The sequence below is a fragment of the Muscardinus avellanarius genome, assembly GCF_963383645.1.
Source record: "Muscardinus avellanarius genome assembly, chromosome: 19".
NCBI classification, from domain to species: Eukaryota; Metazoa; Chordata; class Mammalia; order Rodentia; family Gliridae; genus Muscardinus; species Muscardinus avellanarius.
In genome coordinates, this window is record NC_137805.1 from 45685582 (window position 1) to 45756921 (window position 71340).

The following is a 71340-nucleotide window of genomic DNA, read 5'->3' on the forward strand; positions in this document are numbered from 1 at the left end:
GAGCTACACCCCGAGCCCCCAGCCCTATTTTTATTCTTTGTTTTTGAAACAGGGTCTCACTGAGTAGCAAAGGGCCTCAGTAGTAGCTGAAGCTGTCTTCGAACTACCATCCTCCTTTCTCAGCTTCCCAAATGCTGGGATTACATGCGTGCACCACCATGCCTGGCCCCCAAATACTAATAACCAAGTTGTATTTTCTATATTATTTTGATAACAGGGTCTCACTAAGTTGCAGAGGGCCTCGCTAAGTAGCTGTAGCTGGCGGAGAACCCACACCTGGTTACCCCACACACACACCAAGTCTCACTAGATTGCTGAGGCTCTTTACTTTGCGGAGGCTGACCTCGAACCTGCAGTCCTCCTGTCTCAGCCTCCCACGTACTGGGACTAGAGCTTCCTCACTCTCAGCCACCTGGGAGGTTTATAGTTCCGACATCCAGGAAGGAGGAGGGTGCCGAGCCACAGGCTGAGCCAAAGCTGGGAGTCGAGCGCCCCCGCCTGGCAGAGTGAGGTAAAGGCGCCTCCAGCCTGAGACGGCTGACCCGGGAGTTGGAGGGTGATGCCCGCGGAGGAGGGGCAGAGGGGCTGCGGGCGGGGACCATGGCTCTACCGCCCAGCTCCCCTCCTACCTGCTGCGGGCGTCCTCCCTCCCGGATCACTCCAGGGGAGGGACGTCCCCACACGGGGCCACGCCCGGCCAAGTCCTCAGAGCATCTGCGCGCTCCGCGTTCTCCTGCGGCGGCAGCAGCCTCCGGCCGTTCATTCCTAGCGTCCCTGGACCAGGGTTGAATCAAAGGTCGTGGAAGCGCAGCGGGCTCGAGTGGGAAGTGGCCCTAGAAGCCATCCCGCCCGACTGGGGAGGCCGCCAGCCAGCTGGGAATCCACCATCTCAAGGACAGCCAGAGCTGGGCGTGGTGGGGCCCTGCCTGTGATCCCCGTACTTGGGAGGCCGAGAAAGGAGGGCCACAGGTTCGAGTACAGGCTTAGCTCTCAGCAACCTAGCAAGACCCTTTCAAAACCAAAACATAGCCGGGCGTGGTGGTGCACGCTTGTAATCCCCGCGCTTGGGAGGCTGAGACAGGATTGCATGGGTTCGAAGTCAGCCTCAGCTACTTAGTGAGGCTCTCAGCAACTTAGTGAGACCCTGTTTCCAAATAAAATAGAAAAAAGGTCTGGGAGTATAGCCCGGAGGTAGAAAGTCTCTGGGTTCCACCCCCAGTACCACCAAAACAAAAACAAACATAAAAATAAAAGAATAAAATTGGACAGCCAGGACTATGGGCAGGCGGAGGGTAAAAGTCCTGGGCAGACATCCGGAAACATCCATTCCACAAATATTATTTGCCTCCGTGAGCCAGATACTGAGAGTTGGACTTTGGGGATACGGCAGGTGGCCAAGCCAGACACATTCCCGACCCTCCTGGAAGGGCTGACACAGGCAGATAATCAGTTTCGAAGTGCTGAGGTTACATCTTGTGCGTATATTCAGACACTCCCCCGCACACTTAGGCACACCCATTTTGCACATCAAAGCCTGTTCAGAGAGGACCCGCGGCTAGCGAGGAACATTGCCGGAGGGTGGGCGCAGGAAGCTCCCGAGACGCTGGCTGCCCTCATCACCCAGAGCACAGCAATCTGGGGGAGATGGGCCGAGGGGGAAGGGGCCCCTATTCCAAGACCTCTAGAAAGGCTCCGCACCTCTGCACTCCCGCCCAGCAGTGACATCCAGGACTATCCAGGGGAGGAGACACCAGAGGCGGACAGAGCAGCTGGGGGACCCCGGCTGGACTGCAAAGTCCAGCGGCGTCTCCAGCAGTGGCCAATGAGCCGGCTCCGGCCTCTCCGCCCCTCCGCAGCCGGTGACATCTGCGAAGGCAAACACCGGGAGGGGGCAAAGGGCGAGGCGGCCACCCCCCCCACCCCCCCCACCCCCGCGACTCTGCCTGGGGTTTCCGAGGCGCCAGCCCAGCCTGGACTTGGAGAAGGGTCCGCTGTGCCAGTGGTGTCCTCTCCCCAAAAACAGCGTCACTGAGCGTGTCCAGCACAAAAAATAGGAACGCACACGCTTACGCATACAGAGGCCAATGCGTGTGTGTTTACAGAAATAATAGTACATCGGGCATACTGTTCTGCACACGGCCTTTTTAAATTTCCATAACATTATGTTCTGAAGATCATTTCATATCAATAGACAAACATCTTTTTCTAAAAAAAAAAAAAAAGAAAAAAAAGACAGCCTCAGAATTCTATGGTGTGGACTGTGGCAGTATTGATTTAACAAGTCTACCACTGAAGGACATTTCGAGTATTGCCAATCTGCGACTCTTCACATCATTTCACTTGTGTGCGTACATCTTTGGGATGGATTCCTAGAAGTGGACCTGCTTGATCAAAGGGCGTGAGAGTTTGAAATCTTGTTAGTTATTGCCAGAGTGAGGTTTATGAAGCTTTTCCAGTGCAATGCAGGAGGCCTGTTTCCCCAAAGCCTCATCAATGATGTGACATCACACGCTTTTTTTTTTTTTTTTTTTTTGCTGGTACTGGGGGTAGAACCCAGAGGCTTTCTACCTCCGGGCTATACTCCCAGACCTATTTTATACTTTATTTGGAGACAGGGTCTCACTAAGTTGCTGAGAGCCTCACTAAGTAGCTGAGGCTGGCTTCGAACCTGTGCGATCCTCCTGTCTCAGCCTCCCAAGCGCGGGGATTACAAGCGTGCACCACCATGCTCCGCACACGCTTTAATTTTTATCTACCTAATAGTAAACTTAAAACGAAAACTGCTTTGAGGCCAGCTTCAGCAACTTAGCAAGACCCTTAGCAATTTAGGGAGAACCTGTTTCAAAATAAAAAGAAAAGGGGTTGGGGATAGCTGGGCGTGGTGGCATACACCTGTCATCCCAGAACTGGGGAGGCTGAGACCCGAGGATAGACAGCCTCCGCTACTTAGCAAGGCCCTTCACAACTCAGTGAGACCCTGTTTGGAAAAATAAAACGACTAAAAAATAGGGCTGGGGGTGTAGCTCGGAGGTAGAATGCCCCTGGGTGCCATCCCCAGTACTGAAATTTAAAAAAAAAAAGAAAATAGGGCTGGGAGTGTAGCTCAGAGGTAAAATGCTCTTGGGTTCCATCGCCAGTACTGCAATACAGAAATTAAATAGATAATGCCATGCGTGGTGGAGAACGCTTGTAATCCGAGTACTTGGGAGGCTGAGACAGGAGGATCGCGCAGGTTCAAAGCCAGCCTCAACTACTTAGTGAGGCTCTCAGCATCTTAGTGAGACCCTGTTTCCAAATAAAAAATAAAAATAGGTCTGGGAGTATAGTCTGGAGGTAGAAAGCCCCTGAGTTCCACAAAAATAAATAAATAAGCCCTCTGTAACTTAGTGGAGACCCTGATTCAAAACAAAAAAATAAACAGGGCTGGGGTGAGCTCAGAGGTAGAATGCCCCTGGGTTCAATCCCCAGTGCCAAAAAGAAAAAAAGAAGGAAAAAGAAAACTGATTATTCCTGTCCCCAAACCACATGGGGAGCCTGGACTTCCAACCCTGCGGGTACCTGGTGTTTCTCTCCTTGTTCCCTTTCTTTTACAGAGTGATAACATGAAGCAACGCCTGCACAAAATAACAGCTGCAAAATAAGCAGAGCAAAGGCTGAGAGATTGGGAAGGAGAAATAAACAAATCCTCCATTACAGTTGGAGACTTCACAGGGCAACTAGACAGAACATCAGCAAGGAACTAGAGCTCCACAGAGCCACCACCGGCCGGCGCTCGCTGCCGTCCAGCCGACTCTCCCCAGTAACAGCAGAATATGCAAAACGTACCAAGATCCACCACATCCTGGCATCCTGGATTATAGAACTATTTATTATTATTACTGTTGTTGTTATTATTTTTTTTTTATTTGCAGAACTGGGGATGGACCCCATGAGCATTCTACCTCTGAGCTATACCCCCAGCCCTGTTTTCTTATTTAATTTTGAAACAGGAGGGTCTCATTGAGTTGCTAAGTCTGGCCAAGAACCTGTGAGCCTCCTGTCTCAGCCTCGCAAGTATGGGGATTACAAGCGTGTGCCCCCAAGCCCAGCTGAAACAACCCTGAGCGTTCTCAAAGAGAGCCAGTCTTTGCCAGTGTTGAGCCTGAACCACTAAGTGTGTACATTACTCCCAGTACTTGGGAGGCTGATACAGGAAGGTTACACATTCAAGAACAGCCTCAGAAAATAATGAGACTCATCAGCCTAGGAGACCCTGTTTCAAAATAAAAATAAAATAGGGCTGGAGTAGAGCTTGGAGGTAGAATGTCCCTGGGTTCAATCTCCAGTACCACAAAAAAAAAAAAAAAAAAAAAAAAAAAGAATAAGAAAGAAAGAAAGAAAAGAAGAGAGGAAAAGACAGGTTAGGTGTGTAGGGGGGTGTGTAGCTTGGTGGTAGAGTGCTTGCCTAGCATGTGCAAGGCCTTGAGTTCAATCTCAGCACTAAAAAAAAAAAAAAGAGCTGGCATGGTGGCATATGCTTGTAATCCCAGTACTTGGGAAGCTGAGACAGGAGGATCACGCAGGTTCGAAGCCAGCCTCAGCTACTTAGTGAGGCCCTCTGCAAATCAGTGAGACCCTGTTTCAAAATAAATAATAAAGCCGGGCGTGGTGGCGCACGCTTGTAATCCTCGCGCTTGGGAAGCAGAGACAGGAGGATCGCGCAGGTTCGAAGCCAGCCATGCTGGTTTAAGAGACCCTGTTTCCAAAAATAAAAAAAGTATAAAATAGGTCTGGGAGTGTAGCCCAGAGGTAGAAGGGTTTCCAGGAACCCCAGTACCACCACCAAAAATAAAAATAAAAATAAAAATAGGGCAGGGGGTGTAGCTCGGTGGTCGAATGCCCCTGGGTTCCATCCTCAGACCCTAAAAAAAAAAAAAGTAAACAGTAAAACAATAGAGCAATTCAGTAAAACAAAGAGTCAGTTATTTGAAAGATCAATAAAATTGACAAACAGGAACTGACCAAAAAAAAAGAGAAAAGACACAATTTACCAATATCAGGAATAAAACAGAGATATCATCTGCAGACCCTGCAGATGTCAAAAGAATAACAAGAGGCCAGGCGCTGTGACACAGAGCTGTAGCCCCAGCTCCTTGGGAGGCTGAGACAGGAGGATCGCAGGTTCATGACCAGCCTCAGCTACTCAGTGAGGCCCTCCACAACTTAATGAGACCCTGCTTCAAAATTAAAAAATAAAAAATAGGGCTGGGATGTAGCTCGAAGGTAGAATACTCTTAGGTCCAATCTACAATACCTCAAAAAAGTAAAACAAAATAAAACGCCTCTGGATTCAATCCCCAGCACCCAAATAAATATAAATAAATAAATAAGGGGGCCAGGATGTAGCTCAGTGGCAAAGTGCCAGCTTTGCAGGTGTGGTGCTCTGGGTTCAATCCCGGTTCCAAAAGACAATAAAAGAACCCTTTTAATAAATAAATAAGGCTGGGGATGTAGTTCAGTGGTAGAGCAGCCCTGGATTTTATCTCCAGTACTATAATAATAATAGGAACTACACAAACAACTCTCTGCATATATATTCGACAACTTCAACAAGATGAACCACACACCTCAAAACATAAACTACTACAGTGCACCTAATGTGAAATAGATAATTTGAGTAGTCCTATTAAGGAAAAAAAATCATAATCTAAAACTCTTGTGAAAAGCTGAGTGTAGTAGCCAGGCATGGTGGCGCACGCTTGTAATCCCAGCATTCCGGAGGCTGAGACCAGAGGATCCGGGTTCGCGGACAGCCTCAGCTACTTAGTGAGGCCGTCTGCAACTTAGTGAGACCCTGTTTCAAAATAAAGAATAAAAACAGGGCAGGGGTGTGGCTCAGAGGTTGAATGCCCCTGGGTTCCATCCCCAGACCCACACACACACACAAAAGCTGGGTGTGGTGGCGCATGCCTGTTATCCCAGAACCTGAGATAGAGGGGGTCATAGATTTGTGACCAGCCTCAGCAATCAAGATATTACCAAATAGAACTTAGCAAAAACAGAAAAAATATCATGATCAAGGGAGGTTTATTCCAAGGATGCAAGGCTGATTGAACATTTTAAAGCCGGTCAATATAGTTTACCATATTAACAATCTAAGGAAGAAAAATCACAATATTAATCAAGATAATAAAAAGTGTACAACAATTCAAAATCTAGTGATGATTTAAACCCCACACACGTGCACGTGCGCACACACACAGTTACAGTTACACCTGTAACTACACCTGTAACTACACCTGTAACAGCTACCAGGGAGGCTGAGGCAGGAGGATTGCAAGTGCAACTCCAGCCTTGAAAATTTAGCAGACCGATATATTGTCACCAGCGGCAGCAGCAGCAGCAGCGAATTCACTGAGTCCACTACAGCTCCATCTGCGTATTCAACAACAGTGAGTCAAATTGTGGGCTCCTGAGGAGAAATCCCAGTAGAGACTCCCAAACTTGACCCAGTGGGGGAGTGGCGGTGGCAGAGATATCACACCATAGGAGAACACCCAACCTGGCACCCCCCATGGTCCAAAGCAGCCTTGATTGACTCCCTGGGTCTGAGACTTTGCGATACAACCCAGTAAAAGAGTAGTGGTGACTGAGATACCACAGACTCGAGATCCAGAGCACCTTAAAGGAAGTCATAGTGACCCAAGGGAAGAACCCAGAGAAGGCACAAACTCCTGAAATCATAGGAAAGAGGAATAACAATGGAGCAATGAATACCCACAATCCCACATCAGAACCCGATAAAACAGAAATTCAGAGATTTCTAGAAGATCAAATCAGGAAAATAACTGTAGAAATAATAGAGGTGTTTCGAAAAGAATTCAGAGAGAGCCAAAAAGAGATAAAGGATGCAATTAATGAAGTAAAGGCCTCAATTCAAAGTACAAACAACCGATTAGACCACATGGAGAATAGAATCTCGCTCTTAGAAGAAGAGCAATCCAAAAATGAATGCATAGTTTCTAATCTAGTAAAAAATATCCGACAGCAGGAATCTGACATTGAAGAAATATGGGCCCATTTTAAGAGAGCTAACCTAAGAATAATTGGAATAGAGGAGGGAAAAGAAGGTGAAACCAAAGTTATCAACAATATCTTCAAGGAAGTAATAGCAGAAAATTTTCCGAACATAGAGCAAGAGGTCGATACACAGGTCCAGGAAACTTATAGAACTCCCTTTAGAAAGGATCGGAGAAGAGGATCCCCACGCCACATAATTGTCAAAATGACCAATGTGGAAGCCAAGCAGAGGATCTTAAAGGCAACAGAAACAAAGGGCCAAGTGACATTCAGAGGCAAACCAATTAGAATCACTCCAGACTTCCCAAACCAAGTCATGAGAGCCAGAAGGGCTTGGAGTAACATATTCCAAACTCTGAAAGAAAACAACTTCCAGCCAAAAATTTCCTACCCAGCAAAACTTTCTATCAAATTAGATGGAGAAATAAGAAGCTTCCATGACAAACAGAAACTGAAGGAATTTATGTCTTCAAAACCAGCACTAGAGAAAATACTCAAAGAGATTAACTACAAAGAAGAATTAGGTAACACACGCCAGAACCAGAGAAACAAGAATTTCCATCCAACAGACAACTAAGATTGGTTATCTGTGGAGATTCATTATTTATGTTAGTCTTATACCTATCTCTAAATTGTATTGTTTGCTTTTATTGTTCATTTTTAGGATTTCTAGTTAGAATATTAATATACCTTCAGATATAGCATTTGGAAATATTTTATCCCATTCTATCAGTAACTTTTAACTCTGTTTACATTGTCTTTGGATATACAATATATTTTTTTTATTTTTTAGGGAGTTGGTTTACCCTTCTGTTGCCTGTGCCATTGAAATCATATCCAAGAAATCACTGCCAATTTCAATGTTGTGAGGTTTTATGACCCAGATTTTCTTCTAAAAGTTTATAGTCTTAAGATTTATATTTAGGTCTTTTGCCTATTTTGAGTTAACATTTGTATATGGTGTTAGGTAAGGGTCCAATTTTATTCTTTTTCATGTAATTATTATTTTTCAACAATATTTAGTTAAAATATTATTATTTCCTCCACCAAATGTTCGTGGAAACCTTGTCAAAAATAACTTGACAATATATGGAATAATATATCTCTAGGCTTTTATTTAACTCCAATGGTTTATATATCTGCCTTTAGAACAGTACTACACTGTTTCAATTATTGTAGCTTTATATGGTTTTAAATTAGAAAATATATATCTTCTAGCTTTGTTCTATTTCAAGATTGTTTTGGGTATCTAGAGTCCATATTCCATATTAGGATAGATTTTTTCCTCAAAAATAAATATATAAATATATGATAGTTTCACCTAAAAAAAAAAGAAAAAAATATTCTCTGGTAAGAAAGAAGGCAAAAAGAAATATTATAATGTTATCTTTAAGTTATCAAAAGCTTGGTATGAAACTGTTATGTGAGATTATCATTGTTAATTTTGGATAAATTGCTATAATACTAGATGTCAACCACTAAGCCAAGCATGGGAAGGAGGGATGGGGAGGGAATAGGATGGGGATCGGGTGGGGGCTGACTGGGCGATGTGTGCATGTATGTCTACAAAAAAGTTTTTTGTATCCCACTATGATGTATGAATACAGTGCACCAATAAAAAATAAAAAAAGAAAATTTAGCAGACCTTCTGCAATTTAGTGAGACCCTGTCTCAAAATAAAAAATAAAAATAGGGCGGAAAATGTAGCTCACATGTAGAATGCCTCCATGTTCAGCCTCTAGAAGGAAAAGAAAGAAAGAAAAAGGAAAGACTAAACATACAGTTAACATATAATCCAAAATTTCACTCCTGAGTATTCATCCCTGAAAAGTGAAAACCCACAGAACTTTTTAAAAACTTTTTATTCTTTATTTGGAAACAGGGTCTCACTAAGTTGCAGAGAGCCTCACTAAGTAGCTGAGGCTGGCTGCGAACCATGATCTTCCCATTCTCAGCCTCCCAAGTACTGGGATTACAAGTGTGCGCCACCACGCCCGGCTCCTTTCCTAATGTTGAATACTTTCCTAATTGTATACTTCCCGCACAAGGGAAATAATCATATGCCAAAGACAGCAATTGCCTTGTTAGAGCTTTTGTTGTTCTTCTTCCCTGTCATCTGCTTAATGTGTGTGGTGAGGAAGATTTTTAAAACACCCCCACACGGTACACATGGGGTGATGCACAGGTGGGAGCCGGTGGTGCTGAGGAGGGGACCCTGGTCTGCATCGACAGCCTTCCACCAGCCCTAGGGACACTCGCCCTGTGCTCAAGCAATCATTGTCAACGACCAAACGACTATTGAAGTCTAATTGTATTAAACTAGTGCTAATACTTTGTATATATGTTTTTCTTTTTGTCTGCTCATGTAACATTAGCCCTTAACAAAGTATATGTAGTTTTTTATTTTAATTTTCTTTTTGGGTACAGCTGCAAAATATTTGGATATAGAAACTGTTGTGTTATTCTTGCAGCCTTGATATTCAGGGTGAATTGTAAAATATATCTATTGTGAGATTTCAAAGATTAAGGTTATTAGCCAGGGGTGGTGATGCACACTTGTAATCCCAGCATTTGGGAGGCTGAGACAGGAGGATTGCACATGTTCGAAGCCAGCCTCAGCTACATAGTGAGGCCCTTTGCAACTCAGTGACACCCTGTTGCAAAATAAAGAATAAAAATAGGGCTGGGGGTGTTGCTTGGAGGTAGAATGCCCCTGGGTTTCATCCCAAATACCACAAAAAAAGAGATTAAGATTATTATTAAACCGGGCGTGGTGGCATATGCTTGTAATCCCCGCACTTGGGAGGCTGGTCAGGATTGCACAGGTTTGAAGCCAGCTTCAGCTACTTAGTGAGGCTCTCAGCAACTTAGTAAGACCCTGTTTCCAAATAAAGTATAAAATAGGTCTGGGAGTATAGCTCGGAGGTAGAAAGTCTCTGGGTTCCACCCCCAGTACCACCACCAAAAAAAAAAAAGATAAAAAGATTATTTTGATAACATTATTTATAGATTTAAAAGATGTGGTTACCACACATCTGTTGAAGGGGAAAACTACAGCATAAAATAACTAACTTGAAATAAATATTTTGCATCAGTTTGAAAAATAAAATTTGGAGCTGGGTGTGGTGGCACACACACTTCTAATCCCAGCATTTGAGAGGCTGAAAGAGAAGGATTGTGGTTCACAGACAGCCTCAGCTACTTAGTGAGGCCCTTTGCAATGCAATGAAACTGTTTCAAAATAAAGAATAAAAAATAGGACTGGGGGTGTTGCTTGGAAGTAGAACACCCCTGGGTTCCATCCCCAGTACCGCAAAAAAAGATTATTATTATTATTATTATTATTATTATTATTGCATACATATAATCAACACATTTAATGTGAGCCAATCTTATTACATATTTAAACTTTTTTTATATAGCTTATCCTTTTCAAATCACTTGCAACTTCCTCAGACCCTGTTGACTTACTCTCTGACTTTTTTTTTTTTATACTAGGAATTGAACTCAGGGGCATTCTATCTTCTAGCTACACCCCAGCCCTATTTTTTATTATATATTTTGAAACAGGGTCTCAGTGAGTTGCGGAGGGCCTAAGTAGCTGAGGCTGTCCGTGAACTGCGATCCTCCTGTCTCAGCCTCTCAAATGCTGGAATTATAAGTGTGCTCCACCACACATGGCTTTATTTTTATTTTTGAATCAGGGTTTTACTAAGTTGCGGAGGGCTGAGGCTGGCTTTGAACCTGTGATCCTCCTGTCTCAGCCTCCCAAGCACTGGGATTACAAGCGTGCGCCACCACGCCCGACCTGGCATACCTTTTAAAACACCTTTCTCGCCAGCTCAGGTCTGCTTCAGGTGTGGAAAGCCAGGATATTTAAAAAACCAGTGTCCTCCCCCAAAAGGCTACAAACACCCTCCAGAGCCCTGCCCACGGTGCAAGGGGGACCACTGGAAGTCTGAGTGTCCCCAGGTCTGCAGGAACCTGGGGTCTCCAGATCCAGGTTCCCATTAATGGGCCCCAGGGCTGTCTCTCCAGGCTCCTAACACCTGGGTAAAGACAGAGGAACCTTGGTAACTTTAACAGGGGCTCACAAGCTGTCCGGTTCCTAGTGGATACAGGCACCAGGTTCTCTGCCTCACGGTATTCTCCTGGTCCAAGATCTTCTCTCTCTCCTTTTTTTTTTTTTTTTTTTTTTTTTTTTTGTGGGTCTGGAGATGGAACCCAGAGGCATTTGACCTCTGAGCTACACCCCCTGACCTGTTTTTTATTCTTTATTTTGAAGCAGGTTCTCACTAAGTAGCTGAGGTTGTCCACAAACCGCAATCCTTTGGTCTCAGCCTCCCGAATGCTGGGATTACAAGCGTGCGCCACCATGCCCGCCTCAAGATCCTCTCTTAAAGTAACAGTTCAGGGCATCTCCAGCAGGCCCTTAGAACACTCTTTTACACAATATTCAGCCTGCTTCTGGGGTGACCCCCAATTCTCCCGTTCTTAGTTACATTAGAGATTCCAGCTCCTCTGTTAAAAAGGAGATATAATGTCAGGAACCAACTGTAGACTACTGGTGGGTTACTTCTGACAAAGTCTGGACACCCAAAGTCTGCAATGAAAAACACTTAAAACTTCACCAGATGCATCACTTGGGGAGAGAGAATTCTTTAAAACTGGCTTCAGCCGGGCGTGGTGGCACACGGTTTGTAATCCCCGCGCTTGGGAGGCTGAGACAGGAGGATCGCACAGGTTCAAAGCAGCCTCAGCTACCTAGTGAGGCTCTCAGCAACTTAGTGAGACCCTGTTTCCAAATAGGTCTGGGAGTGTAGCCCGGAGGGAGGTAGAAAGCCCCTGGGTTCCACCCCCAGTACCACCAAAAAAAGAAAAAAAAAAAAAACCAAAAAAACTGGCTTCAAGGTTGTTTACTGGAGAACAACTACAGGAGACTATGAGTCATATCATACAGGGATGTGAAATTTGCCTCAGAATTAATCCCCAAAATAGCGTGTTAAGTCCACCAGGCAAGCAATCTAGAGGCACATATTCAGGTGAAGATTGGCAGCTTGAAATCTCACTCCCTTTGAAAGTTGTATGGGAGATCTTTTCTGACTCAGGAGATAGTCATAGATACAGAATCTCAAGTATTAACAGACTATATTACCCAATTGGCAGCGTATCAGCAAGTTTTACATATAATTTACATCTTTGGTCCTCAGGCTTTGTTGCAGGGTTATCTCTCACCTCAGTAGCCATCCCTGGATTCATGTTAGGTGCCTATATGCGAATTAAACTGTATTGTGAGTTTTGTTTCTCCTAGGCTTGAAGCTTTCAAACTTCAGATGGTGCTACAAACGGAACCAGATATGAACATTTATTGAAGCCCTTTGGATGGCCATAGAGATGTAAGACACTACCCACTGACTCCCTCAATGCCAAGCTGCACGCTTGTACAATAAAGCTGGGGCCTCCCTACATCATCCCTGTTCAGCTTGAAGAAGTTAGACGGAGTTGGTGTCCTTATCCTTTGCTATGGGTACATGCATGTAGTAAAAAATAAGGGGGGGGGGAATTGAGGGGAGTTGAGCTTATGTTAATTGTTAATAAGAATTGTAAAATGCTGGGAGTGGTGGCGCACGCTTGTAATCCCAGCATTTGAGAGGCTGACACCGGAGGATCGTGGTTTGCCGACAGCCTCAGCTACTTAGTGAGGCCCTCTGCAACTCAGACCCGGTTTCAAAATAAAGAATAAAAAATAGGGCAGGAGGTGTAGCTCGGAGTTCGCATGCCCTGGGTTCCATCCCCAGACCCGCAAAAAAAAAAAAAAAAAAGTAAAAATCAAAATGTATTTCCTACGTTTACCTTTGGCCTGACAGGTATCAAGAAGTTCTAGAAAGAGGGGGAAATGTACCAGGATTAGGAAATAGCCTAAAAAGATTGGAAAAAGAAGTATTGGTTATTAATATATATTTCAAAAATTGGTTTATAGAAAATGGAGTTCAGATCTGTAAAAGAGAAGGGCAGTTAGGGCCTGGTTACCGCAAGGCACTCAGGTAGCTGTTATAATGCAAAGTAGCTTCCCTAAAAGTAATTAGCAAGTGGATAGAGGAGTTGGGACCTAGGACTTCCACATTCTTTTTTTTTTGTTTATTTTTGTTTTTTGGTGGTACTGGGGATGGAACCCAGGGGCCTTTACCTCTGGGCTACACTCCCAGACCCATTTTATATTTTATTTGGAAACAGGGTTTCTTAAGCTAGCTGAGGCTGGCTTTGAACCTGCGTGATCCTCCTGTCTCAGCCTCCCAAGTGGGGATCACAAGCGTGCGCCGCCGCCATGCCCGGCTAGGACTTCCACATTCTAAAAACAGGTTTGCATAATAAATGATATCCAGCAAGATGCTAAGAATTCCCCAAGAGTATGCGAGCCAGTCCAGTACTGACCTTTGTGAAAGGGGAGCAGATACCACGTGTAAATCATTCTGGTCTTAGCAAAGAAACCAGCAGTTAGGCAGGAAGTTAAGGGGCGGACTCACACCGAGGTCATAGGGTTAGTGGCAGAGCAAGATGGAGGACTTTGTATCTATAAAAAGCTGTCTTGTATTTTGAACTCGGTGGCTTTGCAGTCATCCCACCATGTCACTCTGTGGCGTGGTGCTTTACTCTAAGCTCTAGCTCTCCCTCTTCCTGCATTTCTATCTTGTAATAATAAACTCATTTAAGTCTTCAGCAAGAGTCTACACTAGTATATATCTATCCTAAGTCTGCACAAGGGCCTGTGGTTTACAGGAACAGTTTCCGGGAGCCTAACAGAAGTCCCTGGGGACAGTTCCCCCAAACCATAACAGTTCAAACCATAACAGGGTTTTTTTTGTTTTTTTGTTTTTTTGTTTTTTTGTTTTTTTCAGTACTGGGGATGGAACCCAGGGGCATTCTACCTTTGAGTTACACCCAGTTCTATTTTTTATTCTTATTTTGAAACAGGATCTCACTGGGTTGCAAAGGGCCTCAATAAGTAGCTGAGGCTGTTCTTGAACCGTGATCCTCCTGTTTCAGCCTTTCAAATGCTGAGATTACAAGTGTGCACATAAAACAAAGGTGTTTGGGGGTTTTTTTGGTGGTACCGGGGGTAGAACCCAGGGACTTTTCTACCTCCAGGCTATACTCCCAGACCTATTTTATACTTTTATTTGGAAACAGGGTCTCACTAAGTTGCTGAGAGCCTCACTAAGTAGCTGAGGCTGGCTTCAAACCTGTGCAATCCTCCTGTCTCAGCCTCCCAAGTGCAGGGATTACAAGCGTGCACCGCCGTGCCTGGCCTAAAACAAAGTTTTTAAATAACAAAGAAGCTGAGTATGATAGCACAGGCTTGTAATCCTGATTAGATAGAATAGAAAAAATAAAATTATAGGTAGAAAGGAAACACATTGGGAAGAAAGGAAAATATGGTTTTAAAATCTAAAATACTTGGTTTTGTTTTAACAGAACTTGGGTTTTTTGTTTTTGGTGGTTTTTTTTTTTTTTTTTTTTTTTTGGTGCCGGGGTTCCTGGAAACCCTTCTACTTCCGGGCTACACTCCTAGACCTATTTTTATACTTTTTAAAATTTGGAAACAGGGTCTCTTAAGCCAGCACGGCTGGCTTCGAACCTGTGCGATCCTCCTGTCTCAGCCTCCCAAGTGTGGGGATTACAAGCGTGCGCCACCACGCCCGGCAAACTTGTTTATTTTTAAAAAGCCAGGCCCAGCCAGGCATGGTGGTGCACACTTCTAATTCTAGTATTTGGGAGGCAGAGACAGGAGGATCACAGGTTTATGGCCAGCTTCAGCTCTTAGGCCCTTCACAACTTAGTGAGACCCTGTTTCACAAATAAACAATAGAGCTGGGCATGGTGGCGAACGCTTGTCATCCCAGGATTCAGGAGGCTGAGACTGGAGGATCGCGGTTTGTGGACAGCCTCAGCTACCTAGTGAGGCCCTCTGCAACTCAGTGAGACCCTGTTTCAAAATAAAGAATAAAAAATAGGGCAGGGGGTGAGGGGATGTAGCTCAGAGGTCAAATGCCCCTGGGTTCCATTCCCAAACCTGCAAAAAAAAATAATAATAAGCACAGTACTGCAATATATATATTATAGAGCCAGGAGTGGTGGTGCATGCTTGTAATCCCAGCATTTGGGAGGTTGAGACAGGAGGATTGTGGTTTGTGAACAGTGAGGACCTACTTAGTGAAGTCCTTTGCAACTCAATAAGACCCTGTTTCAAAATAAAGAATAAAAAATAGGGCTGGTGATGATGTCGCTTGGGGGTAGAATGCCCCTGGGTTCCATTCCCAGTAACACACACACAAACACACACACACACTAATGATAATAATAATAATAATAATAATAATAATAATAATAATATAGGGCTGGGGTGTAGCTTGGATGTAGAAGTCCCCTGGGTTCAATCCCCACCGTGGGTGACAGGGGAGTCAGGCCCATACTTTTAAACCATAATGGGCTGGCTCAGGAAATTCCTGAGATTATTAAACCTGAGAGAGCTTCACTTTTTGTCAAAATTCTGTTTGCCTCCAGAAAAATCCCCAGAAAAAGTTAAACCTTTTGTTAAAGAGCCCTGCATCTCTTATTCATGGATCTGCTCTTTGGGATCCTTATCTAAAAGAAATTCCCACTTTTGTTACCCTAAAACTCCAAAGAAGAAGCTCCCATCCCATGTGCCCTGGCCACTCCCTCTCTAGTCAGCCCATAAAAAGGATAGACCTGAGGGGCTCTGGGACAGGAGGGGCAGCTCATGGACACTCTTGGTCTCTTTCCCTGCAGCTGCTCTAATACTCTCAAAATGTTCTGTGTTTCCCCTCACCGTGTATCTTTGATTTCTTGAATTAAATCTTTGTCTTTGGCCTGGCGTGGTGGCGCACGCTTGTAATCCCCGCGCTTGGGAGGCGGAGACAGGAGGATCGCGCAGGTTCGAAGCCAGCCGCGTGCGCGGGTTTAGGAGACCCTGTTTCTAAATAAAAATATAAAAATAGGTCTGGGAGTGTAGCCCAGAGGTAGAAGGGCTTCCAGGAACCCCAGTACCACCAAAAAATAAAATAAAATAAATAAATAAATAAATAAATAAATAAATCTTTGTCTTTGTCTCTGATTGGCTTGTGTTGAAATTCTTTTTTACCACGGAAGCCAAGAATCCACAGAATTTATCGGGGCAACCCATGAAAATCCCAGTACTTAGGAGGATGAGACTGGAGGATTACAGGTTCTAGATCAGCCTCAGCAATTGAGTGAGGTCCTCAGCAACTTCGTGAGACCCTGTTTCAAAATAAAAAATAAACCAGGCATGGTGGCACACACTTGTAATCCCAGTGTTTGGGAGGCTGAGACTGGAGGATTGCAGGCTGGACGGCAGCCTCAGCAAACAGTGAGACTCTCATCAACCCAGTGAGACCTTGTTTCAAAATAAAGAATAAAATAGGATTGGGGGTGTGGCTCAGAGGTAGAATGCCCCTGGGTTCAACCTAGCACTTAAAAAAAAAAAAAAAAAAAAAACAAAAATTAAAATCGAAATTGGGTTGGGCATGTGGTTTAGAGGTAGAATACCCCTGGGTTCAATCCCCAGTACTACAAAAAAAAAAAAAAAAAAAAAAAGCTACAAAGAATTTAATGACTTATTCGTGTGTAGAATAAGTATAAAGAGTGCATACAAACCGGTTGTAGTGGCACACACCTGTAATCATAGTGGCACACACCTGTAACACCCTGAGTCAAGAGGATCGCAGGTTTGAGGCCAGCCTCTATAACTTGAGCAAGGCTCTAAGCAACCTAGTGAGACTCTGTTCCCAAATAAAATAGAGCTGGGGATATAGCTCAAAGGTAGACTGCACCCCTGGTTTCCACCCTCAGCACCACAAAAAAGAAATAGAAAAAGAAATTAAAGAAGCGCGTACAAATGTACTTAAACTCTGGGTGGTGGCTATTTAGGGGACAGGGGCAGGTCTGGGAGGTGCTGGGCATCTGACATATTGCAGTTTTATGTATGATCTGCGCTGTGGGTTGGCCCATTTTACCCAGGAGGAAACAGAGGCTCAAGAACGTGAACTGGTTGAAATTTCAAAGCTCTGCTTGGCTCTGACGTCAGATTCCCAAATGGGGCGCACCCCCGGCACACCGCCCGGGACCTGGCGCGCCTTCCCCGCGAGGCCGAAGTCCGCTCGCCCCGCCCCGCGCCGGCCCCGCCCCCAACGCCTGGGCCCGGCGGGACTCATGAATATGCAAGTACGAGGACGATATTTAAAGGCGCCGAGCCCGCGCGCAGCTCCTTGCCTCCTGCCCGCCTGTCCGGAGCCGGCCCTAGCCCGAGGCCCTGCCGTCCGCCCCCGTGTCCATCGCCGAGAGCTGAGGCGCCGCCAGCATGGCTGACAAACTGCCCTACAAAGTCGGTGAGTCCCTGTCGGTAGCCGGCCGCGGCTGCTCTGCGTGCCGGGGGGATGCGTCCGGGACAGCGGCGGCGGCGGGGCGGCCGGGGTCTGGTTTGGGGCGGCGGGCCGGGGCGCCCACGACCCCAGTCCGCCGCAGCCTTGCGCGCCGGGCCGCGCGGGGCCTGCTGGGCGCTGGAGTCCCAGCGCTGCGGGCCTCAGGCCTCGGGAGGCCCCCGCGGACTACAAGTCCCAGCGTGCCCCGCGGCGCCCAAGCCGCGCGCGGGCTGCGAGCTCCGGCCGGCGGCGTGGTCAGCCCTGGCGGCGGACGGGCGCCTGCAGCGCACCTGGACCCCGGCCGGACCTGCCCCGGTGTGGGCCCTGCCCGGGGCCGGCTGGTGGCGATGGACACCGGCCAGCCTTCTCTGGGCTCCCCTAGGGTGGGCGAGGGCAGGGGAGCCCCGAAGGGTGTGAGAAAGGCCTAGGAAGAGTGATGGAGGCGGCTCTGGTCCGCTCACTAGGGACTTTGGGCTGGTTACTCAACCTGTGGTGTTCCCCACCAGGCCAACAGGGACAGGCGTGCTGAGAACCTGGAATGAAACTTGGAGAGTTTAGAAAACCCTTTCCAACCGTCCCATGGACGGGAGGCTGACAGTTTACTAAACGTTCATTGAGCGTTTCCTGTGGGATGGGCACTGCTTTCTAGTTCTCTACGGAAGGACTGTTATCGTTTTACAATGAGAACCCTGAGACACAGGGGTCACTTGCCCAGTCTTACAGCTGGTGGAGTAGGATTTGCACCCAGAGCATCTAGACCTTGGAGCTCACCCTTTTCACCAAGGTATACAAGTGAACTCACTTGAAACAATCCTAACAAATGTTCGTCAAAATCCAGTTCCGGCTGGTTAGTAGGGGTGTGTGTGTGTGTGTGTGTGTGTGTGTGTGTGTGTGTGTTAGTCGAGATGGAGCCGAGGGGTATCCTAGCTTCGGGCTACACCCTATTTTTTATTCTTAATTTTGAAACGGGGTCTCATAAGTTGCAGAGGACCTCTCCAAGTTGCTGAGGCTGGTCTAGAACCTGCAATCCTTCTGTTTTAGTCTCCCTAGTTAGGATTACAAGTGTAATAAGTTCAGCCTTATTTTATTTTTCATTTGGAAACGGGGTCTCCTCTAAGTTGCTGAGATTGGCTTCCAATCTGTGATCCTCTTGGCCCAAATACTGCAATTTCATTATCCTGGTATACAGAGAAAGAACCTGAGAAATTGACTTGCAAAGTTTCTGTTGAGATAGTAGTTCATAAAATACATACTAGAATAGTCTATTGGTTCTCTCCATTGTGTATTGAATGATCCAAGTAGCTTGGAAGGATTAAGTCAAGGCCATATGAGTAGAAAGGCTGGCATAGAGCTTGTCCTACTGTGGAGGGGTGGGTGGGTGGCAGAAAGTCTGGATTTGGAGTGAGGGATCTTGGCTGTGTAAAAACGGAATCCTCCATTAAAGAGGGCATGCCATGTGCCAGACTTTGCCTGTTTGGCATTTTCTGTAATCCTCAGGATACACAGCAAGGTTAGCGGTGATTGTCCTGACTCAACAGATGAAGCAACAGGTTTAGAGATGGTCTTGCTGTTCCTCTTGACAGGTGTTCCTGCCCCTTCTGCAAGTCCTTAGCTCCCTGGGGCACTGAAAGCCTCAGAGCTTGGAGCACTAGCCCTTCCTGCATTCTTGGAGTTTAGGGTCCCAAGGAAAGCTTTGGGGCTGGCACAGCTGCCATGAGGGCACCGAAAGAGTTATTTTTAGCTGGAGGAACAGGCAGTAGTGGGGGTGTGGAGTCTAGCATGACAGCAGAGAGCCCCTTATCCTCTGGAGGAGGGCTTTGAGCAGGGTTTCTGCTCTAGCCCGCCCTGGCCACCAGTCTCACCTCTGCCCCTGACTTGTTGTGGAACCTGGGGCAGATCCCTTTCTGGGCTCTTCCCTCATTGTAAATGACTGGAATTGGACTAGGTTCCAGTTTGTTTCATTTCTTTCTACCCCTGTCCAGTGCCAGCCTGTTTGGTGGACGTGGACCTTCTCTCAGTTATAACAAGAGATATGGCCAGTAAACATTTGCTGACCTTGTCCCTGTGCCAGGCCTTGCTGGGCACTGCAGATACAGAGGTGTTCCAAGGATTGGTGGGACAGAAACACATAGATAACATAGCATTGCCTGCTTTTTTTTTCCCTCAGCATTGGGGATGGAACCCTGGGACATTCTACCACTGAGCTATACTCCCAGCCCTATTTTTTATTCTTTATTTTGAAACAGGGTCTCACTGAGTTGGGAAGGGCCCTACTAAGTAGCTGAGGCCGTCTGCAAACCATGATCCTCCTGTCTCAGCCTCCCAAATGCTGATATTACAAGTGTGCGCCACCATACACGGCTCCCTACTTTTAATTCTGTATTTTGAAACCAGGATTTCATTAAGTTGGGAAGGGCCTCACTGAGTAGCTGAGGCTGGTTGAGAACCTGCGATCCTCCTGTCTCAGCTTCCCAAGTACTGGGATTATAAGCATGTGCCACCACACCTAGCTGTGATATAACCTAAATTTACAGGTTTTTTTGTTTTTGTTTTTGTTTTTTGTCGCGCGCAGTGACGACTCTTACACGATCTTCCTCAAGCAGTTTTATTACCCCAGGTTCTTGTACAGTTCCCGCAAATCTTCTTCCCGTAAATCTTCTCTTCTCTCTCCCCTTCCCCAGAAATCTTCCCCTTATATAGAGCCCAACAGCCAATCAGCAGACTGTTCACGTGCACAACTCATGGCAACAGCCAGTCCATTGGCTGTTGCCCTATGGCATGCGGTGTTCCCGTGTATCTCATGCTCTTGTCGTCACTTCCTGAAAGCTGTTTACCACCTAAGTGCTCTGGGGAAGATTTCCGCTCAGCGCCATCTTAGCTCTCGGACTTACTGGCTGATGGGCGGGGCCCGTCACAGTTCCCCCTTTTTTGTTTTTTCAGACAGGAGAGGACAGAGGACTCAACCCCTGTATGTTTGGAAGGGGCTTCTAGGCCCACCACCTTTTGCCAGGGACGGGACAAGAATCAGTGGCAACCCGTATGCAGTTGAGCATGCCCTCCTCGGGATGCACCCTCCCGGGGTCCCGAGTGCAGTCCTAGCTGGCATCCTGTCATTAAGACTTTCCCATCGCCGCAAGCCATATTTGAGGGGATTGTCCCAACTCCATGGCTGCAAATGCCTGAGCTATGAGCACTTGATCTGTAGCGCGCTGACGGATTAGTTTTCTAAGACAGTAGAGACATAAGATACACAGTAAGACCAGACAAAGACCAAGAGCACCCAGTCCAGCCCACTCTTTTAAATGACGAGCTGCTTGTTGGATCCAGGACATCAAGGTGCGGGCCATCACCGGGTCAACTTGAGTAGTATTGGTTTTGATGATCTCCAACCGCAACCGTCTTGTCAAATTGTCAAATTTCGATGACCGGTTATCTGTAGGATATGCAGAAAGCTCGCAAGAAAGATTAGCGGCAATAAACGCATTATCATTAATCATGACAAGGGGAGCTAAATCCGTGCAACTGCCATTTATCCCACAAAGAAGCCACAGATCAAATAGGTTAGAATGAAAGGCCATGGTCAGGCTCTAATAAGTAAAATTATAACCTGCAAAAGTAGAATTTGCTCCTGTGCCAATTTTAAGGGAAAAATAAGCGGGGAAAAACTTGAGCAGAATGACTCAAAGGCAATAGAAAAGAAAAAGCAGTCAAAAGCCCCCATTGTGGATCACTTCCTATCCTTGGAATTCCACAGTATCATGGTCCCCAGAAGAATCAGTCGATGGCTCATCATCCTTTTGTTTCACCAGACGAGTCAGCCGCTCTGGAACCCAGACAGGATCGGCGCCGTTCTGTGGAAACACACAAACAGAGCCTCTGGCCCATGTGAGCACTGGGTCAGGTCCCCTCCATTGCCCTGTGAGGGCATCCTTCCAACGCACGAAACCCTGGCTCGTACCCGAGGGGGCAAAATGACGATCGGCAGCAGTCTTGCCATTGACATCTAATTGCAAAAAATTCAAAGTAAAAAGGGCTAAGGATAGGCGCTGCTTCGGTTTCATATTGGTTCCAATTCCCTCTTTTTGTTTTATCAAGCATTCTTTAAGAGTACGATGGGCGCGTTCCACAATACCCTGTCCCTGAGGGTTGTACGGAAGGCCATGCTTTAGAGTTATTCCCATCTGTGAACAAAAGGATGTGAATTTTTGGGAAGTATAAGCCGGGCCATTATCAGTTTTTATTTCTTTAGGCATATTCCATGCTGCCCAGGCCTCAAGGCAATGATTGACGACGTCATGTGCCTTTTCCCCGGCATGAGCAGATGCATGAATAATTCCAGAGACAGTATCTATGGAAACATGGATATATTTCAATTTTCCAAATTCAGATATGTGAGTTACATCCATTTGCCAGAGATGTAGAGGGAGCAAGCCTCGTGGGCAAATGCCCACATGTGAGGGGTGTAAAAAAGGGGCACAGGCATTACAGGTTTTTACAATTTCCCGAGCCTGATGTCGAGGGATTTTAAATCGCTGTTGTAATGTTTTAGAATTTACATGATATTGACGGTGAAATGCCTGTGCCTGTTGCATTTGAGTAAGAGAAAAAATCATATGTATCTTGGTGAGTTTATCTACTAGATCATTTCCATATGTAATAGGGCCAGGTAATCCAGTATGTGCCCTAACGTGCTGGATAAAGAATGGTGTCTTTCTTAAATGTATATAAATCTGGATTTGGCTAGCCATAGAATGAATAGGAGTACGTAAAGAGAGTTGACCCGCGCATTCAAGCGATCTAACCAGATTAACCACATATTGTGAATCTGATAATAAATTGAAAGGAGAAGAAACTCTCTTAAAAATTTCTAAAACAATATTTAATTCAACCAGTTGTGGAGAGGTATGTGAATATTGGATGACAACAGGATCGCTTCCCTCTATTAGGTAGGCCCCCACACCAGTTTTGGATCCATCAGTAAAAATGTTAATTGCATTAGCTACAGGTTTGTTTTTAGTGACCAATGGGAAAATGAGAGGATGTTCCAGAACAAAATGTAACAATGGATCTTTGGGAAGATGATTGTCTATTTCACCACTGAAAGAGCACATAAGTATAGCCCAATCATCAATAGTGGCTACCAGCGTTTGTACTTGCAGAGCAGTGTACGGTACCACCAGCTTATCGGGCGTTCTGCCAAAGTGTTGGATGCACTGCTGAATGGCTTTAAGGGCAAGGCTTGCTACACTGGTGGGATAATATTCAACTACCTTTTGAGGGGAGACTTTGGGGTGAATCCAAAGAAGGGGTCCTTGTTGCCAAAGAACACTAGTAGGCTGTTTTTCAGTGGCCAGGATACAAGCCCATAATGGCTGTCCAGGGGTCACTCGACGGAGAGACGCTTTCGTAAGTGCTTGTTCTACTAATTGTAACGCATGGCGGGCCTCATCGGTAAGGACGCGAGGAGAATCTAATTGAGGATTGCCTACGAGCAGATTATATAAAGGTTTCAAGGCATGGTTAGGAATTTGTAAAAAGGGTCGAACCCAATTAATGTCTCCCAACAGTTTTTGGAAATCATTGAGGGTTTTTAATTGATCAGTGCGGATGATTAATTTTTGAGGCAGGACTGCATGGGGGAGAACAATGTTGCCAAGAAAGTGTATATTTTCTCCTCTTTGTACCTTTTCTGAGGCGATGAATAATTGATGAGTTTCCAAAATCTTTACAAGGTGACAATAAGCCTCCTCAAGTATGGAGGGATTTTTTGTGGTTAACAAAATGTCATCCATGTAATGAATACACCGAATTTCTGGAAATTTGGTTTTTACGGGCTCAAGAGCACTATTTACATATAATTGACAGAGGGTAGGGCTATTGGCCATTCCTTGTGGGAGGACCACCCATTCATATCTACTGTCAATTTCCTCTTGATTAATAGAGGGAACAGTAAAAGCAAAACGAGGAGTATCCGCAGGATTTAAAGGGATGGAGAAAAAACAATCTTTTATATCTATGCTGATAAGTGGCCACTCCTTCGGAATAGCAGAGAGGAGTGGAAGCCCTCGTTGGACTGGCCCCATAATCTGCATTTGGCTATTTATGGCTCGGAGGTCGTGTAATAACCTCCATTTTCCAGATTTTTTCTTTATCACAAAAATCGGGGTATTCCAAGGAGAGGTGGATGGCCGGATATGGCCTAACTGTAATTGCTCTTGTACTAATTTCCTTGTTACTTCAAGCTTTTCACGGGAGAGAGGCCACTGAGGAACCCATACTGGATCTCCCGTCTTCCAGGTAATGGGAATTGCCTCCTCAGTGGCTACTGCACAAAACCCAGTTCCTCGCGACCACTCTTTTCTTTAGTAGGAATTGGGCTTTTACGTCCCTGGAGGTGTTTTCCCAGCCCGTAGGAAGGGTGGTAGCCCTGGCGAAGGAGAATATTATGGGCTTGGGGGAAATAAGATGTATTTTGTAAGGAATATCCCATGTCCACTAATAAATCTCTTCCCCAGAGGGAAACTGGCAGCTCCAGCACATAGGGTTCAAACTGCCCCTTATGTCCCTCCTGATCTTTCCAATGTAAAGCCCTAGCACTGAGGTCAGGGGTTTTAGCATAACCCAAACCTCTAAGTTCTCCGGTAGCCTTTTGAGTGGGCCATGAAGATGACCAATCTTTACAGGCGATGACACTTTTATCTGCCCCAGTATCTAAAAGTCCTAGGATTTGCTTGCCTTCCACGTCCAAGGTTATCAAGGGACGAGTTCCCATATCAAAGGCAAGAGATATTAACTCATTTCCTGAAGAACCGAACCCACCAATACCGCGTCGTCCCTCTGCTGAAGGAAACATACCATGTAGACTGGGAAGCAAAAGTAACTGTGCCACTCTATCCCCAGGGGAAATGGCAACGATACCCCGGGGCGCTGAAACCATCACTTTGATAATACCGGTATAATCCTCATCTATAACCCCCGGATGGACTACAAGTCCTTTCATGGTAGAGGAAGACCTTCCAAAAAGTAAGCCAACAGAATTAGGTGGCAGAGGACCTTGAAAATCTGTTTCAATAATTTGAACCCCCATTTGTGGCGTTAATACCAGCCTGGAGGTGGCACAGAGGTCCAATCCTGCCGAACCTGGAGTGGCTCGCCGGACTGTTCCGGAGGCTGTAAATTGGGCCACTGAGGTGGCTGTGTCTCCATGGCCCCATACACCTGAGGGTTCCCATATTTTTGTGGGCCCTGGGAACGAGGGCCCGCCCTCCCGTTTTTTGTCTGAGTATTTGATGATTGCTTTCCAGTATAGGGCAAGGGGTTGCCATCGATATCTTTAACCGAACGGCACTCAAAAGTAGGATGCCTTCCTTTTCTACATCGACGACAATACTCAGGAGGAGAAGGATAAGATTGGGACGCCCTACACTTAGGACAATCTCGTTTTAAGTGTCCTGTCGCTCCACAGGAAAAACAATTGCCATTTTTGGTACTATTCTTACTTTGTTGTCCGGAGGCCTGTATAATGGCTGCAGCAAGTCCTGAATTGGTTAAGGGTCCTCCGAGTTCCCTGCACACCTTCATCCACACCTCTAGGCCTTTATGTTTGTAAGGAGTGATGGCCTGTCTGCATTCTTTAGTGCATTGCTCATAGACCAATTGTTTAATGAGCGGCATGGCCGCGTCAGAATCCCCAAAAATTCTTCCCGCAGCCTCTACTAGACGGGCAACGAAGTCTGAAAAGGGTTCAGTCAATCCTTGAGTAATCTTTGTAAGGTTACCAGATACCTCTCCTTTGTTAGGGAGGGCCTTCCAGGCCTGGGTAGCGAGTCTGTTGATTTGTTCATACACCTGTTGTGGATACCCAAGCTGTTGATTAGCAAATCGTCCTTGGCCCATCAGCATGTCTATATCCCAGGCTGAATTTCCTGCTGCTCGATTACGTGCAGCTTGTTCAGTGGCATATTCTATATAATAAGCTTTCCAATCCAAATATTGGCCAGGATTTAAGGTGGCCCTAACCAAATTTTGCCAGTCTCCTGGGGTCATGGCATAGCGATGTAAACTCTCTATTATTGCTATAGTGAAAGCAGCTGACGACCCATATGTGCGAACTGACTCTGCGAGATGCTTAACTATTTTAAAGTCCAAAGGCTCATGATAACGATTTCCCCCCTCCTGCAGCTGGAAAACTGGGAAAGCTTGATTTGCTAAAAAAATTCCCGCATCTCTCCACATCTGACTACTAAAAGAGACACCTTCTCCTGCTCTGGGCGCAGAAGGGTTATACGGAGGAGGCGAAATTTCCTCTTTAATCAGTTCAAAAGCTTTCACTTGTTTACAAATGGCCTCTAATTCCTCCTCAGATTCATCCTCCCCCTCTGACTCTGAATCCTCCTCACTGGCCACTTTAGAGGAAGTTGAACGTTCCTCTTTTACACCGTCTAAAGCTGCCTGGCCCTCCTGCACAAATTTTCTAAAGCGCCTTTCTTCCAAACAGGCACGAATCAGCCGACAAAGCGGCCGAGTCCCTCCTGTGACAATACCTTGTTCTTCGGCGCGTTCTACGTCTCTTCCCAATTTATCCCAGCTTGCCAAAGAAAGATTCCCTGATACTGTAAACCATGGCGCTACCCTATCTATTTGTTCGAGAAAATCTTGTATTGTCTTGTCCCTAAGCTTTAGGCCTCTACTTTTCAACAAAGCTTTCAATGCTTTATGCAATGGGTGAGATGGACTATTTCCCATCTTGTCGAATCAGGACCAGCCCGATTCTCTAACTTGCTTACACTAAAAAATATCCTCCTTAATGGAGCCCCCTTTGATCGGGGAAAATACAGCGCTGTTCCTCGCTTTTCCGCGAGCCTCGCTTATCCGCGAGCCTTATTTACTAAATATCCTCCTTAATGGAGCCCCCTTTGATCGGGGAAAATAACCCTCCGTAAACGGAGCCTCCTCCTCCCTTTTCGGAGTCAAGGAGTACTTACCAGCCGGCTGCCCTGGACTGCCGAGGTTCTGATCAAAGCGAAGGTCCCCGTACGGGCCAACCACTTGTCGCGCGCAGTGACGACTCTTACACGATCTTCCTCAAGCAGTTTTATTACCCCAGGTTCTTGTACAGTTCCCGCAAATCTTCTTCCCGTAAATCTTCTCTTCTCTCTCCCCTTCCCCAGAAATCTTCCCCTTATATAGAGCCCAACAGCCAATCAGCAGACTGTTCACGTGCACAACTCATGGCAACAGCCAGTCCATTGGCTGTTGCCCTATGGCATGCGGTGTTCCCGTGTATCTCATGCTCTTGTCGTCACTTCCTGAAAGCTGTTTACCACCTAAGTGCTCTGGGGAAGATTTCCGCTCAGCGCCATCTTAGCTCTCGGACTTACTGGCTGATGGGCGGGGCCCGTCACAGTTTTTGTTTTTTTTTTTTGCTTCGGGCACAATAAAAAGGCTACTTCATTGGTCTGATTGAGAAGTGGTTTAAACAAGGGTGGTGAGTTGTCATTGGACTGCTTATGTATTTGGGATGCTGAATAAAAAACATGCTGACAGAGGTGAAAATGGAAATGAGCAATCAAGAAATCTGACATGTTTCTGGCCAAAGTGGATGGATAAATGGTAGTTTCATTTCCCAAAATGGGAAGATTAAGGGTATGTGTCAAAAGTCACGCAGGCTCATACTTGCTACATAGTGGATCCAAGTGGGCATGCGAGTAGAGGCGCCAAGAAGGTAGTTGGACTGTACGAGGCTGCAGTTCCGGGGAGAAGTTTGGGCTGGAGATAAATATGTGGGAGTCATTACCATAGAGAAGATATTCAAGGCCTTAAGGCTGCAAGAGTTAATCTATGTGAGTTAGGAAGAGGGAGATAATTGAGCCCTAAGTGCCCCCAAATATTGGAGAGTGTTAGGTGAAGCAGAGCCAGGAAGGGAAGAAGAGTTAAGAACCAAGTTAAGAAAGGGTTTCAGAAAGGCAGAGTAATTGGTGGGGTTGGTGCTGCTGGGAGAAATGTGAAAATGGGTAGTTGACCCTCAGATGGGGGGATCGGGCTGGTCTTTAGACACCTTGAGAAGAAGTTCTGGTGGAGTATTAGGGTCCTGAAGGAGGAAAGGTACAGGATCAGGGACAGCTGGTAACAGGAAAGAATGCCCAGTCATAAATACACATGAGGAGGACAGTGGGCACGGCTCTACGTTCTCAGCAAATCGTGAAGTGAGGTTGTTAAGGGGGATTGGTGTTTGAGGTTTAGGGAAAGTGGAAAAGGAAATCTAGGAATGTAATAGGATTCCTGGAATGTGCTAGGCATCCATCGAGATGTATGGTCTTGGTGAGTAAGACTGCTTTGTGTGGCAAAACTCCCACCCAGGTTAACCCCAGCCCCCCCTTGGGTAGGGGCTCTGCCACATAAGTTCTTAGAGGGAAAGAGGGCTGGAGAGGGGATCCCACACTGAAAGGAAGGAGGTGAGATCAAGAAGGGGATGTGGCGAAGGACAGTGGCTTTGGTGAGCTGGTGAATTAGAGGCTCTACCTCACTGGTGCTCAAGAGGGTGCGAAGTGAAAGATGAGACAAGGCCAGAATTGGTTGCTTGAAATCCTAATCCCCAAGTGAGAGCTATGATCCTGTGTGGCTTCCCAGTGTGGCTGGGTGGGAGGGCTTTACAGGAAGGAGTTGCGTTGAGGTTCAGTAGGTCCTTCTATGGGGAGTAGAATATTTACTGTTTGGTGCCGGTGGTTAAACCCTTGACCTCCCATGTGCCCTACCACTGAGCTACAATCCTCAAAGTTTTTTAAATGTACTGTAGAGAACAGACTGTTTTACTATAAATTTAGTCTAGAATCAGCAGGGCATGATGGTGCATCTTGTAATCCCAGGACTGGGGAGGTAGAGACAGGAGTATCACATTTATGCCCTCTGCAGCTTAGTGAGACCCTGTTTCAAAATTTAAAAAAGAATAAAATAGGTCTGGGATATAGCTCAGGGATAAAATGCTCCTAGGTTCTATCCCCAGTTCCACAGATAGATACATAAATAGGCCTGGGGTATAACTTGGAGATAGACTGTTCCTAGGTTCAATCCAAGTACCAAAAAACAAAACTCTCTTGAGTCAGAGGGGCATGGTGACCCACACGTGTAATCCCAGCTACTCAGAGGATTACAAATTCAACATTGAGAGTTCAAGTTCAAGGCTAGCCTGGGCAACTTGGCCAGACCCTGTGTCAAAGTAAATCGAAAGGACTGGGGGATATAGTGCAGTTAGAGTACTTACCTAACATGTGTGAGACCCAGAGTTCAATTCCCAGTACTCCCCCCCCCCAAAAAAAAAAGGAAAGAAAGAAAGAAACTCTCCAGTCCTTTCTCGCCCTAAAGATAAAAATCACCAGGAGCCCAAGGCTCTTCTTAGACCTATTTAATTTGATTCTCAGGAGAGATTTACAAGCTTGGCAGATGGCTCTTAACATTAGGGAAATCTGCAAATCTCAGTGGTGGTCTGAGGTAGAGTTTGACCTGGAGGATAGGCCAGTGTGGCAGGGGCAGGAGGGGGCCAGACGATTTGAGGGAACAGTATTGTATTGAGATGGTGAGAAAACTCAGAATAGGGTTCTTCTTTCTGAGGATTTGGGCAAATTGGAGACATTTGAAGATAAATTGGGGTATCAGAGGTCAAAATACACTTTGTATTAGTAATAACATCGATGCCCAGGATTGATGTGAGCTTAGTGTGAAAACCAGAGTTTCCTGGTAACTTAATCCTATAATTCAGCAAGTATGCATCAGTTACAGACAAGGGCACGGAGAATACCAGATTTTGCAGGTGGGCAGGTAGGTGCTTGTGCTAGAGAAGGGAGAGCCCAACTTATACGGCCATGTATTCCTCTCACATTTACTCATCAGACGAGCCAGTCACCTCCCCTGGGCAGAGAATAGCTGAGAGTGTTGGTTATACTGATGAGTTCCCTCCATGTGGGAAGAAACATCAGGGGTGGGAAATGTTACCGCTGTAATGCTGCTGTGGGCTCTTTTCCCTCCAACTAAGATTTGTTGAATAGGAAAATTAAAACTACTAGATAGCTTGGCACAGCTTTAACAAGTCTTTATTATAAAATCCGTAGGAAATAGAGAAGAAAAAGCAGTGTGCCTAGAGCACACGGTAGAGCCTGAAAATGGAAACCCCCCATCCCTGCCTTTAAATAGATTTGTATGCGTACGTTCTTACCAGCATTACCAAGGCAGTGGGCTAGTAACTTACTTCCTAGCCAGGGGGTGCCTCTTTGCCTCCGGACAGTGCACTTGTTAGGTGCAGGGCTTGACACTCTACTTTGTTTCGACCTATATTATATTAGTCATTCATTATCGGTTGCTTATCCACGATGGGTGCTTTGAAGCTGCACACAGAGTTTTCCTTTCCTATACCCAGGCCAGATCACAAAGGAGAGGAAATACACAGAGGCATTGGTTGCCTTTACATATTTTAGGGCTAAAAGCTTCAATTGTCTCTAGGGCTTTTAAGGCTAAAGGTCTTAATTTCCTTTACATTCCCACTATAGGTTATTCATTAGAACAAAAGGCAGCTCTTCAGTGTAACGGCTGCCACCCCTCCCTGCCTGAGTCCTTACACAGCGCCGAGATTCTGGCTGCTGTTTACATTTGGGAAATTAATACCAGAGCAATTTTTCAATCTTGGCACAAGAAAGAAGCATTTCCCCATGGCCAGGGAGTGCAAGGTGCTGGGTAGTATTCCTGAGTGTTAAAGCCAAGGGGGATGACTTGGTGAGGAAGATGGAGAGCCAGGAGCCAACATCTGTAGGAAGTGAGTTTCCTGGAGGTTGGTAGGGATCAGCAGAAAGGAAGGGTAGGGGGAGGCAGGGAGTCTGATAGCTGCTCTTCACGGGGTGCTCCTCTGTGTTGACTTTAAGTGCACAGGTGGTTCTTTGATTAAATGTGTTCTCTCAGTTGGGTGTGGTGGTGCATGCCTTTAATCCCAGTACTTGGGAGGCTGCAACAGAGGATCACAGATTGAGGACAGCCTCAGCCATGTAGTGAGGCTCTTGCAAGACCCTGTTTCAAAACAAAAAATAAAAAAAATAAATGGCTCCGGATAGACTAGAATAGAATGCTCCTGGGTTCAGTCTCCAGTACCAAAAACAAAAACTTTTCTGTCCATGTTGATAAGCTACAGGGACCACATAGCGTTTTAGACCGTCCTGGTTCCGTGTGCCCTTACTAAGTGAATGCAGTGACATTGCCAAGCCCAAGGGCTTTGGGTCCAAACATGGATCAGGAGGGGGCGCTCACGGGACTCCCACCTTGCCCCTGCAGCGGACATCGGCCTGGCCGCCTGGGGGCGCAAGGCCCTGGACATTGCGGAGAATGAGATGCCAGGCCTGATGCGCATGCGGGAGATGTACTCGGCCTCCAAACCGCTGAAGGGCGCCCGCATCGCCGGCTGCCTGCACATGACCGTGGAGACTGCCGTCCTCATTGAGACCCTTGTCGCCCTGGGTGCTGAGGTGAGGCCCCCACTGGTGTGACCCCCCGCAAGCCCCATCCCCTCCCTGGGGTCAGCCAGGGAAAAGACTGCGGGGGTGGGGAGGGGCCCAGGGGGTGACGGCCAGCGGGGGCTGTCCTCGGGCCATCTCTTACAGTGCTGCCACTCTTGGTGGTGAATGTCCTGACTTTGGAAGATAGCTTCTGACTCTGCCCAGTGCATCCTCCTGACTGAGAACTCTAGTAGGAAAAAAGCCCCTTTAGTCATCCAAGGACTGGCCCTCATTGACAGTCATGGGTGCCAGGAGGATGGCATGCTCTGATTGGTTCAGCCTGGGTCATGTGTGCCAATAATTGACAGCGCATCCAAGCTCTCCAGGGAGCAGGGAGCAGGGTGGTTTCCAGAAGAGGGACAGGGCAGGGCATCCCAGACCAGGAGTACTCCTGAGCACAGTCCTTGGGCGGCCTCTGTATTTTCACCCTTTAGTTTCTTGGTGGTCTAGATTTATGGCTTTAAAGAATGGCTGTGTGGTGATGGCACTCAAGTGTATGTATTAGCGTGGACTTCCTCTGCATATTAAGGTGTCCTCACCGCGTAGAGATCAATTACATGTCTCAGGCTGAACAAGTCCAAATGAACTCATGATTCCTCCCCCTGCCCCTTTCTGAAGTCCCCCCCAAGTCAGCAATAGACTTCCAGGTTTTTTCAGTGTAAAAACCCAAGAGAATTGGATAGCTTATCACCTCCACTGTTACTGCTGTCTTTCTCTGTGTGCATGTGTGTTTGTGTGCGTGTGCGCATTGGAGGAGATACTGAGGATTGAGCCCAGGGTCTTCTACCTCTGAGCCCTTTTTTCTATCTATTTTTAATTTTTTTTAATTTAATTTTTTTTGGTGTGTGTGATACTGAGTGTGGAACCCAGGGGCTTTTCTACCTCTGGACTACACTCCCAGACCTATTTCTTTTTATACTTTATTTGGAAACAGGGTCTCACTAAGTTGCTGAGAGCCTCACTAAGAAGCTGAGGCTGGCTTCGAACCTGTGCCATCCTCCTGTCTCAGCCTCCCAAGTGCGGGGATTACAAGCATGCGCCACCATGCTTGTCTGCACTTTTTATTTTTTGAAACGGGGTCTCGCTAGGTTGCTAAGGCTGGCCTTGATCCTCTATCTCAGCCTCCCAAGTCCTGGGACTACAGGTGTGCACCACCATACCTGGCTACTACTGTGTTTTTACAGTCTGGATTCTCCTTAAATAGCTTCTTTATTTGTCTCCTTGCTTTAGCCCTTTCTCTTTCACATAAAACTAGAGTGAGTTTTTTGTGATACTTGGGATTGAACCCAGGGGCTTTCTACCTCCAGGCCATACCCCCGACCTATTTAATATTTTATTTGGAAACCAAGTCTCACTAAGTTGCTGAGAGCCTCACTAAGTAGCTGAGGCTGGCTTTGAACCTGTGCAAGCCTCCCAAGTACTGGGATTACAAGTGTGTGCCACCACGCCCGCCTTCTACTTTTTTTTTCTTTTTTTTTTTTTTTTTTGCGGGTCTGGGGATGAAACCCAGGGGTATTTGACCTCCGAGCTACTCCCCCTGCCTTATTTTTTATTCTTTATTTTGAAACGGTCTCACTAAGTTGCAGAGGGCCTCACTGTCCGCCGGTCTCAACCTCCCAAATGCTGGGATTACAAGCGTGCACCACCATACCCGGCTACTTTTTGTGTTTTGAAACAGGGTCTCATCCAGGCATGGTGGTATACCCCTGTAATCCTAGTACTTAGGAGGCTGAGGATTGCAGGTTTGAGGCCAGCCTCACCAAATAGTGAGACTTTCATCAACCCAGTGAGACCCTGTTTCAAAATAAAAATAAAATAGAGCTAGGGATGTAGCTTGGAGATAAAATGCCTCTTTAGCCCCTAAGACCATTAAAAAAAAGGGCAAGAACAGGGTCTCACTAGGCCAGAGTATTGCTACATTGCTGAGGCTGGCCTTGAACCCCGGGTTTCTCCTGTCTCAGCCTCTCAAGTACTGCTATTGCAGGCATGCACCAGCACACCTAGCTATAGTGTGATTTTGAAGCTTGATCTGGATCTTGTCACTGCTTTAGCTCCTGTCCACTACCAGAGCACCCAGCCTGCAGCCGAGGGGCTGGCTGGACCTAGCTGTCCAGCCTCTCACGCCTGGCTCCAGGGCTTTCCTTTCTCTCTGCCCATGACCCTGGTGCGCCTGAGCCATCAGTGACTGACACCTGGCTTTGCTGCCCCTTCCAGGTGCGGTGGTCCAGCTGCAATATCTTCTCCACTCAGGACCACGCGGCGGCAGCCATCGCCAAGGCTGGCATTCCAGGTGAGTCCTTCTTGTTGCTGGGTCCCAGAGAAGACATGGATGGGCTTCATCTGCTCCTGTAACAGGAAGAGGACTCTAGCCTGGTGACCCATAGGGAAGAGCTGCTTTTTTGTTCATCATCTAAAATCCTATGGAAGGTGCTTACCGAGCCATCGCAAGCCCGTGACCAGGGTGGGCAGGTTTTATGATTGGGAAGGATGTGAGTCTGTTTCCACAGAACTGGGGCGAGATAGGGCAGAAAAAGAGCCCCAGAGCCAGTGCTTGAGGTATGGTTGTTCAGAGGCAGGCTAAAAAGAAGAGACTTTCTCACAAGATGGGCACTTCCTTCCTTAGGGGGAGGAAGTGGTCAGATCTGATGGTGGTTGAATGGAAATTTCAGAATGTCTTCTAAGCCTGGGTGGTGGTGCGTTCTTGTAATACTAGTTGTAATACTTGTAATACTAGGAGGCTGAGACAGGATCACAGGTTTGCAGTCAGCCTCATCTACTTAGTTTTGTTCTCTGCAACTTAGCAAGACCCTGTTTCAAAATAAAGGGAAAAAAAGGCCAGGTATGGTAGTACACGCTTGTAATCCCAGCATTTGGGAGGCTGAGAAAGGAGGATCATGGTTCACAGACAGCCTCAGCTACTTAGTGAGGTCCTTTCAAACTCATGAGACCCTGTTTCAAAATAAAGAATAGAAAATAGGGCTGGGCATATAGCTCGGAGATAGAATGCCCCTGGGTTACATCTGCAGTACTGGGAAAAAGAAAAAAAGAAAAAATAGGGCTGAAGGTATAGCTGAGAGGTAGAATGCCCCTAGATTCAAGCCCCAGTGCCACACACACACACACAGTCTTCTAATTAGCCAAGGGAGGGGGCTCCTGTGCAGACTGGCCAGGGCTAGACAGGCATATCCCCCTGTCCTTGGCCTTGGCTCTCTGGCCCTCTTCCAGGAAAGGCCTTAAGACCATTTTCTTCTCCAGTTGGGGAAGGGGCAGCCCTGCTTAGCCTGTGTCGCTTGCTCACAGGCAGCTCCTGGGAGCCTGCACACCAGTCCCTCTCATACCATGTGGTGGCAAGAGCCTTGGCTGGCAGGCAGTAGCCCTTGGTTCTGGGGTGCTCAGGAGTGCCATGCTGAGTGACCCAGGCATGGCTTAGCTCCTCACTGGGTGTCTGTAAGTGGTGGCAATTGTCACCCTCACAGGGTTTCTCTGAGGAAAGATGAGGTGGGGGTGAAGCCGTTAGAAGAAGGTCTAGACAGAGAAAGCACCTCACATAAGTACTAGCTGCTACTAGACGTTGTTTGTTTGTTTGTTTTGCAGTACTGGGGATGGAACCCAGGGACATTCTACCCCGACTTTTTATTTATTTTGAAACAGGGTCTTACTGAGTTACAAATGGCCTCACTTAAGTAGCTGAGGCTGTCTGTGAACCGCATTCCTCCTGTCTCGGCCTCCTAAATGCTGGGATTACAAGTGTGCGCCACCACGCCTGGCTATAATAGTACTTTTTTGACCAGATGTTGCCTGAGAGTATCCACCACAGAGGCTTCTGGGCCCTCAAAGAGCTTTCAGTGTAGAGCGGTCCCCAGGGCCTGCCTCATGGGTCCCACTGAGTAGGAGGCCCCACTCTGGGGGGAACCTTGGTCTTTGTGGCTTGATACCCCAGTTCTTGGAACCCAGGCAGGAAGGATGAGAAAGGAAATAATTTCCAGGTGCCTCTATCTGTGGTGCTGAACTTGGCCTCTAACTCATTTGATTGATGCTACTGTGAGCTCCATTTATAAAGGAGGAGGCTGAGGCTCAGAGATGAAGTGATTTGCCATTGGTCATGTGGCTGCTAAGAGCCAAAGGGATGTTCAAGTGCAGCTCCATGCTCCAGGCTGTGTCCCCCTTGCTGGTCTCAGGGGAACTGGAAGTTGGGCAGGAGGTAGCACTGGCTGTGTGGGGTGGTCCCCTGGAGCAAGTGCCGCTGGGAAGGCCAGGCCTTCACGTGCCGCTCCCCCGCCAGTGTACGCCTGGAAGGGCGAAACGGACGAGGAGTACCTGTGGTGTATTGAGCAGACGCTGTACTTCAAGGATGGGCCCCTCAACATGATTCTGGACGACGGCGGTGACCTTACCAACCTCATCCACACCAAGTACCCACAGCTTCTGTCGGGTGAGCAGTACGGGGCAGGTGGGCTGGGCTCCGGGTCAGATCTGCTCCTCCACATGTGGGCAGCGGGCCTGGCAGAACTCTGGCTTCTGCAGGCATGCCAGGCCTGGCCTCCTTGGCCTCCTGATGATGTGGACTAGGGTGGTTGGAGGATGCCAGATGAGTTGCTAGCCCAACAAAGGAACCAACTTTATTAAAAGCAGGGCCCAAGATCAAGCGTTGTAGCACACGGTTGTGATCCCAATACATGGGAGGCTGAGACAGGAGGATCACGGGTTTGCGGCCAGTCTCAGCTACTTAGTGAGGTCTTCGGCAACTCAGTGAGACCCTGTTTCCCCCTGGGTTAAACCCCCAGAAAAGAGGTGAGGAGGCAGGAGGAGAGGAGTTGGGAAGTAGGGTGTGGCAATGCAAAGGCCCTGAGGCAGGAAAGGATTGAATGGCCAGGAAGCTGCCCTGGCCATAGTGAATAAGGGGACCTTTCTTGGGGAACCTTTTAGGATGTGACTGGAGATTTAGTGAAGGCCAGACGTGATGTGGCTGGGAGACCCAGTGAGAAATGATGATGGTAGGGACAAAGGTGGTAGGAGTGAGAATGGAGAGTTTGGGAGGTGCTGGGAAATGGATTCATCAGGCCTGGTGATGGCGTCCGTAGGAGGACATCAGTGACTCCTCCCTTTTGCTGGCCTGGGTGACTGGGTGGATTGTGGCACCAGTCGTGGCATTGGGTGAAAATGAATTTGGGGGAGTTCATGCGTGGTGTAGATGTGGCTCTGACGTTCTGCTCAGGCATCCGAGGCATCTCAGAGGAGACCACGACTGGGGTCCACAACCTGTACAAGATGATGGCTAATGGGATACTGAAGGTGCCTGCCATCAATGTCAATGACTCGGTCACCAAGGTGAGCCCCTGGGGCGGTGCTAGCTGCAGCTGTACAGCTTAGAGAGTCCCTCATAGGTGGCATGAAACGCCCCAGACATGACGTCGTGGCCAGGGCGTGCCCAGGCCCCGGGGGATTTCTCTGTACGTGTCATCACCCCCGAAGAAGGATGTCCAGGAAGGCTGTGGGCCAGGGACCTGAGCCCTTGTCTGTGAGGTGAAGGGGCTATAGGCCCAGGCTTCCGAGGGCATTAAAGAAGGCATGGTGGTGCATGCCTATAATCCCAGTACTTGGGAGGCTGAGACAGGAGGATTGAAGGCAGCCTCAGCAACTTTAGCCCTTGGTAACTTAGGAAAACTTGGTTTCAAAAAAAGAAAAAGCAGCCGGGCGTGGTGGTGCACGCTTGTAATCCCCGCACTTGGGAGGCAGAGACAGGAGGATCGCGCAAGTTCGAAGCCAGCCGCGCGCGCTGGCTTAGGAGACCCTGTTTCCAAGTTTAAAAAATGTAAAAATAGGTCTGGGAGTGTAGCCCGGAGGTAGAAGGGCTTCCAGGAACCCCAGTACCACCAAAAAAAAAAAAAAGAAGAAGAAGCAGCAGCAGCTGGGAGTATAGCCAAGAGATAGAATGCCCCTGGGTTTCATCACTTTACCCCCTGCCCCCATTAAAAAAAAAAGAAGGGAAAGACTACACAGGCTCCCAGAGCTGGATGTTAAGAGCATTGTCTTAGAATATGATGAGCTTTAAAGTTCAGCAAACTCTCTTCTAGTTCTTGGTCCCAGGAGGGCTTCTGGCCCAGCATAGAAAGGCTAGGAGAAGGTGTTGGAGCAGATGGGGTGAGGGAGGGCCTGTCGGGCATCAGCTTCGGGCATCAGCTGGTGGGAGGAGTTCCTGAGCGGTCACCAGGGTGAGATGTGGGTGGTTGGAGACTCCTAGGTCCTACTGTCCCGTCACCCCTCACCCCTCTCCTTTCAGAGCAAGTTTGACAACCTCTATGGCTGCCGGGAGTCCCTCATAGATGGCATCAAGCGGGCCACGGATGTGATGATCGCGGGCAAGGTGGCAGTGGTGGCTGGCTATGGCGACGTGGGCAAGGGCTGTGCCCAGGCCCTGAGGGGTTTCGGGGCCCGTGTCATCATCACTGAGATTGACCCCATCAATGCACTGCAGGCCACCATGGAGGGTACGAAGGGTGAGGGCTGGCTGCCACCACTGGGGCCAGAGGAGGAGAAGGTGACCCTGGCGACCCTGCTGTTGTCTCCACAGGCTACGAGGTGACCACCATGGAAGAAGCCTGCAAGGAGGGCAACATTTTTGTCACCACCACGGGCTGTGTGGACATCATCCTTGGCCGGTGGGTGCCTGGGGTCCTGGGGAGCAAGGGAGGCAGAGGGTTTGTTCTTTGTCCCTGATGGCTTCCTGGGGCTCGGGCTTCCCCACAGGCACTTTGAGCAGATGAAGGACGACGCCATCGTGTGTAACATTGGGCATTTTGATGTGGAAATTGACGTGAAGTGGCTCAATGAGAACGCTGTGGAGAAAGTCAACATCAAGCCCCAGGTGAGAGCCAGCCCGGCCCCAGGAGGGTGGGGTATGGAGGGCTCACAGGGTGCCGCCTCCAGGGCCCACGAGGCTGCTGCCACCTCCAGCCCTGTGAGGTGTTGGCTGGTGTGGTCCTGTGTGGACGTTGGTCTGGGGCATTCCAGGCCACGCCTGGGCAGGTGAGAGCTGGATAGACTGGGCAGTGCCCCGCCCTCACTCTGGCCTGGGTGATTTGCAGGTGGACCGGTACTGGCTGAAGAATGGGCGTCGCATCATCCTGCTGGCCGAGGGCCGGCTGGTCAACCTGGGTTGCGCCATGGGCCACCCTAGCTTCGTGATGAGCAACTCCTTCACCAACCAGGTGCTGGCGCAAATTGAGCTGTGGACCCATGCAGACAAGTACCCTGTCGGGGTCCACTTCCTGCCCAAGAAGGTGGGTTTCTACCTCTGCCGCAAGCCAAGGGCCATGTGTCCAGCCTAGGCCCTCACAGGCCTTAGATGTCCTCACAGGGTCCTTTATGGTACAGAAATTATTCTTCCCACTTGATAGAAGGAGAAACTGAGGCCCAAAGTGGGGCATGGGATACATCGCAATGGTAGGACGAGGTGACCAGAAAAGCACAGGTTTGGGAGTGGGACATGACAGGACTGGAGCAAATTATTTGACTTCTCTGAACCTCTTTTTCTAAATGTAGGAAACTTGGAGGTTGTTTTTGGTATTGGGGGTTAAACTCAGGGGCGTTCTACCTCCGAGCTACACGTGTCCCCTGCCCTATTTTTTATTCTTTATTTTGAAACAGGGTCTCACTAAGTTGTGGAGGGCCTCACTAAGTAGCTGAGGCCGTCCTTGAACTGCGGTCCTCCTGTCTCAGCTTCCCAAGGACTGGGATTACAAGTGTACGCCCCCCATGCCCAGCTCCTTTTTATTTATTGTTCTGGCTCTTTTTTCCCTCTGGAGGCAGGTCGCCTCACTACCAGGCTTCCTTGAACCTGTGATCTTGTCCTGCTTCAGCCTCCTAAGTAGCTGGGACTATAGGTGTTCAATACTCTGCCTAGCTAGGTTCTATCTCTCTGTTTTGTTTGTTTGTTTGTTTGTTTGTTTTTGTGGTACTAGGGATTAAACCCAAGGGCATTCTACCTCAAGCTATGCCTGCAGTCTTACTTTTTATTCTTTATTTGAAACAGGTTCTCACTAAGTTTTACAGGGCCTCCTTAAGTGGCTGAGTCTGGCTGCGAACCTGAGATCCTCCTGTCTCAGCCTTCTAGGTACTGGAATTACAAGTGTACCACCACACCTGGCTCTGTGGATATATTTTAATTTATTTAACTAATTTATTTTTCTGCTGCTGGAAATCAAATCCAGGGCCTTGTACATATGGCTGTATGCATTACTAAAAAAAGGAACCAGGCATGGTGGTACATGCCTGTAATCCTAGTATTTGGAAGGCTGAGACGAGAGGATTGCAGGTTTGAGCTCAGCCTCAGCAATTCAGAGAGACCCTGTTTCAAAATAAAACGGGCTGAGGATCTAGCTTGGAATGCTCCTCCTGGGTTCTATAATGGGGAGGTCTAAGATTTAGACACTGGTTTCAGGATTTAGTGTCATCATAATTGTTTTGTTTTCATTTTTTTGCAGGGGAAGGGATGCTGGGGATCGAACCCTGACCCTATACATAATTAGCATGTGTTTTACCACTGAGCAACACTCCCAGCCCCGTATCTTTTTTTTTTTTTTTTTTCTGTTTCTTGGTTCTGTATTTCTCTACATTTATTTACTTTTAGAATAGACATGCTTCTGGTGAGCTGAGACTGAACCCTTCCTCTGTCGGGAGCCCCAGTATAATCAGTGTCTTTCTTTACCTAGCATGGAAAATACATCCTGGACCACAGGTCAATCTCAGGGAAGCATCTAGATTTACTGTGTGAGTGTGAGGAATCGGGCTTAGTTAGGGATCTAGTGATCGCCAAGCTACTTGGAGGCAATGATAGGCATGCCTCCCTTTTTTTTTTTTTTTTATACTAGAGATTGAAGCCTGAGGCTTTCTGTCTCTGGACAACACCCCCAGCCCTATTTTCTTTTCTTTTATAAACAAGGTCTCAAGCCGGGAGTCGTGGCAGTTCTTACAATCCCTATACTTGGGAGACAGACAGACATAAGAGGATTGTAGGTTCATGGCTAGCCTTAACAACTTAGGCCCTCTGAAACTTAGTGAGACCGTACTTGAGACCGTACTTCAAACTAAGCAAAAAAAAAAGGGGGGGGGGCTTGGGGTGTAGCTTGGAGGTAGAATGGCCCTGGGTTTAATCCCTGGTATCAGAAAAAAAAAAACAAAAACAGGTCTCACTAAGTTTGGGAGACTAGCTTCAAAACTGCGATCCTCCTGTGTCAGCCTGTCAAGTACTCGGAATGCAGACATGTGCATGCTCAGCTGGCCCCTGACAGGGAGGTGCACAGCCAACAGCACACCTGCAGAGGCTGGCGGTGAGCCCGGGGGCAGAGCACAGGTGCAGAACAGGGCAGATCACAGCAGAGCAGTTCCTGCCCCTCTCAGTGGCTGGCTGCAGGTGGGTCCCAGAACATGGCATTAACTCAGGTTTTCCTGTTTCTCCTCAGCTGGACGAGGCAGTGGCTGAAGCCCACCTGGGCAAGCTGAATGTGAAGCTGACGAAGCTGACTGAGAAGCAGGCCCAGTACCTGGGCATGTCCCGGGAAGGACCCTTCAAGCCTGATCACTACCGCTACTGAGGGCCCGGGCTGCCTGTGTCCCCTGGCCGCTTCCTGTCTGCGCCCGTCCTCCTCCCCGAGAGCAAACGGCACCAGCTTTGCAATTGCTTTGTCAGTGTCCCCTGTCGGCTCCGTGGCCGCTCACGCAGTCTTTGGCCTCTGGTATATTCCTCATGCTGTTTCGAGTATGGCAAGGGGCGCTGAGAGGCCCCAGTCAAGACAGAGGGACAAGAGAGACGTCCACAGGGAACCATGAGCTCAGGGGTCTTGAACTGCACTCAGTCCTCCCCGAGGCTGGAAGCTGGTAGTGGTGGCCACAGAGCCCACACGCTTCACCATCCAGGACCTTTACCTGGCCTCTGGTCTTAGACATGTGCTTGGTTTACAGGCTCACTGGTTTCTCAGTCCATGACAGATAAGGAGCTATATCAAAAGGCAGAGGACTGGGGAGTTTGAATGTTCCTACGAGCTTGACTTATTTCTGGGCATCTCTTAAGCCTCAGAACACTGAAGTTGGTACTTTTAGTCCCTGTTTCAGGGATTAGAATGGGCTGCTGAGGGATAGCCAAGAAAGGACAAGAGAAGTGGTAACTAGAGGCTGAGAAGGGCCAGGAGAACTTACAGTTACGGATCTGCCACCACTTTGTAACATTGGCTCCTACCACACCCTGGCCAAAAAGAGATGGTTTGGTTTTATAATGTTTGTATAATGTTCTGAATGTTAAAGCAGGAAGGTGAGTAAATAAAAGTTTTGGTGCCTAAATGAGTTTTGAGCCTTTAATATATATAATCCACTGCCAATAATGGATGATACGAGCTGGGTGTGGTGGTGCACTCTTGTGATCCCAGCATTCAGGAGGCTGAGATTACAAGTGTGTGCCACCACACCTGGCTTTTATGTTCTGTCCAGGTGTTGAACTCAATACAAGAAGTGCAGGAAGGTATTGACATTCTTCCTCCATGTTACACCCCAACCTGAGGCTGCCAGTAGAGGGGGCAGCTCAGCCCCCTGGGTTCCTCTACACTGGCCTTCAGGGTGGTAACGGTGTGTGTGTGTGTGTGTGTGTGTGTGTGTGTGTGTGTGTGGTGGTGGTGGTGGTGGTGGTGGTGGTGGTTGCTATGTTCATTTGTTGCCCTGCACCACAGCTGTGCTGCTCCCCCCACAGGCCCCTTCTTCCCTCTCTCCACTCAGACGCAGGTATGTTTCTAGATGCTTTCTCCTGTGAAGCCCCCCACTGCTGACCCCCTGGGGGTTCAGGTTTCCATTATCCTAGTCCTTTCCTTTCCTCTTTGGAAATGTCCTGCTAGTTCTCAGAACCTTAAAAACAAAAAAACAAAAACAACCACCAGCTGGGCGGGGTGGTGCACACCTGTAATCCCAGTACTTGGGAAGCTGAGACAGGAGGATTGCAAGTTTGAGGACCACCTCAGCAAGTAGTGAGACTCATCAACCTAGTAAGACCCTTCTGTTTCAAAAATAAATATAAGAACTGAGCATAGTGGCACATGCTTGTAATGCTAGTACTTTGGAGACTGAGAGTGGAGGGTCATAGGTTCTAGAATCAGCCTCAGCAATTTAGTGAGGCCCTCAGCAACGGTCTCGGTAGGTTGATGAGTCTCACTGCTTGCTGAGGCTGTCTTTGAACCTGTGATCCTCCTGTCTCAGCCTCTCAAGTACTGGGATAACGTGTGTGCCACCACACCTGGCTTGCCCAGCCATTTTCAAACATGTCTTTCCTTATGAGGTCATGGAAATTTATTCCTGACATATGCAGCCACTGAGTAGAGGAATTCTGTGTATGTGGTACTGGGGATTGAATCCAGGGGCATTCTACCTCTGAGCTATACCCCTAGCTCTATTTTATTTTGTTTTGAAACAGGATCATGCTACCTTGCTCAGGGTCTCACTCAGTTGCTGAGGCTGTCCTCCAGCCTTTGCTCCTGTCTCAGCCTCCTAAGTACTGGATTGCAGGTGTGCACCACTAGGCCAGGCTTGGGTACAGGAATTCTAAAGAGGAGCTGTGATGAAAGGTGTGAAGATCTTCCAGAAGGTGTGAAAACTCAGATGAAACTATCTGCAGGGCTCTTCAGGCAACAAGAAAGCACAGGTATTCATCACCACCCTCAGGAGGTACCTCCAACCATACCCCAACTCCCGCCCAGCTGTGAAGGCTGGTGACTAGCTGAGGGTTCTCTGCAGGCGGTCAGTAGGAAGCCTTTCTGGAGTAAACAGGCATCTGGCAATTTTCAAGGATTTCACCAGCTAGAACAAAAGGCATCCCTTTTTCTCTTTTCCAGCCATCTTCCCTTTGAATATACTTACATCCTTGGCTCTGGCAAACGAAAGACAAGTCTACTCTAATTTGAAATTTACTACAGATGGTTTGGGTAATTGAGTTCAAGTCACATTTTTTTTTTTTTTTTTTTTAATTTCTGATGGTACCGAGGATTTAACTCAGGGATATTCTACTTCTGAGCTATACCCCCAGCCCTTTTTACTTATTTATTTTGCGGGTCTGGAACCCAGGGGCATTCGACCTCCAAGATATACCCCCAGCCCTATTTTTTATTCTTTATTTGGAAACAGGGTCTCACTGAGTTGCAGAGGGCCTCACTAAGTAGCTGAGGCTGTCCGCGAACGGCGATTCTCCAGTCTCAGCCTCCCGAATGCTGGGATTACAAGTGAATGCTGGGATTACAAGCATGTGCCACCATGCCCAGCTTAATTAATTATTTTTGTGAATTTATTATTAATTTATATGGGTTTATTTCTTTTTGTGGATTTATTTATTATTTTTGTGGATTGATCCCAGGAGCATTTTACCTCCGAGCTACACTCCCAGCCAGCCCTATTTTTATTTTATTTTTATTTTTTTGAAACTGGGTCTCACTAAGTTGCAGAGGGCCTTGCTAAATTGTGGAGGCTGGCCACAAACCTGTGATCCTCCTGTCTCAGCTTCCCAAGTACTGGGATTACAAGTATGTTCCATCATGCCTGGCAAGGGACTTGTCCTTTTTTTTTTTTTTTTTTTTTTTTGCAGTACTAGGGATGGAACCCAGGAGCATTCTACTTCCGAACTACACCCCCAGCCCTATTTTTTATTCTTTATTTTGGAACAGGGTTTCACTAAATTGCTAAGGGTCTCACTAAGTAGTTGAGGCTGGCCATGAACCTGCAATCTTCCAGTCTCAGCCTCCCAAATGCAGGGATTACAAGCATGTGCCACCACACCTGGTGACAAAGGCCCTTTGTAATGTTCTTTTTTTTTCTCTCTCTTTTTTCCCCCCTTACTATTGGGAATAGAACCCAGGGGCATTGTGTCTCTAAGCTACACCCCTGGTCCTATTTTTATTTTATTTTTTAATTTTTATTTTGCAGTACTGGGGATGGAACCCAGGCGCATTCTACCTCCAACCTACACCCCCAGCCCTATTTTTTATTCTTTATTTTGAAACAGGGCTTCACTGAGTTGCCAAGGGCCTCACTAAGTAGCTGAGGCTGCTCGAGAACCACGATCCTCCATCTCAGCCTCCCCAGTGCTGGGATTACCAGCGTGCGCCACCACGCCCGGCTTATTTCTTGTCTCCACCATTGTGGCAATTTCTTGAGGAACAGCTCCGATTACTAGAGATCTCGGTCAACAAAAGTAAGAAATGAGAGTCCGAGGGAAGACGCCACCTGTACTAAGGATGGTTCTAGCCTCTAATGAGAGCCTGTGGTCACAGAGCACTAGCTCCTTAGCTCTGCAGGGATAGCATAGATGCTGACTTCCTCGCCACAGTATTTACAGCATCTGGCACATAGTAGGTACTCAGCACGCCCTTGGTGAATAATGAATGGCTGGATCGGTCTTGCGTGTCTGGACCCAGCAGTTGCAGGACTGCATTTTTAGCTTTGCATCCAGAGTCATCCCTGGGGCCACATGGGGCCCGGCTGCCGACCAGTGTCTGGAAAACAGGAGCGGATGCTACAATATGTTCCCAATATTTCTCATTACTGGTGACAGTTACTCAGCAGCAGCTTTAGCGCAAGGAACAAGAGATTCTTGCCCTGTGGGCTTGCAGCCTAAATGATGAACAAAACAAGCCACTGGCAGCCTTTCGGTGTGGGTGTGTGTGTGTTAAGGCTCAGAGAAACAAACTACCTTGGATTCATGAGAACAGTAGGGATGGTGGTTACCCATTTTTTAGACAAGTAAATGAAACTTCAAAGAAACACAGGCTTGCCCAGTGTGCAAAATTGTGTTGACAGCCTCTCTCTCTCTCTCTCTCTCTTTCTCTCTCTCTCTCTCTCTCTCTCTCTCTCTCTCTCTCTCTCTCCCTCTCCCTCTCCCTCTCCCTCTCCCTCTCCCTCTCCCTCTCCCTCTCTGGTGGTACTTGGGATTCTACCCAGAAGCATTCTACCTTCAAGCTACACCCCCCAGCCTAGTTTTATTTCTTATTTGGAAACAAGGTCTTGTTAGGTTGATGAGAGTCTCCCTACATTGGTGAGCTGGCCTTGAACCTGTGATCCTCCTGTCTCAGCCTCTTGAGTACTGGGGCTACAGTGTGCGCCACCACCCAGCTCCATCTCCTCTTGTGCTGTGTCCACAGTGTTATCATACCAGTCCGGGGGCTGGCTGGATAGAGGGTTTGTCTCCATGTTGGACTGCACTTTAACCTGGGTCTTCAGCTGGAAAAAATGTCTGTAGTAAGAAGGGGTTTTAAAGGGATTAAAAAAAAAGAGGAAAAATTGCAAGTAGACAAGAGGGTTGGAGGAAGTAGCCCCACTTGTGCTGGGTGCTGGGCCCACTGCCCTCACCCCAAAGATGGAGAGATACGTAATGGTTACCAGTGCCTAGGTAAGGGCTGCACACTCTTCTGTCTCATGCCATCTCCAGAATCTTACGGCACAGGCATTTTTAATGTTTTCTTTTTCTTTTTGGTGCTGGGGATTGAAACCAGGGTCATTCTACCTCTGAGATACACCCCAGCCCTTTTTATTTTGTAGTTTGCAACAGGATCTCCTTAAGTTGTTGACAGCCTTGCTGAATTGCTGAGGCTGGTCTTGAACCTACAATCCTCCTGTCTCAGCCTCCCAAGTACTGGGGTTAAAGGCGTGCACCACCATATCCAGCTTAGGTTATTCTTTCTTCCTTTCTTTCTTCCTTCCTTTCTTTCTTTCCCTCCCTCCCTCCCTCCCTCCCTCCCTTCCTTCCTTCCTTTCTTCTGTACTGGGGATTGGACACTCCAAGCCACACCCCCAGCCTCATTGCAGACAGCCTCTTTATTTTTGAAATAGGTTCTCACTAAGTTGCAGAGGGCCTCACTAAGTAGCTAAGGCTGACCTCAAACCTGCGATCCTCCTGTCTCAAGCGGGCACCACCATGTCCAGCTCTTCTTTCTTTCTTTCTTTCTTCCTTCCTTCCTCTCTTTTTCTTTTCTTTCTTTTTTTTTTTTTTTTTTCTTTCAGGTCTGGGGATGGAACCCAGGGGTATTCAACCTCCGAGCTACACCCCATGCCGTTTTTTACTCTTTATTTTGAGACAGGGTCTCACTAAGTAGCTGAGGCTGTCTGCAAACCGCGATCCTCAGTTCTTAGCCTCCCAAATTCTGGGATTACAAGCGTGTGCCACCACGCCCAGCTCTTTTCTTCTTTCTCTCTCTCTTTCTTTCCTTCCTTTCTTTTCTCTTTGCAGTACTAGGGATGGAACCCAGAGGCGTTCTACCTTTGAGCTACACCCCCAGGCCTATTTTTTATTCTTTACTTGGAAGCAGGGTCTCGCTGAGTTGTGGAGGGCCTGACCAGCGTATGTCATTTTCTGTCACTACCATTGTATGATTTCTGGGGACAGCTCCAGGTGCTAGGGGCACTGGCAGATAGTATCTTATTCAGCGTTTCTCTTTATGGGAGGGCTCTGGAGCCCTTCGCCTCGAGGTGCCACACCCTGCACCCTGGCCGGCCTGGCCCTCGTACAGACCTTGCTCCTACCTCTGACCCTTCACTCCCCAAAGCAATATTCCAGGCACTTTCCCTCTCCGGATTCTTCAAAGATACAGTGCTACACTCAGTTTCTCACAGAATTAGAGACTGAAATTTCAGGGAACGGTATGAAACGCATTTGGCGACAAGTCCCTGGTAATTCAGTAGGATGACTGTGGCCTACAGGCCAGGGCCACGCCCCCTGCTTCCTTACTGTAGAGCTCAGGTGGGCACTGACAAGGATCCCCAAATTCTTGTTTCCTACTTGAGAGCCCAAACTATGCTAGCAGAGTTAAAAATCCATGGGGAAAGCTGGTCATGGTGGTGCATAATCTCAGTACTTGGGAGGCTGAGACAGGAGGCTCACAGGTTCAAGGCTAGCCTAAACAATTTAGTGAAACTGTTTCCAAAATAAAAAATATAGAGACTGTGTTTCCAAATATTTAAAAAAAATTAAAAATGCAGGAGGTATAGCTCGGAGGTAGAATGCCCCTAGGTTCAGTCCCTAGAAACACCTCAAAAAAAAACAAAAGTCCTTCCAGGTCCCAGTCCCTCTGAACTCTTGGAGAGAGGGAGGCGTGGCCTCCAGAGCATCCTCAACCCAGATCCTCTGGCTGTAGAAAGCCACTGAAAACAGCCAGGCTCAACCAGCCACCCCACCTCCATCTACAAACCCCAGACCGGCAGCCCGGCGACAGTGTATGGAGGTCTAACATTTCTGTGGAGTTTTCCTGTGGGGAGGGTGTGAAGGCACTGAGGAGAAATCCTTAGAAGGAGAAACAGTGAGACACTAAAGCGTGGCCTTTTAGGTGGGTGGGAGGGCAGGTGGTCTACGTCCAAGCTACAGCCCCGGCCTTCTTTATTTATTTAGTTTTTGTAGTACTGGCAATTGAACACAAGGGCATTCTACCTCTGAGTTAAATCTCCAGCCCTATTTATTTATTTTTGGTATCCAGAAGCATTCTACCTGTGAGCTACACCTCCAGCCCAATTTTATTTCTTATGTAGAAATAGGATCTTGCTAGGTTGATGAGTCTCACTAAGTTGCTGAGGCTGTCCTCGAACCTGCTATCCTCCTGACTCAGACTCCCAAGTACTGGGATTACTGGTGTGTGTTACCAATGCCTGGTTCATTATTATTATTAATTATTATAATCATATTATTTTTAAAAATGGGTGCTCACTAACCTCGAACCAGCCATCTTCCTGTCTCAGTCTCTTAAGTACTGGGATTATAAACATACACTTCTGTGCCAGGCTGTCCCATTTCAGAAGCAGCCTGAGGGCTCCCAGGTGAGAGGTTGGGCACATCATTGTACCCAGCCACCAGATACTGAGAAGCAAATACCATGTGTACCAGCTGTGGGGCCAGGATAACTTGGCTCCTCCACCGCACCCATATTCGAAATCTGGATTTCACCCGGAAGAGGGCTGGGCAAAGATACAGCTTCTAAAGAAGCAGCCAAGCCAGGTGTGGCGGGGCACGCTTGTAATCCCAGTACTTGGGAGGCTGAGACTGGAGGATCGCACAGGTTTGAAGCCAGCCTCGGCTACTTAGGCTCTCAGAAATTTAGTGAGACCCTGTTTCCAAATAAAGTATAAAGTAGGTCTGGGAGTATAGCCCAGAGGTAGAATAGCCGCTGGGTTCCACCCCCAGTAACACACACACACACACACACACACACACACACACACACACACACACACGACTGTAGGTGTAACTTGGAGATAGAATGTCCCTGTGTTCAATCCCCAAAACTACCAAGAAGAAAGGAAGAGTCATAGCCTTCGAGCATCCACACATTTACTATCTTCGGATTTTAGCCTAAACCAATACCTAAGTCCCGCCTCCCCAAAGCCCCGCCCCGATCCCAGTAGCCCCGCCTGCGCCCAGTCCCAGGAAGCCCCACACTGGAGATCTCCAGCCGCACAGGCGCCGCCCGGCTCTCCAGAAGCCCCGCCCAGCCAAGCCCCGCCCCTTGCCCCGCCCCGGGGTGGGGCCTCTCAGCAGTTGGGGTTGAGCACGCGGCAGGAGCAGGCGCTGCTGAAGAAGCGGCACTGGCAGGAGGCGCAGGGGTCGCAGCAGGCGGGCGTCGGCGGCTTGCAGCTGTCGCGGGTGGCCACGCAGGGCGCGGGCAGCAGGGGCCGGGGCCGCGCCACCTTCTTCATGGAAGCCTTTTTCTGCAGGGGAGCCGCCAAGGCTGCTCCAGGGGGCCACGCCCGCCCCACCCATGCCCACAGGGGACCCCATGCCCTCAGGGGACCCCATGCCACAGGGGACCCCAGCGGCCCGCGTCTGTTGCTCCAGTCAGACCCCCTCTGTCTCCATCCTCATTCAGTTCGCTAGTTCCAGCTCGGCCCACTTCTCTCTCTAGGGGACCCCGCTCATTGCCATACTTTAAAGTTCTATCTTCAAGTCTTCCGGCCTCTAGTGAATGCGCAGCCCCTGTCACAGAAGATCTGGAGTCCCCCACCCCACCTCCATCTCCGCAGCTCTGGGCTGAAGCTCTCCCACCCTCTGGCCTCTTACAGACCCTCCCTCCAGGGCCAAAGGGACCTCGTCAAAGACCATCCTGACTCAAAGCCTCTCAGTCCTTGACACATGGGGGGGGGCTTCTGGGGGTTGAACCCTGGGGCATTCTACCTCTGAACTACACCCCCAGCCCTGTTTTTTATTCTTTATTTTGAAACAGGGTCTCACTAAGTTGCTGAGGGCTTCACTAAGTAGCTGAGGCTGGCTGTGAACCCGCGATCCTCCTGTTCTAGCTTCCCAAGTGCTGGGATTACAGGCGAGCGTCACCACGCCTGGCTCCCTTTTTTGTTTTGAAACAGAGCCTCACTAGGTTACTGAGAGTCTCCTTAAGTCTGGCCTTAAACCTGAGATCCTTCTGTCTTAGCCTCCCAAGTACTAGGTACAGGCATGCCTATACCTGTACCACCATGCCTTGCCATAGTTCATTCTATTTTATCTTTGGTACTGAAGATAGAACCCAGGGCCATTCTACTCTGAGTTACACTCCAGCCCTATTTTGTTTTTTTATTTTGGGACAAAGTCTTGCTAAGTGGCTGAGGCAGGCCTCAAACCTGCGGTACTCCTGTCTCGGCCACCCAAGTCCAGGGATTACAGAGGCATGCATCACCATACATAGCTGATAGTTCTATTTTTTCAAGTTTTTAATTCTATTTTATATATTTACTTTTTTGGTGGCACTGAGGATTTAATCCAGGTAATTCTGCATCTGAGCTACACCCCCAACCCAATTTTTTATTCTTTATTTTGAAATAGGGTCTCACTAAATTGCAGAGGGCCCCACTAAGTGGCTGAAGCTGGCTGCAAACCTGTGATCCCCCTGTCTCAGCCTCCCAAGTACTAGGATTACAACAGTGCCACCACACCCAGCTTCAAGGTTTTTTTGTTTGTTTGTTTGTTTGTTTGTTTGTTTTAAGGGACTGGAGATGGAACCCAGGGGCATTCTACACTCCCAGCCCTATTTTTTATTCTTCTTCTTCTTTTTTTTTTTTTTTTTTTTGGTGGTACTGGGGTTCCTGGAAGCCCTTCTACCTCCGGGCTACACTCCCAGACCTAGCATACACACACACACACACACACACACACACACACACACACACACACACACAATTTGGAAACAGGGTCTCTTAAGCCAGCGCGGCTGCCTTTGAACCTGCGCGATCCTCCTGTCTCCGCCTCCCAAGCGCGGGGATCACAAGCTTGCGCCACCACGCCCGGCTTTATTCTTTGTTTTGAAACAGTCTCACTAAGTTGCAGAGGGCCTCACTAAGTTAGCTGAGGCTGGCCATGAACTGGGATTCTCCTGTCTCAGCCTCCCAAATGCTGGGATTACAAGCATGTGCCACCACACCTGGCTTCAAGTTTTTATTTTAAATAAATAAGTGAAACTTGCCAGGTGTGGTGATGCACACTTGTAATCTCAGTACTTGGGAGCTTGAGACAGGAGGATCGCAGGTTTGAGGCTAGCCTCAGCCACTTGTGAGGCCCTCAGCAACTTAGTGAGACCTTGTTGCAAAATAAAAAATAAAATAGGGCTGGGAATGTAGCTCCAAGGTAGAATGCCTCTGGGTTCCATCCCCAATCACACGCGCGCGCACACACACACACACACACACACACACACAACTCAGATGTGACAAAAGTTGTGGATGTGGTTCCGAAATGACCAAGGAATACAGAATGAGTAATAGTTGGATTTCAGATAGGAGGCTTAAATAGTATTGGAAGCGGCTTCTCAGCAGATAAGCTGTTGTGTTCAGTAAACTTCAGCTTCTAGGGTTCTTCTGGGGTGGGAGTGTTCTAGATAGGAAAACTTTAAGGTAACCTTCAGTTCTTTGGCTAACATAGGCCTGGAATATGTTTCATTTAGTTTTCAGCCACAGGTTGGGGATTTTATTTATTTTTGTAGTGGGGATTGAACTCAGAGGCATTCTACCTCTGAGCTATACCCCCAGCCCTAGTTTATTTTCATTTTGAAACAGGGTCTCATTAGGTTGATGAAAGTCTCACTACTTGCTGAGGCTGTCCTCCAACCTGCAATCCTCCTGTTCCAGCCTCCCAAGTGCTGGGATCACAGGCAGGGGCCACCTCTCCCGGCGGGATCCTTCCTTTGAAATCTGGTTCTACCCGCCATGAGAACCCCCAGGCCTACCTTGGAAGACATCTTCCTCTTTTCCGCTTCTTTTCTGCTGATCTGTTTGGATTTCTTGTTGAGTGCTTCAAAGAGAAGGAGTAAAGCCAGCTGTTTCTGGGATCCCTGAGCTGCAGTGAAGTGGCAGGAGCAGAGGAGTGGGGTGGGGTGGGGAGGGGGCTCGGGAAAGTCTCCGGGTGAAGGAGAGGGGTTGGCTGAATGAATCACGCCTTGGGACTCAGCCAGCAGGTCCTTGGTAGCCTGGCTGCTGACCTGGAGCCAGGGGCTGACGCACTGCTCTCTAAAAAAATAGGGCTGGGGGTGTAGCTCAGGGGTAGAATGCCCCTGGGTTCCATTCCCATTGCTTAAAAGGGGGGGGGGTATTCTGTAATATCTATTTTTTTTTTTTTTTTGGTAGCACTGGGGATGGAACCCAGGAGCATTCTACCTCTGAGCTATGCCCCCAGCCCTATTTTGAAACAGGGTCTCACTGAGTTGCAGAGGACCTCACTAAGTAGCCGAGGCTGGCGTGAACTGTGATCCTCCTGTCTCTGTACTATCTATCTTGAAGGAGTAAGTGGGCTGTGTTCACAAGGTGAATAGGATCTCTCTCAGAATGATCAGTGAATGTTAATGTTCCTTGTCCTTCCTTCCTCATATGTCTAGAATGTCTTTCTAGTGGGAGGCAAGGCAATAAAGGGATATATTTATTTTGAGCTTAAACACTGAATCCACTTGTGTTTAAATTCTGGTGGTGCCAATTAACAACTGTGTGATGGTATGCTAGTTAACTTCACAAGCCTCCCCTTCTCAATTATGAAATAGAGATAAAAACACATTATAGTGCCTGCCACACAGTATGTCTACTATTTTGGTTATGAGGATTGAACACGGGGTCTGTGTTCAGCGTGTGCTCTGTTGCTGAGCTGCTCTCCAGCCTGCGTCTGTTACTGTGACCAGGTAAAGTCACACCAGGGCTGCAGCGTCAGGCCCTAATGCCCATCCTGCTTTCCCTGGACAGCGATCCTTAATCTTGGCATGGAAGGACTGGTACATCCCACATTTGGTTATATTAAGCAGCATTTGCTGAAGTTTGTTATCATTGATATGAGTTCTGAAATTTAAGTTTTAGAAATGCTCAGTTTAACCAAGTTCACCAAGCATCTTTTTTTTTTTTTTTTTTTTTTTTTGTGGTACTGGGGATGGAACCCTTCTACCTCCAGGCCTCACTCCCAGACCTATTTTATATTTAATTTGGAAACAGGTTCTCTTAAGCCAGAGAGGCTGGCTTCGAACCTGCGCGATCCTCCTGTACCCGCCTCCCAAGTGCAGGGATTACAATCGTGCGCCACCACGCCTGGCTTTCACCAAATATTGACTTCAGGCTTTATCAGAGATTCTAATGTGCTAAGCTGCAAATTAGATTAGCAGCATGCAGGACGTTCCCAAACCCAGTCAGTCAAGGGACACTTTGTTCCTCTAGGACTATTTTTTTGTGGTACTGGGAATTGAACCCAGCTACAATTCACCTCTGAGTATACCCCCAGCCCTATTTTAATTTTTTAAAAATAAACATTTTGAAACAGAGTCTCACTAAATTGTGGAGAGCCTCACTAAGTATCCGAGGCAGGCCACGAACCTGCAATCCTCCTGTTTCAGCCTCCCAAGTACTGGGATAACAAGTGTGCACCACCACGCCCGGCTCCCTAGGACTATTTTGCAGAATGAGCAAGAAGAACCATAGCCCTGGCAGTGGGTCTGAACAGCTTGGGGGGCAGGCTTGACACCTCACGGTCCCCGCTCCTGGGTTGGAGCTACTTACCCACAATAGAGACAGAAGGGAGATCCCACAGGTTCATGGAGGAGTTGCGCCTCAGGCTCCCTTCATCTCTGGGCTTCTCCTCAGGGGCCAGGTGGCTACAGGCAGGGAGGAGGCATAGGAAGACCAGTAGGGTGGCCAGGAGCAGGCGAGTGGCGTCCATTCCAAGAGGCCTGAGGGGGACAGACATGTGGTCAGGGCAGGTGGGCCCGGGAGTCAGTGGCAGGTCGTGCCTTCCTGCTCTCTTCGTACTCCTTGGGCTGAAGTTCTGGCCCTGTTCCACAAGTGCTTGGTAGAGTTAGACGCCTAGTAAGGAGAAGAGAGAGATGGGGAGAAGAGAAAGAGAGACAAGGAAGGCACGGAGATTGCAGCGGAGAGCAAAGGAATGCATTGTGTTGGTCTCTGCTATCCAGAGGGCGGAGTGCTGACTGTCTCTGGTTTTATTTTTTTAAAAGTCAGTGATCCCAGGAGACCTTATGCCTGGGCAGAGTTGTTGAAAGGCCCCAGTAGTGCCTCATGGTGGCAGAGGTTTTCTAAGGTGCAAAGAATAAGGCAATAAATTCTGTCATCTCCTATACCAGACTCCCGCGCCCTGAGGGAATGACTTTGGAGAGATGACCTGTTGGCAGAAGCTAACTGAATTTGTGTATTTGCTAGCAGAACTTTGAAGTAGGCACATGGAGCTCAGAGTCGGTTTCTTCCCCTGAGCATGCAGGTCTGGCTCAGTCACGGCTTAGATTCCTAACGATGGGCTTTGAGCAGAATCTGTGTCATCTCTGAGCGTGGGATCCCACCTCTCACCCCAGCCTCTCCATTTTCTCTCTAGCGTAGGAAAATAGACTGGGGCTGCTTTTCTAGGGTTCTCTCCATCATAGCCATAAACCACTGTGGAAGAAAAGAGCATAGAACAGTTTGTTCATGTTGGCCCTACCCACGCCCGGGCTCCCCTTACTGCAGCCTGGTGAGCTTCTAGTCTATTTATCCCAGTCCTCAGCTTGGTTAGTGTCAAGTTTTCTGAATGTCTGTTATGTTGCAGGAAAGATCCAGCAACCAAACAGCTACCTCTGCCCCCATTCCACGCTGCTGCTCCTTCTCCTTCTCTCTCTCCCTCTCCATGTGCGTGTCAGCCAGATGGTAGCGCGCACCTGCAATCCCAGTACTTGGAGTCCAAGACAGAAGGGTTGCAGGTTAAAGGATAACATCAGCAATTTAGTGAGACTCAGAAACCTAGCAAGACCCTGTTTCAAAACAAAAAATATAGAGGGCTGGAGATGTAGCTTGGAGGTAGAATGTCCCTGGGTTGAATCTCCAGTAAACATACACACACACCAACATGAAGAATTTTAATATATAAAATAGAGTCAATAAAGAGGTTTTATAGGAAGTTCATTTTATAGGAAGTTCATTACCTTTGTTGTATGTGGCAACACATCTCCTTAGGCCTTAAGGACAAAACACCTGAGACCCTCAGGTTTCCAGTCCCTTACAGTTTTCTAGCCTCTATCAATAATAGTCAAACCAAACAAACTTATATCAGAAAAGTCTGGGGACTGACCAGGCGTGCTGGCCCATGCCATTAAGCCCAGTTCTTGGGAGGTTGTGACAGGAGGATTGCAGGTTTAAGGACAGCTTCAGTAACCTACTAAAACCCTAAAAAACTCAGCCAGACCGTTTTGAAACAAAAAATAACAAGGGCTGGGACGTAAAAAAAAAAAAAAAAAAAAAAAAAGTCTGGGGGCCGAGCAGTTATTTGCTCCGTCCTCTGTTTCTTAGAGGTTGTTCTGTCTTCTGCACATATTGTTTATATGTTTGCCCTACGTGTTTGTCTCTCTTGTTTGATAAAAAGAAGAGGCTGTGAAGCCAAGCAAATCTATTCTTGTCCTTTAATTGTTTGGGATTGTTCAATGTTTTTATAATAATTCTCTCTCTTCCTCTATCCCTTTCTCTCTCCCTCTCTTTTGTTCTTGTAAATAAGCTAATTTATGTTAGATATTAGTCATTTGTTTTTTTAATTTTTTTTATTTTTTTCACTTGTATTTATTTATTTTTTATCAGCCCTACCAATTTACCAGAGTCAATTTATAAATTCAAAAATTTTGTGAGCTTGTTATAAAACACAGGAACTATTTGACATTAAAGTATGCAAACTTACAATTAACTAAATCATATAATTTAGGTAGTAAAAGATCAAATATCTTTAATTATCTTTTTTATATTTTACTATTATCTATGCTCTTTAAATTAATTATATTCCCTCTATTTTTATGTTGGCAATAAAATATAATAATGTGATACTAAGAAAAAAAAAGAAGAGGCTGTGTTCTGTTTGTTTGTTTGCGGTACTAGGGATTGAAATGGGGTGTTCTACCTCCGAGCTATACCCCCAGTCCTATTTTTTATTCTTCATTTTGAAACAAGGTCTCAGTAAGTTGTGAAGGCCTCACTAAGTTGCCGAGGCTGGCTGCAAACCTGTGACCTCCTATCTCAGCTTTCCAAGTACTGGGATTTCTTTTCTTTTTTTTTTTTTTTTCTTTTGGTGGTACTGGGGATGGAACCCAGGGGCCTTCTACTTCCAGGCTACACTCCCAGACCTATTTTATATTTTATTTGGAAACAGGGTCTATTAAGCCAGCAGAGGCTGGCTTCGAACTTGCGTGATCCTCCTGTCTCAGCCTCCCAAGCACAGGGATCACAAGCGTGCGCCACCATGCCTGGCCGTTGTTTATTTTTATGGTTCTGACTGAGCCCAGAGTGGACCTCAACAAATGTTGGCTGAATAAATTCTCAAGTACTAAACTAAGCTCCTCATTGTCTCTGTTTAGTGATTTTCTGAAAGCAAACAAAAAAATATTGTTAGTTGGCTCCTAGCAGCAGCTTCGATCTTCCCTCTTTCTAAGAGGACCTTGGTCTTAGATACACATTTTGGGTGACAGTGACCTAAGCCCCAGATCCAGGGGAGGCTTGATCTCTCCAGAACGGACACCATTAACCCCTCCCATCCTCTCCAGCTTTGATTCAGATACAGCGTCTGACTGAAGATGGTCTCGCAGAGGAAGCTGGGGCCTCTTTCTGATCGTTTGGGGAGAGGCGGTGGAGATGCGACACAAAGCCGGCAGTTGGGACAGTGCTGGCAGGCATTTGCTAAATGGAGCCAGCTTTAGGGTGAAGCTGACGAGTGGAAAACAGGCTGGACAGAGAAAAAAACTGGTAACAAAACTGAGCCACTGAATCAGACTAGCCTGAGGCAGCCAGACAGGGCGGAGACAAGAGGATCTTGGGTTCGGGACCAGCCTCAGCAACTTAGGCCCTTTGCGTCTCAGTGAGACCGCACAAAATTGGGCTGAGGGAATCGCTTGGAGGCAGAACGCCCCGGGTTTCATCCCCAGAACCTGCCTGTCTGTCTGCCTGTCTGTCTGTCTGTCTGTCTGTCTCTCTCTCTCTCTCTCTCTCTCTCTCTCTCTCTCTCTCTCTCACACACACACACACACACACACTAGCCTGAGGCCAACTTATATCTTATATCTTATTCTCAGATAAGTCAATAAATTTTCCTTTATTGTTTCAAACTGGTACGAAGCTTTCTTTTCTTTTGGGGGGGGAACTAGGGATTAAACCCAGATATTCTACCTCTGAGCTACACCTCCAGCCCTTTTTTTTAACTGTTTATTTTGAAATGGGGTCTCACTAAGTTGCAGAGGGTCTCACAAGTTGCTGAGGCTGGATGAAAACCCAGATCTTCCTGTCTCAGCCTCCCAGTACTGGTCACAAGCGCGCACCCCCGCGCCTGGCTTGGTACGTACGTCCCTTCCCTTCCTCGGGCATTCGACCTCCAAGCCGCCCGCCACTCCTATATTTATTCTTTGTTTTGAAACAAGGCCTCACCAACTTGCAGAGGGCCTCACTAAGGAGCTGAGGCTGGCCAGGAGCTCGAAGTCCTCCTGTCTCAGCCTCCCAAGTCCTGAGATTACAAGCCTGTGTGCCACCACGCCTGGCTATTGGTATGGGGCTTTCTGAAGGACACTTTTCCTGTGTGTTGGGGTGGAGTTGCATCTTACCAAGTGGCTTAGCGCTGAAGTCAGACTCTAAGAAAAACAAAATGCACATGGCACACACTTCCCTCAGTGTGATGGCTGGTCTTTTTCCTCTAGGCGAATGATGGCTGATCTTTTCTTTCGCTCCCCCTCCCTTTCTTCTTTCTCCTCTTTCTCCTCCTCTTTCCCTCTTCCTTTTGCAGGAGAATAAGTAGTTGTTTTGCATTTAGGGCTTATCTGATTTTTTTTTTTTTACTTTGAACCCTAAGATCACAGTCTACGTAGTGGAAGTGTCACACTGTGGGAGACACACAGGAATGAGACTGGCCGAGGGAACAGCAGCCCCAGCTCCTAATCCTGGGACGGCTCCTCAGGCCACAGCCATACTGTCCAGGTGGCATGCTGGGCAGCGCCCGCGCCCGCTCACTTGCCCACGGAGCACACACAGTTGACGTTTGTATGTTAAACACTCGCGTGGGCTGCTTCACTGTGCCTTTGTCCAGGGGCACCTTCCCCAGAGAAGAATCTTAGTTTCAGCCAGGCATGCCGGCCCATGCCTGTGATCTCAATACTAGGGAGATGGAAACAGGAGGATTGCAGGTTGGAGGACAGCCTCACAACCTAGTGAGACCCTATTTCCAAATTAAAATAGGGCTGGGAGTGTAGCTCAGAGGTAGAAAGTCCCTGGCACATGCGCGCACGTACAGACACACACACACACACACACACACACACACACACACACACGTGCTCTGGTAGCTTTGGTGGTCTTGTGGTGGGCTCTGCAGTGTTCAGCCTCCCCAGAGACTCAGAGACCCCACAATGCCCTTCCCAGGCCTCAAAGCCATGTGTGCAGGGCAAAGGGGGAGGGGGCAAGGGTCAGGGGGAAAGGGGCAGGGGGCAGGGGGCAGGGGGCAGGGGGTAGGGGGCAGGGGGCAGGGGGCAGAGGGCAGGGGGCAAGGGCCGGCCCTGAGCCTGCCTCCTTCCCCACCACAGAGTCATTTGAAAATTTGCAAGACCTGAAAAGGGCCCTTCTTAAAGGAACAGAACCACCTCAGAAGACAGCAGCCCCCAGGGAGCAAAGGCCACTTGTTTCCTTGGGGAAGTCAACACACATTAATATCCCAGATGAGCAGGTGCCATCCCTGACCCAGCTGGGGAGGAGCTGACTCTGCATCAAGACCCTGACCGTGTGTGTATGGTGGGGTGGTCTCAGAGAACCATACAAGAGTCCTCTTATAATTTTTTAGCATTTCTAGCAGGGCGTGGTGGTGAACGCTTGTAATCCCAGTACTTGGGAGGCTGAGACAGGAGGATCGGAGGTTCATAGCCAACCTCAGCTACTTAGGCCCTCCACAATGTAGTGAGACCCTGTTTCAAAATAAAGAATAGAAAAATAAGGTACTGGGTTTCCATCCCCAGGACCACACACACACACACACACACACACACACACACACACACACACGTAGGATTTCAGGGACTGCGATATGGCGTCTCATTCTTTTACCCCGAAGTCCTGCCCAATATAGCATCCTCAGCCTCTCTTGGCATCGCTGGCAAAGGCCAAAGGTCACAAGAAAAAGAGCTGCTAAGGTCTCACCACACCAACCCATCCTGCCCTTGTTTCAAGCACAGGACAAAATCCTCTCTCTCTCTCTCTCTCTCTCTCTCTCTCTCTCACTGGGAATTGAACCCAGAGGCATTCTACTTCTGAGCTATATCCCCAGACGAACTTTATTTCTTATTTAGAAACAGAATCTCTCTAGGTTGATGGAAGCCTCACTAAATTGCTGAGGCTGTCCTTGAACCTGCAATCCTCCTGTCTCAGCCTCCCAAGTACTAGAATTACAAGCATGTGTTACCACACCCAGCAAAATTAAATTAGATTAAAAAAATAAAAATAAGCTGGGCGTGGTGGTGCATGCTTGTAATCCCTGAGCTTGGGAGGTGGAGACAGGAGCATCGCACAGGTTCAAAGCCAGCCACGCTGGCTTAAGAGACCCTGTTTCCAAATAAAATATAAAATAGGTCTGGGAATGTAGCCCAGAGGTAGAAGAGTTTCCAGGAACCCCAGTACCACCAAAAAATAAATAAATAAATTAATTAATTAATTAAAATAATAAATAATAAATAAATAAAATCGAAAAATAAAATAAAAAATAAACACAAAAATAAATGGGCTGGGGATGTAGCTCAGAGGTAGAATGCCCCTGAGTTCAATCCCCAGTACCAACCTCTTGCCCAAAAAAAGAAAAAAGGCCGGGCATGGTGGCGCAAGCTTGTAAACCCCGCGCTTGGGAGGCAGAGACAGGAGGATCGCGCAGGTTCGAAGCCAGCCACGTGTGCTGGCTTAGGAGACCCTGTTTCCAAATAAAAATGTAAAAATAGGTCTGGGAGTGTAGCCCGGAGGTAGAAGGGCTTCCAGGAACCCCAGTACCGCCAAAAAAAGAGAGAAGAAAATAAAAGAATCCTGGTCTCCATCTTTCACCCTTTTTTTCCTCCTGACCTTTATACCCTCTCACCAAGTTTAACCCTACGTTCCCTTCTCATAGTTTCCATTTCCTCTTCGCCCTAGCCCATGCCTCGCTCCCACGGAGCGAGTCTTAGCTGGCTGCGTTTCTCCTCTTGGCTCTCGAAGCAGGGACGGGTCCGCCCTGAGCCTGGTCTCACCCACCCCCGGGCCCAGTCCCAAGCCAGCTCTAGCACGGTTCCTTTTGCAGCACAAGCCAGCCCAAGCAGCGCGCTCCCTTTGTGAGCCCTTCTGGTTCTTACACTCAGTCCCGCATTGTTCAGCACGCCTTTGTTCTTTAACTGCGCGTGTGGGTTATTCTCACCAGTTAGACAGCTCTTTGTTTCCAGTAGGTAGGACAGTGCAGCCCAAGGAATGCGATTGCGCTGCTTCCAAGCTGCGGGGGTGCAGGGGAGCGTGCCATCCCCACCACCCCCTCTCGGCTCTTCTGTGGGCTCTTTGGCTGGATCTAAGCACCCAATTAATACAAAAAACTGATTAACAAGAGAAAAGCATAAAAATGTTATTAAGTTTTCATGTATATGGGGGATGTCACAAGAAAGTCAAGTCCAAAGAAATGCCCAAAGCGCGATGCTTTTATCCTTTAAACAAAGAACAATAAATTTGTGAAGTAATGACAGGGCAAATGGCTATCTGGACTGGATAGCAAGTTTTAGAGATGTCCTAAGAGCTATATGGGGGTTGTAGAAGTCAGTGGAAGATAAAGCTATTTCACCATTTGCTTATTCGGGTTCATGGCAGTCCTGATGACCAGTCTCTGGTGATCCCAGATGTTTTCTGAACTTGGTGTGTGAAGGGCATCCCTCCCCAAAGAATCCTCAGGCTGAGTGACCCTTTCTGAACTTATAATATCTCAAGGGACTTCAGCCTGAAAGCACACGCCCAATGGCCTTTCTTGAGATGACATGTTCTTGATGCTTTCAAGGGCAAGTCCTCAAAAGCCTCAGTTTCTTCATCTGTGTACAGAAATATCAAGATACCAGCTCACAGGGTGTTCTGGGAATGGAGTCAGGACTGAGTACCAGGCATAAATATTAGTTAACACCAGGGATGGTGGTGCATGGCTGTAATCCCAGTACTTGGGAGGCTGAGACAGGAGGATTGCAGATTCAACACCAGCCTCAGCCATGTAGCAAGACTGAGCAATCTAGTGAGACCTGATTCACAGTATAAAATAAAATAGGGATGGAGGTGTAGCTGAGAGGTAGAATGCCCCTAAATGCAATCGCCAGTACAGTACTCCCCCTACACACATTATTAATTACAATGTGTATACATTCATAGAAGTTATATCTTGACATGTGTGTGTGTGTGTGTGTGTGTTGCTGAGGATTGAACCCGAGATCATTCTACCTCAGAGCTACACTCCCAGCTCAGTTTTATTTTTTATCTTGAAACAGGGTCTGACTAAGCTACTGAGGGGCTCACTAAGTAGTTGAAGCTGGCTGAGAACCCTCAATCTTCTCGTCTCAGCTTCCTAAGTACTGGGATTACAAGTGTGCGCCATCATGCCCGGCTAAACTCATATAGTTTTTATTCTAAATCTTGAACTCTAAGCCAGGCGTGGTGGCGCACACTTGTAATCCCCGCGCTTGGGAGACTGAGACAGGAGGATGGCACAGGTTCCAAGCCAGCCTCAGTACTGTGTGAGGCTCTCAGCAGCTTAGTGAGACCTGGGCGGAGGCGGCGCCATTCCTGCTGTATGACAGGGTCGCAGCTGGGAAGAGAATTCCACAGGGCTGGAAGACTCTGGCAAAACTGAAGCCATAATCCCTCTTGATTTTAGTTATAATAATGATAATATTAATGAAATTTGAACACTGCTTTGATTGAGTATTGCTGTTGTGTAATAATCTGAAGTTGATGTGACTATGACTGGAAAATGCCCTAAGATTTGTGCTGGGAATAGCGCTAAGAAGAATATGACTATGGGAGAACTTTCAAGAAGCTACAGAGGAAAGAGCTCTTTGCTCCTCTGCTTACAACACCCAACTCACTTAAGGTTTTAGCCATGAAAGGAAAAGGTTAACTTCAGGCAAATTATACCTACTGGGCAAGGCCCTCCATATGTTGCTTATAAGTTAGGGGGTCGACTGTGGTACCCTCCTCAGGGGGCTAGTGCTAATCAGAAGACTTTTCCACCTCCAACCATCCTCCACTTCCCTGTACAGGAGTGTGTGGTGTACGGCAAGCGCAGAGTTAATATTACTGGAAAATGGCTTGATGTCAGGGCTCTGCCATTCCTACAGAGGGTTGGGCAGGCAGAGACCTCCTTGGTGCCTGCCCACTAAAGCACACAAGAGTTCTCTTGATAAACAACTTCATAGGTATTATAGAAAATTAGGTGTAGGTATTGTATGCTAAAAAATAGAATAAGTTTAGTGGGGGTTTGGTGGTTGGATCAAAATAAGTTAAGACAATACTTAGTGGCCAAAATAGCAGATAAAATTAGCAGTTAATTTTAGAAGTAGATACAGTAAGTCTAATATTTAGTAGCTAAGATAGAGGATAGGATAAGTTCAGTTAAAGTTTATTATGTGTGATGTAGAGTAGTAATAGGTCTTGTGGGTCAATTAATTACAAATTAATAAAAAACAAAAACCAGGAAAAATGGGTAGCTTCAAGGTGTGCCTGCTACGTGGAGTTCAGGTTAATAAAAAACAATGTATGTGTAATGTGGTTTTAAAAAAACTAAATGAAAAGCAAAATACATATGATGTAGCTTGCTGTAATTTGTCAGATTCATGTATAAATAAAGTATATTCTAGGGCACAGGCAGAGATGTCTTCCCCCAGCTACTAAGCACGGCATCTCTCGTTCTTTAATTTCACCAGCCCTTCAGCTCCTTCATGACCCCTGGACTGGCAGAGGCTGGACCCCGGCAAGACCTTGTTTCCAAATAATGTATAAAATAGGTCTGGGAGCATAGCCCGGATGTAGAAAAGCCCCTGGGTTCTACCCCCAGTACCACTAAAAAAAAAAAAAAAAAAAAAAAAAAAAATCCTGAACTCTAAAGTACTGTCCTTTAATTTAAGAAGTTTATTATGAGGCTAGAAGCCAGTTGTTTGGGTCTCCTCCTCCTCAAAAATAGTAGATATAGAGAATAGCTTTTTTTTCATGTTTCTGGGGATAGAACCAAGGAGTAGGGACATTCTACCTCTGAGCTACACAACCAGCCCTATTTTTGTTTTTTATTTTAAAATGGGGTCTCATTCAGTTGCGGAGGGTCTCACTAAGTAGCTGAGGCTGGCTGTGAACCTGTGATCCTCCTGTCTCAGCCTCCCAAGTATTGGGATTACAATCGTGTGCCACCACACCTGGCTTGATAATAGCTTTTAGCCACTCAGAGCTGAACTGGAAAGACCTCTTGTGTGTTAAATTCCTTCAACCTGAGTGGGGTTCATCCAGAGGCACGGTCACGTTGAGGCTGAGGATGCTGCGGGTTTGTGTCTGTGTAGACAAGAGTACAGTTCAGTAGTGGAGCATCTTCTTGGAAGGAGCTCACCATTCCAGACTGGGGCCGGCTTAGGATATACTAAAGAAATAGAATATTGAAGCAAATTGAAGAAATAGACATCATGATCCTATTTTGAAAATAAATATCAAAACATCTCCATGCTTGCATATGCAAAAAAGTCTGAAAGTATCTATTACCTATCTAGCTATCTATCTATCATCTATCTATCTACCTATCAGCTATCATCTATCTATCATCTATCTATCATCTATCTCTACCTACCTACCTATCTACCTACCTATCATCATCTATCTAGGATTGAATCCAGAGATCTTCTACCTCCCAGCAACTCCCCAGCCCCCCTTTTTCTGTGGCACTGGGGATTGAACCCTGGGGCATTCTATCTCTGAGTTAACCCCCTCCAGCCCTATTTTATTTTTATTTGGAAACAAAGTCTCGATAGGTTGATGACAGTCTCACTACTTTCTGAGATTGTCTTTGAACCTGCAATCCACCTGCCTCACCTCCCAAGTAGTAGGATTACAGGTGTGTACTGACACACCTGGCTAACCCTTAGCACTTTAATTTAAATTTTAATTCAGCTACATGCCCCAGCTCTTTTTTTTTTTTTTTTTTTTTTTTTGGTGGTACTGGGGATGGAACCCAGGGGCATTCTACCTCTGAGCTACACCTCCAGCCCTATTTTTTATTCTTTATTTTGAAACAGGGTCTCACTGAGTTGCAGAGGGCCTCACTAAGTAGCTGAGGCTGGCCCCAAACCCTGATCCTCCGGTCTCAGCCTCCCAAGTACTGGGATTACAAGTGTGCACCACTACACCCAGATCTGGCGCATATATATTTTTTAATTTTTATTTTGAAACAGGGTGTCTCTAGGTTTATGAGAGTCTAACTACTTGCTGAGACTGTACTCGGACCTGTGATCCCCTTGTCTCACAGCTGTGCCCACCACACTCAATTCCTATATTTTAATAGTGATTTCTCCTTAGAAATAGAATCAAGTGAGGAATTAACTAGAAATATGCACTTTTCACTTTATGTATGTTGGTATTTGAATTTTTTCTTTGTAATAAGAAACAAGCCTGGCGTGGTGGTGCACACTTGTAATATCAGTACTTGGGAGGCTGAGACAGGAGGACTGCGCAGGTTCAAAGCCAGCCTCAGCTACTTAGTGAGGCTTTCAGCAATTTAGAAACCCTGTTTCTAAATAAAAATATAAAATAAGTCTGGGGGGGGGCGGTTAGCCTAGAGGTAGAAAGCCCCTGGTTCCATCCCTAATACCATACACACACACACACACAAAGAAAAAAAGAAAAAAATTATTTTTTCTTTGTGGTACTAGAGATTGAACCCAGAGGCAGTTCAATCCTTCGAGCTATGCCCCAGCCTGATTTTATTTCTTACTTGGAAACAGAGTCTAGGTTGATGAGTCTCACTTCTTGCTGGGCTGTCCTCCATCCTCCTGTCTCAGCCTACCAAGTACTGGGATTGCAGGCAGGTGTCACCACACCCAGTTCTGCAATCCTTTTATTTTTGCCAAGTTTAGAGAGACATACATTTATTTATTTGTTTATTTATTTATTTATTGGTGGTACTGGGGTTCCTGGAAGCCCTTCTACCTCCAGGCTACACTCCCAGACCTATTTTATATTTTTATTTGGAAAAAGGGTTTCTTAAGCCAGCATGGCTGGCTTCAACCTGCGCGATCCTTCTGTCTCCGCCTCCCAAGCGCGGGGATTACAAGCGTGCGCCACCACGCCCGGCTTAGAGAGATACTTAGAGACTTCCTCCAGAAGGCTGGGGTCTTTGCTCTTGTGTGGTAGAGAAGGAACTTTTGCAGTAGTTCTGGGATACTGGTTTTCCTGCTTCCCTGGAATTCAGTGGATCCCTTATTGTTACTATATTTAATCTTGGGATGATCCTGTGAGGGCCAGGCCCATGGACTGCTGCGCACCCGCCTTCTTCTTGTGTGTCGCGCGGTCACCTGGCGCCCCCTCAGCTCGCTCCTGACTGCTAATCTGTATGTTGGTCTCATTCGAGTTCTCTCTTTTTTTTTTTGCTTCAGGTTTAAAATGGGCTTTCATGGCTTTTTATTTATTTACTTATTTTTATTTGTTTGTTTGTTTTGCAGTGCACAGGGCCCCCCTACCTCTAAGCTACATCCCCAGGCCTGTTTTTTTATCCTTCCTCTTCTTTTTTTTTTTTTTTTTTTGCAGTGCTGGGGATGGAATCCAGGGGCTCTCTACCTCCGAGTGACACCCCCAACCCTGTTTTTTATTCTTTATTTTGAAACAGAATCTCACTGAGTTGCAAAGGGCCTCACTAGGTAGTAGCTGAGGCTGTCCTCAAGCCGCGATCCTCCTGTCTCAGCCTCCCAAATGCTGGGGTTACAAGGTTGCACCACTACGCCTGGCTTGGACTACCTGATTTTACTGAGCCCTGTGAAAAACAAAAATGTAAAACTCTTTGCTAAAAAATTAAGAAATTCAAGATGACAGGACAACATTAAACCAAGCCCCCCCCCCGCCCCATTTTGTGGTACTGGGGAGTGAACCCAGAGGCATTCTACCTCCAAGCTACAGCCCCCAGCCTTTTTATTTTATTTTATGTGTTTTGGTTGCTGAGTATCTCCTACATTGATGAGCGTGTCCTTGAACCTTCCATCCTCCTGCCTCAGATTCTCAAAGGCCTGAGGCTTTCCAGCAAGGGGATGCATACTGGTGAAGTCAGGCCTTGATGCAAGGTTGAAAGTCAACACTGACTATGCCCTGGTGTCTATGAAGAAGTTCGTGGATTGGGGATACATTAAACTACATTCAGTAAAGTTTTAGCAGTCATTTATAAATTGAAAATGCTGATAGACATCACCTGTAGCTATCTAACCAGGGCTCCAGGCCTCAGATATCTTTAATGAAACAGGGTTCAAAGAATGGACCAGAATCTGGAAACCTGGATTATAGATCCAGCCCTGATGTTAACTCACTGCGCAATTTCCAGCAAGTTGCTCTTTTGTGTGTGTGTGTGTGTGTGTGTGTGTGTGTGTGTGTGGCACTAGGGATTGAACCAAGGGGCATTCCACTTTCAAGCTATATCCCGGCCCCTATTTTATTTTTATTTTGAAACAAAGTCTTGCTAGGTTGATGAAAGTCTCACTATTTGCTGAGGCTGTCCTTGAACCTGCAATCCTCCTGTCTCAGCCTCCCAAGTACTGGGATTACAGACATGTGCCAACATACCTAGCTGCAAGTTGCTTTCCTTTGATGGGTATCTTTTTCTTTACCTAAAGGAGAAAGGATTTGGATAGATATTTGAGTTCTAACTAGATTTCTGTAATCCTAAAACAGCAGCAGCCACTTCAAAGAGCCCACAACACATTCTCTTGACTGCTTCTTTGATGGCAAGGCTTTGCCCTCTGAGAATGAGTCTGATTTATGATAGGCAATGATTTTCAGCCAATTCTAGTAAGAATAGTAATATATGTGGTAAAAAAAAAAATGAGATGTGGCCTAAATGATGGGATTTTATAGTTTAAAAATGACTTTAACTTGTAGCTGACATAACCAGAATTATGACAGCTGTTTTTCCTCAGAGTTGGAAGCTTGAGAGGCATTTATTCAATACTGCAATTTGTTTAAAATAACTTTTTTTTGTGGCACTGAAAATTGAACCCATGGACATTCTACCTCCAAGCTAAACCCCCGCCACTATTTTATTTTTAGTTTGAAACAGGGACTCGGTAGGTTGCTAAGAACCTCACTGATTTGCTGAGGCTGGTCTAAAACCTGTGATTCTCCTGTGCCAGCCTCCCAAGTACTGAGATCACTGCTAAGTTGGGTCCTGAATTCATGTGACCTCTGCGTCACATGACCTCTGCACGGGCAAGGGGGGCCTCGAATAAAACCACTCCCCTCCTTAAAAGGAGAAACCCCGTCTCTCTCTCCCTCTCTCTGATGGGCACGGGATGGGCTGCTCGGATGTGCGCGGGCCGGGGATGGGGGCCACATTAATAAAGCTTAATAACATCCATATTGGACCCACCGCCCTATGCATTTATGCTCGCCGAGAACCTGCACTTTATCTTACATCATGGTGCCGAAATGGGTCGATTTGGGTCCTTTAGATCTGCACAGCTAAAAGCTGGCAGCCTGGTATACCCAAAGCTGCGACTGGATGGAACCACCGCCTCCGCCACGGGCCCCACCCGACAAAGAGAAAGTCTAGCCCACCGCCGCCACCCATGGCCCGTCTACGGTAGCCCAGAGAAACCCCCAATGCCCACCCTGGAACGCCAGTCCTGGAACACGGTCCCGCCACCGTCTCGCTGCTGCCCGGGACACAGAAAAAGTTTTTTTTTTTTTTTTTCTCCTGCAATCACCACCATTGCGCATGGCCCGCGCCCTGCCATTGCGAGCCGCCCGCACAGAGAGACCCTCGCCCCGGCCTGATGGACCCGCCGCGGTCACTACTGGCCCCACGTCTAGCAGCGCCTGTCTTCAGCCATTCCAGGCGTGTGCCCATATCTGGCTTTGGCACTCGCGACTGCCCGCCCGGCTCCGGTAACTGCAGATCCTCTCCCGTCCCATTTTCTGCCTGGCCTCCAAAACTTCAGTTTTTTTCTGCCTGGACCGAGGTCCCGCCGGGCTCCATTCTGCTCTTCCAGACTCAGCATTCTGCTAGCGCTGCGCTCCATGCGCTACCTGGACCCCGGCAAGTACCCTGGCCCTCTCGCCTGCCCGGGGTCGGTGGGGGCGCATGCCATGTGGCCCGGGTTCAGAGTCTGCCCGGTGCCTGGTGCACAGACCTAACCACACCATTCAACTGGCAGCCATCCGGGATTTACCCAGCCACATGATCGCTCTGGAGGTAGCCATTTTGGATTTGTTTTACCCAGCCACCTGTTGGCCATCTTAAACTCCTCCCACTTCACTCTTAGCCAGTCCTAGGAGTCGGTGGCCATCTTGAACCTCATACAGCCCTTATTTCACGGGACATCTCCACAGCATGCTCCCGGCTCTGCATCCTCTCAGCGCCTACACGGTGGTAAGCTTCCCCTTCATTGAGTAAGTGGGTTCCGGCTTTTAGACCCTTCTGTACTTGGGCTTCTGGCTGTTAGATAAATCCAAATATTTGGTTCCAAGTTCTCTACAATTGGCCAGGCCAATCTAAGGTTGTGTACAGGGAACGAAGACGTCCTTCTCTAACACACCACGCTGTCGTTTCCAGACGTTAGGCGGGATCTTGGGACGCCCAATCCCTGCCTTCGTTCTGGCTCACTAACTAGTCATGGTGGAAAGTGAGCCATCTAAGATTGACTCCCAGTCCGCACTAGGCCGTGTTCTGGTTAATCTCCAGACTCTGGGCTTATCCAGGGAACTCTCCCCTGAAAATCTCGTTTTTCTCTGCACTGAGGTCTGGCCGACATATGATTTAGGTAACAATTTTCGATGGCCTTACCTCCCCCTCGCCTACCCCTGTAGGTCACTGGACCCGTTCCAGAGACCCTCCTTCTCTCCTGGCCGCACTTCGTGAGGTGGCCGGTGCAGAAGGTGTGGTCTGTGTCCATGTTTCTTTTTCCCTTTCTGACCTCACTCAACTTGAAAAGAGACTGGGTTCCTTTTCTGCCAATCTCTCCGGTTTTATCAAGGAAATCCAACATATTGTACAAGCATATGATTTAACTTGGCGGGATCTTCATGTCATTCTAACCTCTTCTTTGACTCCAGATGAACGTGATCGTATTCCGAAGGAAGCCAGGGAACAGGCCGATCAGGCTCACCTAACCAATCTACTGCTTCCTATTGGTACAGCTGCGGTTCCCTCCGAGGACCCCCACTGGAATTATAATGGCAAGGAGGGAATAGAAATAAGAAATTATATGATACAATGCCTTCTTGATGGTATGCGAGATGCCTCCCATAAGGCGGTTAATTATGATAAGCTTAGGGAAATCACCCAGGGTCCAAACAAAAACCCAGCAGTTTTTCTTAATCGGCTACAAGAGGCTTTTACCCACTATACCCATTTAGATCCATCTTCTGAGGCAGGTTCAGTTGTATTGGCCACCCATTTTATCGGTCAATCAGCCCCTGATATTCAGAGGAAATTAAGAAAGGCTGAGGATGGTCCTCAAACTCCTATCTGAGATTTGGTGAACATGGCATTTAAGTTTTTAATTCCAGAGAGGAACAGGCAGAAGTGGAGCGTACACTCCGACTTCGTCAGATGGCAGATCTACAGTCCCAAGCCCTGTTAGCAGCCCTGCAGCCAGCGGAGGGAGGGCAGCCCTCGGGGCGACAAGCGCCACCTAGGGGAGGACAACAGCAAAGACAACCACCTCCAGGAGCCTGTTTCAGGTGTGGATTGAATGGCCATTGGAAAGGTGAGTGCCCTTTGAAAAGCAGTGAGCCCCAGGTGCCTCAACACAGGGGGACCACCCTTCCAGGCCAGGACCCGTCGCTGGCCCTGTTTGGCCTGGCTGAGAACTGACAGCTCCTGGATCCCTCATCCTCCTTCCTCCATCCTCCTTGCTGGCCCAGGGTAACTCTACAGGTACAGGATAAGCCAGTCTCCTCTTTGGTGGCCTGCTTAATCTTTCCATCCTTTCAAGCCCTAGTTTCCCTTCCCAAATCTCGGCCCAGGGGACCGACGGCAAGTTCTCCTGCCCACACACTACAGGCCCTCCTTTACAGGATAAAATTGCTCTGCCCGAGGCTTATGCCGTATCTAAAAGGGCTCCGTTACAACAGTTCCATGACAAATTCTCTTGCACAGTGTTGGGGCCTACCAAGCTTTGTTTGTTTTTGGCATAATTCTCTTTGATGTCTTTATTCTTGCAGGTCCACTTGCTTACATACTACGGTGCTCTCCCTCTTCAGAGGCCAAACTGCCATAAGCATTAAACCTCTGAAATCCGTTACTGATGGCTCTGATTCAATGGCATGTTTTCATTTGACCAGATGAACCCAAACCTACTTACTGCTAAAAAGAGTGGCATGTGTTTCTCTCAGGAAAATGCTGCTATTAATGAAGCTGGTCTAATGAAAAACTGCTAAAGGGGTGGTGTATGTCTTCCTCAGGGAAAAGGCTGCTATTAATAAATCTAGTGACAATCTACCTCATATTTCAAAGGGTTCCAAAGGCCAGCAGCTGCTGGGCTCCTTCCCTTCTGGGCAAGGGCCAATAGCTGATGGGCTCCTGCCATTCCCAGGACTTGTTCTCACGATTTGTTTTTGTTTTTTTAATAGCCCCTCACCTATTCAAGTCTCCTCAAACGCACATCACTAAGCTGTCTAGGGTAACCTCCACCTCCAATCCTTGCTGTAGCCATGCTCCCACCTGCCCACTTCTGGTGGACCTGACTTCTCCCGGCCAAGAGGCCCCCTTATGATGCCCCTTGACAGCAGGAAGTCGCTCGAGGGTCAAATCTTCATCCCTTATTACCAAAAGGCCGGGATAAGTCGGGCCCTGCACTCATGTGACCTCTGCATCACATGACCTCTGTGTGAGCAGTGGGGGCCGAAACCCCCATGAGAATTGTGTGTTCCCACGAGTAAAACCCCTCCCCTCCTTAAAAGGAGGACCCCCGTCTCTCTCCCTCTCTCTCGGATGGGTGCGGGATGGGCTGCTTGGATGTGCGCGGGCCCCTGGACCTGCCCGGGGATGGGGGCCGCATTAATAAAGCTTAATGGCATCCATATTGGTCCCACCAGCCCGAGCGTTTATGCTCGCCGAGGACCTGCACTTTATCTTACAAGTGTGCACCACCATGCCAGGCTATAAGTTGCTTAAAATATCTTTGAATTCTAGACATGCTATCAGAGGCAATTTAAGAGTCATAAAAAATTGCCGCATAATAATCATGATGTGTGTGTGTGTGTGTGTGTGTGTGTATGTGTGTGCGCACACGCGTGCACATGTGTGTTACAGGTGATTGAATCCAGGGACATCTGATCTCTGAACTGTACCCCCAGTCCTATTTTTATTTTTATTTTTTATTTTTTTGTGGTACTGGGGGCTTTTCTACTTCCGGGCTATACTCCCAGACCTATTTTATATTTTATTTGGAAACAGGGTCTCACTAAGTTGCTGAGAGCCTCACTAAGTAGCTGAGGCTGGCTTCAAACCTGTGCGATCCTCCTGTCTCAGACTCATGTGCCACCACACCCAGCTTACTATTTTTATTTTTTATTTTGAAACACAGTTTCACTTAATTGCAAAGGGTCTCACTATAATTTGCTGA

General features: G+C 47.5%; 2 protein-coding genes across 2 annotated transcripts; one reads left to right on the forward strand and one right to left on the reverse strand.

Annotated features, from left to right (window-relative positions):
- Window positions 1-17455: 17455 nt before the first annotated feature.
- Window positions 17456-40641, forward strand: AHCY (adenosylhomocysteinase; the record flags this gene model as incomplete). The annotated part of the gene is made up of 10 exons (XM_080716605.1): window positions 17456-17483; window positions 30828-31018; window positions 33263-33338; window positions 35331-35480; window positions 36264-36376; window positions 37329-37536; window positions 37620-37707; window positions 37796-37913; window positions 38134-38328; window positions 40510-40641. The coding sequence occupies 10 exons, from the start codon at window positions 17456-17458 to the stop codon at window positions 40639-40641; spliced, it is 1299 nt and encodes a 432-aa protein (XP_080572731.1).
- A 7945-nt stretch (window positions 40642-48586) lies between these two features.
- Window positions 48587-53225, reverse strand: ASIP (agouti signaling protein; the record flags this gene model as incomplete). Its single annotated transcript, XM_080716770.1, has 3 exons — window positions 48587-48763; window positions 51265-51329; window positions 53066-53225. 3 exons carry the CDS (start codon window positions 53223-53225, stop codon window positions 48587-48589), a joined length of 402 nt encoding a protein of 133 aa, XP_080572896.1.
- Between the last annotated feature and the right edge of the window lie 18115 nt (window positions 53226-71340).